Genomic DNA, 66,437 nt, shown 5'->3' with positions numbered 1-66,437 from the left:
TATAATATATATATATATATATATATATATATATATATATATATGTAGAACAACTAGTTTAACCTACCAAGTGTTTTTCCTTTCTGAAATTAAGAATATAAAATTATAAAGGACATAAGTTGGCTAAATTTCTTTTGTCATTTCCTTTGCAAGACTTTGATTAGACTTGGCAACTCATAAATATACATGTTCGCCCCATGCCTCTCTCATCACCCTAAACCGTTGTTGAAGTCCCTTGAAATAGAAACATGGGGTGCTTGCCAATTGCCTATCAATCTCATTTTTTTGTCCACTTTTGTTTTGTTCAACCCTAGCCCTATGACAAACATTAGAGAAGCCAATATGTCAATCAAGCTTTGGTTTGTTTTCAACATCTCTAATGCTTTTGTTGGTTTATGAGTCTAGTTTCTCTTCCCTCTCTACTTAGTTGGTTTCACAATATAATTGTGAAAATACATGAAATATATCTTCAACTAAGTGCGAGCGAATGAAGGGGGAATTGGACTCATAATCCAACAAAGTCATTAGCTTATACATATACATGTTTGCCTCATGGCTCTCTCATCACCCTTGAACCCTTATAAAGTTCCCTTAAAATAGAAATATATAGGGTGCTTGCCAATGGCCTATCAATCTCATTTTTGTTCCCTATTGTTTTGCTCAACCCTAGTCCTATGACAAAAATTAGAGAATCCAATATGCTAATCAAGTTTTGGTTGGCTTTCAAGGTCTTTGTTGCTTTTGTTGTATTATAAGCCTAGTTTTTCGATCCTCCTTTCTTGACCGGTTTCTAAATATTGTGAAATTATATGCAATATATATAAAGTAAATTGTGAGAAATGGTCAACCTCATAAGCCCATTTCAGAAATAGTTTTCGATATAAAGTTAACTATTTTTACTCAATTTTTGTTATGACTTGATAAAAATGCCTTTGAAGACATTTCAAACAAATTAATCTCCCAATTTCTCCTTCTCGCTTTATAGACAAATTAAATGCTCTTGCAGCTCTCTCAGTTCTTTTTTGCCATCCAACTCTCTCTGATTTGAGCACCATTGCGATCGCATTCTGGTCTTTCTCTCGCCATCTTACCACATCGTCATTGATATATAGGCCCAAGAGCAGAGATGACATCAAGATATGTTATTGGTTTATTGCTTTTTACAGAACTATAAAATTGATAGAAAACTCAGTCCATTCATTTCTTAAACTTTGTTTGTAAATTAGAACACTGCATAAATTTATTACATGCCATGCCTGCATGTAATAGCTCTAATGCACATGGCGAGTAAAAAATATGTTGAACATGGCATGATGTGCAACAATATTTTTTTATACATGACGTATAGTAAAATTTGTCTGTGCATGGCTAGCAAAATGCTTGAACATGGCATGTAGAAATTTTTTTCTGAAAATGGCTTGTAGCATACTGTTTTTGAACCTGCCATGTGGCAAAATTGTTTGGCACATGGCATGTAACATCTTTTTTTTTTTTGAATATGACGTGTAACAATATTTTTTCAACATGGAAAGCAACAATATTTTAGAACGTAGCTTGTGTAGGGTTGTTGATAAATTGATTTGATTTTTTCGATTTAAGAGATTATAGAGAAAAATGTAAACCCATTACGTGTAATGTAACTTGTTTGTGAGCACTTGCAAGGTGTTTGCAGTAAACTTACTTTCATCATACAATACTTGGTAATTAATGGGTTTGAAAAGAGAAAAGAAAATAGCCCATTTTGTTATGTAGGGAAAAAGTAAACCCACTGATTACCATATCTTGTATAATGATGAAAAAACTAATATCAAACAGAAAAAACATATCACAATATTAAAAGGAAAGCTTGGTTGACCTAGATTCCTGCATGAGATTAAAATCAACTTCTGTGGGGTGGCAAATGGTAGTATGAACATCAAACTTGTAAAATTCTTTTGAATATGGCATGTAAGAATAGCATGTTTTCAACAAAGCATGTAGCGAAATTTTAAAACATGGCATGTAGCAACATAATGTGTAAATTGATTTTGACACTTTTTTTTTTAAATTTCAACGGTGTGCCAATTGTATGACTTGTGATAAGACACGGTGGTCATTAGGTCAATTGAACTTACAAGGGTGGTGAGATAGAATGCAGGGGGTTAAGAGTGATTTTTTGTTTGCGAGGTTGATGAAGTTGGTTGAAGATGTTGTCGGGGTAAACTCACAGAATCACGAAATTGAGTTACAAGCATTGATTAATGTACCCAAAGAGCTATCACACCCAATTATCAAGGACGATGAGCATGTTGCATTAATTTTACTAGAGCAAAGGAATGTTCTAATGGTGTACGTCACTATTAAAGAATGCCATACATATGTTATGACACGTGAATAAGCTGTACAACATAGCATTCAGTCCTTAACCCACAACAATGGCAATCGACATATGCACATCCGTTTGTGCAACTTGGTACACATACGACATTCTCACAACAATTGGTTCCATAATTTCGACAAGCATGTGCATCGAACCAATTACTTGCTTTTGTCCAACCAATGCTATCATCAAGTGAAACTGTAGAAGGTCTAATGCCATTTTCAAACAACACTGCGATGCTCAAGGATGACGTTGCATCTGATCAAGGTGAAGATGATTGGTTCCCTATCGGTGAAAATAACTTTGGTAACAATTCTAATTGTGGGCCTGATGGCAGGCATGATGACAGTTTAGAGGATGACTAGGTTTACGATAGTAACATTTCCAATTGCAATCATGTTGAAGGCAACACAAAACATGTCAAAGGTGTCTATTTAGGAGATGTTTATTACAGTGACCCCATATACAATAATGCCATCATTGATGACAATGAGATTCGTTCGCTTGAGACATTGATTGATGACGATTATCAAGAAAGGGTAAATGCAGGGTTATCTCGTACGTGGCTTATTCCGAATGCAGATGTGTTCTCTTTCCAAATAGTTACCACTAAGGAGTCCACATCAACTGATAACTATTTATATCGAGAAAAAATATTTTCCTCCAAGACCGAATTGAAAGGAGTTTTAAACAAGTTGGCACTAAAAGACTAGTTTGAGGTAAAAGTTAAAAGGTCATGTCAAGCTGGTTTTGAGGTTACTTGTAAAGACAAGCCATGCAAGTTTGGTGTGTGTACAATCCAGTTACTTGAAGGAGATTATTGGTAAGTTCACACGTTCCACAAGGTATACACGTGTACTGTCAATGGTTTGCAAGGATGGTTCTACACCGCGAGTGCAAAGATAATTGGTGAACTTATGTCCCATAAACTTTAGGCTAAATGAGTAGCAGTGAGACCTAAATGCATAATTGGTGAGATGAGGGTTCAGTGGGGATTGGAATGCTCGTATTTTAAGGCCTAGCAAGCAAAGGAGTATGCGGAAAGCCTTGTTTTCATCTCCCGGAAGAGTCATTCCAACTCCTAACCTCGTATTTTCATATGTTGGAACATGTAAATCCTGATACAATCACAACAGTAGCCACTGATGAAGTACAATGATTCAAATATTATTTTTGGTTGTACAGGGCTTATATCTAGGGGTTCAGAGCTATAATGCGTCTTGTAGTTGCTATTGATGCCACACATTTGAAAAACGAGTTCAAGGGTGTTCTATTTATTGCTGTCTACAAAAACACGAACGAGTGCGCATATCTAGTTGCATTTGGCATTGGCCACGTTGAGGACCAAGACTATTGGACGTGGTTTTTTAGCAAACTGCATTGTGCAATTGGTTGTCCTAAAAACACAATGTTCATTTCTGATCAATATCTTGGCATTAAGAAAGTGATTCAAAAGGCATACCCAAATAGGCACCACAGTGTATGCGGTTACCATGTGAAGAAAAACTTCAAAAACAAGTTTAAGCACGATGACGTTTCAGTGATTTTCACCCTTACTCAAGACTGCTACAGAGCTTCCAATTTCAATAAACATATGAACCAGCTAAAGCAAATTCACAATGAAGCACACTCTGACCTTATGAGAATAGGCATTAAGAGATGGGCCCGTGCACTATCACCGATCAAGTGATACCAACTCATGACATCCAACATTGAGAAATGTGTTAACTCATGCTTGAAGCATTCAAGACAAATGTTACTCATTGTTGATCAAGTTCATTAGAGACATGTTCAAACGTTGGTTCCATGGCTGATACGAAAAGGCCATCAAGGTGACCACGCCTCTCAGCCTTTGGGCTGTTAGGCAGTTGAGCACACTATTCAATGATGCACATCACTTTCTAGTTAAATTTATTGATCAAATGGAGTTCAATGTTAAAGATTGAAAGATAGACGAACTTGTAAACTTGTTTAAGAAGACGTGTTCATGTTGGGAGTTCCAAACAAATCTATTGTCATGCGATCAAACAATTATAGTTATAAAGTACAAATATCCATGTTTCTTAATTGATTTGTAATTAACTTAACTTTTACATTGTGCTTCAATTGTGAGTTCATTGTGTTCGTAGTAAGTGCAAACGTGAAGTCATTGAATTCTGCTCAGACTACTACACAACTATCTATTTGTGGAGGGTTATGTTGGGTCCATTCACCCAATTGGGCATCCTAGTGACTACGACATCCCCCTTGATGTGAAAGAAATCATCATTTTACCACCACTTAAGTGAGGTCAAGCGGGATGATTTATGAAAAGAAGGATTCCATTGGTTAGGGAAGGCAATCGACCACGAAGATGTTCATAATGCAAGAGTTACGATCATAATAGACAAAATTGCCCATCGCCATTTACAATTCCATCCATAAATTCGGCTCCATGTCCAAGTCAGTCGACACCTCCATGACGACGATGACCGAAAGCATGTTCAACTTGTAGACAAATTGGTCACACACGTAACACTTGTCCAACACGAAGGACAAAGTTTGAGAACATAGGGTGTCTTGTAGACAATGATAGTGGCATAGCCTAACTACATGTGTGAGCCATGTTCAGTACCTTTCTTACATTCAGAGTAGTTTTGGATAGAACTATTGAAAATGTGTAAGTACAAAGGAATAATATGGCGTGCAGTTTCTTACATTCAAATTTTCTGTTTGTTATCTACTAATAGACTAACTTAATTTTTCATCTGCTTGCTATTCTAGTTTCTTATTGCAACTAAAATCCTTATGCTTACAGGGTAAATGCAACGAAAGGTAGTATGAAAGACAGAGTTAGGTATTGGTTCTCTGAACTTGTTAGCCCAAGTAAGCTTCAAAAGTTTTCACACTAGTGGTTACACACCATGCCTTGGTAGGCAATTGTTGCTACACGACATCCATATATAACATGTTGTCACACACCATGTCAATAATATGTGTTGTTACAACTTGAGTTTAGTTGTTACACGCCACGTAGACAATACGGAAAGTTGCCACACGCCATGCCAACAAATAGCGTTGTTACTTGCCATGCATAAATAGACACTGTTATTACACACCATTCTATATTAGTCTTTTTTCAAGAGGGAAGCATTGGTCATTTGTCAATTACTTTAATTGTTGAGACTAGGAATAAGATCCACAAAAATTACTTGCATAAATCAAGTCACAATATGTTTTGTAGGTGAAATAATGCAAAGAGGAAAAAATTCATGAAGAGTGAGCATAAAATGAAATTGGAGTCGTTCCAAACCCCACGAGATGTCATCTTTAACAACTTATTCCTATGTTCCTTCAATCATATATATTTCGTTTGGCTTTTCGAATTACTTGGCTCTTTTATGTTATTGTTTGACTATTTATTTTATTTAGCTTTAAGAACTTATAATTGCAATAAATGATGTGTGAATAATTTGTTTTTCAAAGGCTATGAAACACTTCATAATTGGAAATTAGGTTGTCTGCAATTCAAGAGACAAAACTTTAAATTTCTAATCCAAAACGTCCCCATCCTTTACAAGGGTCACATTGAGAAGTTGAAAGGTTGAAGTAAGTTCATATAAGAAGTTAAAAGGTTGAACTAACGTTTTTTCATTACTACTTTCTAAGGTTTTTGTTTCTCTTTTTTTTTTTTTTTTGCATTGATCTTAATGGAAAAAAATTTACAACAATATTCAGTCTTTTCCAAAGGAGGTGTTGGCAGATATTCTTACACATGTTGCTTCCAATTCAACAAAATTTAGTCTCTCCATTCATCCTTAACTAATTAAAATGGGCTCCAACCAATTAAGAATTCTTTAACTTTAAATCTCTTGGTTTGGTATCTTGGACGGTCATCAATATTTTGAATTTGAATTTTGGCACTTTTTGACACTTTAACTTTGACCTTTTACCAGTTAACTATTTTCCTTTAACCGATCAAAAGACTTCCCTTTTGCATCCAGCACCCGCTTAACTGATTAAATCTTGTGTTAACCAGTTAAGACCTTTCTGTCTGTCCTTAATGTAGTGCCCAAAATTGCTTTAATTGATTAAGGATTTGTGTTAATCGATTAAGACTAATTTGTCTTCATTAAGGCTCTTTCTTCCTTACTTGTTTAACCAACTGACCCATCTTGCAATTGAACAAGCATCTTGACTTGCTTTCAAATACCAAATATATTAATGAATTTAAGTTTTCTCTTGTACACTTAAATAATATAAGTAGACACCAATGAATGAGAATGTTTTGTTATCATCAAAAACACATGGAGTCAACATTCTCTCTCTTATTTTTGATGATGACAAAACACTCCTTGATCAAGAATGTAATGTCTATGTTCAATATGAATGCTTTAAATCTTTATGCATAATGAGTTGCTCCTCCTTAGTTAAGGCATTTAGTTTTCTTTAAAGATTTGCAATAAAATATTTGTAACATCCACAATAGCTAAACAAAATAAACAATATCTACAATAGCTAAGCAAAATATATTGAATATCCATAATAACTAGCATATAATATTCAACAAAACCATAACTAGGCATCACACAAAAAAATTAAACATGAAGACCTATCAAACTCTATTTAACTAAATCTTCCTCCTCTCCTTTTTTGTTATCATTAAAAAAGATGTTCAAAACTTCCCCTTAATGAGTGCATCTAAATTTTATTTTAATCTTTAAATCACACTTTAATGAATGGGAATCATAAACACTCATACACCTAAGTCATACAAGCTTATAGATATAGTTCAATAACTTCAAGAGTCAAGCTTGTAACTATATAAGAACAAATGTATGGGAGTTAAATCATATCAAAAACTTGTCAAAGATCACTCAAATAATGTTCAAGCAAATTTGATCATTTTGTCATAATTAAAACTATAATAATTTTAAAGTTAACAAGTCCAGTTGTTAGTCAACCATTAATATTTTCGTCAACTTGAAACATGATAAAGGTAAAAAGACAATTTTACCATTGATTAATTTTTAAAATTACTATTGTATAATTTTTTTATTAATTAAAAAAAAGGTCCCCATTTAGGAAGCATCAGAGCTCCCCCAAGGACCTCGATCAGGGCTCTCAAGGGAGCATTGGTGCTCCCCTCCCTTGGTGCTCCCCTTTCGTGGGGAGCTAGGGAGCACTAATTGTTGCTTCTGATTTTTTTTATTTTTTAAAAATATAATAATAATTTTTAAATGAATAAAGAAAGAAAGGGCATTTTAGTCTTTTCATAATTTCTATTAACGGTGTTTGCACTCTTAGGACGGAATGTTTATTTTGAAAATTAATGAACCTCTATGTAATTTCGATCAAAACTTAGGGAGGTGAGGGTATTTTAGCTTAACAAAAAATTCTACATTCACTCACTTACCGTTTGTTATGAACTTCTTTGCTGTGACTGATTACTTCGCTTTGAACTTGTTCAAACAGTTTTCTATCTTTGAGAATGAATTAAATGATTGTTTAATAAACCTGTCGTGTAATACACCTAGCGTTTGTGTTTACGTCAATGTCCAAAAAATCAAAAAAATCATCTCCTGCAACATGAGGATGTTTTTAACAAAATGTCGTGTAGCAAATTCTGGACAGATTTATTTTCACCTATTTGCGCGTGTATAACAATGCGCATAAATGAGGAGGTTTCATTAAGGGCATTTTGTCCCAAAATCTTATCTCTTGGCTAAAACAGTCAAAATTATGAGAAGAATTATTTCCAAAAACACTTTATATTTGAAGGCTAAAAAAAAATTATCTTCTTAATTTATTGCTTAAAATTATATCAGTATAGTAAGATTACATGGAACTAATATAATTTGGTTATATAATAATTGATATTGGACTTGGAACCATAGAACTTCCGTTTAAGGATATTGGGCATTGTGCTTGGAATCATAGCACTACAAATCAAGGATAATTAAGTAGTGGATATCACGATAAATCAAGGATATCAAGCATTATAATTGGAACTTTAGCACCTCAAATCAAGGATATCAAGAATTATAGTTGGAAAAGTAGCATACAAATCAAGGATATAATTAAGCGAAATGAAGGACATCATTTATTATGCTTAGAACCGTAGTACCCCATATCAAAGATATAAAGTATTAGGCTTGAAAGTGTAGCATTACAGATCAAGGATATCAAGCGTAATGATTTGAACTGTATCACTATAGATCAAGGATATCAAGTATTATGCTTGGTACCATAACATCCTATATCAAGAATATCATATATTATGCTTAGAATTGTAGTACTACAGATCAAGCATATTTAGTGGATATCATGTAAATATCATGATATAGCAAGGATATCATATATTATGCTTGATACCATAAGACCTCAAATCAAGTATATTGGGCATTATGCTTAGAATAATAACACTACAAATCAAAGATGATTAAGTTATGGATATCAAGTAGATATCACGACAAATCAAGGATATCAAACATTATAATTGAAATTATAGCACCTCTGATCAAGGATATAAAACATTATGCTTGGAAACGTAACACTACAAATCAAGGATATATTAAGTAGTATCAAGGATATCATCATTATGCTTTGACTCGTAGTACCCCATATCAAGGATATCAAGTATTACGCTTGAAAGCGTAGCACTTCAAATCAAGGATGTCAAGCATAATGATTTGAACTGTATCACTATAGATCAAGGATATCAAATATTATACTTGGTATCATAACACCCTATATTAATGATATCATCTATTATACTTGAAATTGTAGCATTACAGATTAAGGATATTTAGAAAAAAATTCTATAAATAATGATAATAATAGTAAGAAAGAATAATTTTAAATTAAAAAATTATAAATAATAATAGTAATAATAAATCAAAGATAATTATTTTAAAGTATTGATAATTTTTAAAAAATTCTTAGTGTTTCAATTTTATTAAGAAATTTTCATGTTATATTTGAATTTCTTTTATTTTTTATTTTTTTGGGATGATTATAATGTTTGTTATTATTTTGTTTGCATGGTATTTCAGTTGTAAGGACTATTTTTTTTTCTGTACAAAATTCTCTAACATTTTGCCTTTGTGTTGTAATTATTATATATCTTGTGATGCAAATTTGTTGAAAAATTTATGAAAAAGAGTGGTCAGAATAATGCTAAGTGCTGATGTCAAATACACAAATTTGTATATGAAGAATTTAGATGCAGATATCATAGAAGAACTTTTGCAAGATAAATTTTTCAAGTTTGGGAAAATTGCTAACCTATTTGTAGCAAAGGATGAAAATGGGGCTTCAAAAATTTTTGGCTTTGATAAATATGGGAAAACATTAAATAACTAAAAAATTGTAAATAAATAAAAAAGGCAACAAAGTAGAAACTCAAAAAAATGACAGAAAGTCAACAATGCCTACATAATTTATTAAAATTAATAAATCATCCTAACGTTTAAAAAAAAAACCATAATACTTAAAAAACATATTAAATTATTTTTAAAATTTTTAAATAATATTCTATTGTTATTATATTTAATTAATTTTTATTTTTATTTTAAATTAAATAAATATTTATAATTATTAATAAATTAATATTTATTAACCAAACGTGAGGTAACAAATTAAAATATGTGATATGATATTTTCACTTTTCACGATATTATATAAAATTACAAATAAGTTTAGATATAAAGTTGTATTTAGCCTCAAATAAAAGTATATAAATTTAATTCAATAATTGGCATTTAAATTTTATGTTATTTAAAAAAATAATAATAAGTGATGGAGTAAGAAAACAAAAGAGAAGGTTCGGCGACGGCGCCACCTGCTACCAGCAACGAGTAAAACAGCTCTGCTAAGCAAAATCCCAGAACAAAATCTCTCTCCCTTTTCCTCTCTTGGCCCTTCCTCTTTTCTGGGCGAATCCTTCATCGCCCAATGATTCCACCGCCGTCAACGCCGCCACCCAATCCCCAACAATTCCTCTCCCCCGTCCTCTCGCATCTCGGCCCTTCCTCCCTCCCTTACACCAAAGACACCAAATGGCTAATCCGCCAATACCTCCTTTCCGTCACCTCCCACTACCCTTCCCTTGAACCCAAAACCGCCACTTTCACTCACAACGACGGCCGATCCGTCAACCTTCTCCAAGCCGACGGCACCATCCCCATGCCTTTCCAGGGCGTCACTTACAACATCCCGCTCTCTTTTTAAAAATATATTATATTGTATATCGTACAATATTTTTTATATTTAATTAATTTAATACAATAGATATATATATATATATATATTAATTTTCGATAATTATGGACCAACATTATTTAAAAATGGAGAGATATATGGCTATCAACACTCACTCAACACACACGGCCCATTTAACACACGCCAAGAGAAAACAAAAATCCCCGTAATCCTAATCCAGTTCCAGCCCTCCTCCCATTTGAAGACGCCATGTAAACATAGAAAGGAAAACGGGTAACAGACATGAGAAACGTAACAAAGGCAAAGCAAGCATGAGCTCTCAGCTCTTAACTTCTCCTCCACCTTTCACCATCCCAACACCAAAACCCCACTCCCACACCCTCTCTCAAAGAACCCAAATCCCTCTCCATGTTTACAAACACCCAACAGCCATCCTTTTAGAACTCTCAACTTCCATCAAAGAAGTCTACCAAATCCTTCCCCATATCATCAAATCCAATCTCTACTCCCAACATTTATTCCAAACCAAACTCCTTAGCCTTTTCTGCAATCACGGCTGCATTCCCGAAGCCGCCTGTGTTTTCGAACCCATTGAAGATAAACTCGACGTTCTTTATTACACTTTGCTTAAAGGGTATGCCAAGCACTCATCATTGAACCAGGCTTTATCGTTTTTTGTTAGAATGAAGGTTGATAATGTTAAGCCTGTTGTTTATAACTTTACTTACTTGTTGAAAGTTTGTGGTGATAATGGGGAGCTTAGAAGGGGTAAGGAGATTCATGGGCAGCTGATAAAAAATGGGTTTTCTTCGAATGTCTTTGCAATGACTGGAGTTGTTAATTTGTACTCAAAATGTAGACAAATTGACGAAGCTTACAAGACGTTTGATAGAACGCCTGAGAGAGATTTGGTTTCGTGGAATACGATTATTTCTGGCTTTGCACAAAATGGTTTGGCTAAACTTGCTTTAGGGTTAGTTGTTAGGATGCAAGAGGAAGGACAAAGGCCTGATTCGATTACGCTAGTTTCGGTTTTGCCTGCTGTGGCCGATATGGGGTTGGTTAAAATAGGAAAGGCGGTTCACGGTTATGTTATAAGAGCTGGTTTGGAAGTGCTTGTGAATGTGAACACTGCATTGCTTGATATGTATTCGAAATGTGGGTTTGTTGGTATTGGGAGGTTGGTTTTTGATGGGATGAAACAGAGGACTGCCGTGTCGTGGAATTCAATGATTGATGGTTATGTTCAAAGTGGAAATGCTGAGGAAGCGATGGTTGTTTTTCAGAAGATGTTGGATGAAAGAGTGGAACCGACTGATGTTACTATAATGGGGGCTGCTCATGCTTGTGCTGATTTGGGTGATCTTGATCGCGGAATGTTTGTTCATAAGGTATCAGATCAGTTGAAACTTGGTTCCAATGTTTCTGTTATGAACTCTTTGATTTCTATGTACTCCAAATGTAAGAGAGTTGACATTGCTGCAGATATTTTCAAAAAATTGCATGGTAAAACCCTTGTTTCTTGGAATGCTATGATTTTAGGCTTTGCTCAAAATGGGCGCAGTAATGATGCTTTAAACTACTTTTACGAGATGCATTCTCGAAATATACGACCGGATACATTTACAATGGTGAGTGTGATTCCTGCTCTGGCAGACTTATCAGTTACACGCCAGGCAAAGTGGATTCATGGATTTTGTATAAGAAGTTGTTTGGATGCTGATGTTTTTGCGATGACTGCACTGGTTGACATGTATGCAAAATGTGGAGCAATTCACACTGCCAGGAAGCTTTTTGATATGATGAACGAGCAGCATGTGACTACATGGAATGCTATGATAGATGGTTATGGAACACACGGGCTTGGAAAAGCTGCTTTAGAATTGTTTAACGAAATGCAAAAGGGCTCCATTAAGCCAAATGATGTGACATTTCTATGTGTTCTCTCTGCTTGCAGCCACTCAGGTATGGTGGACGAGGGGCTCTGCTATTTTAACAGCATGAAAAAAGATTATGGCATTGAACCTGCTATGGACCACTATGGAGCCATGGTTGACCTTCTTGGTCGAGCTGGTCGGCTAGACGAAGCATGGAATTTCATTCAAAAGATGACTATTGAACCAGGGATTAATGTCTATGGTGCCATGTTGGGTGCTTGCAAAATTCATAAAAATGTTGAGTTAGGTGAGAAGGCAGCAAACAAATTGTTTGCATTAAATCCAGATGAAGGTGGGTACCACGTACTGCTTGCTAACATATATGCAATGGCTTCAATGTGGGGCAAAGTGGCTAAAGTTAGAACTTTGATGAAGAAGAAAGGGCTTCAGAAAACACCTGGCTGCAGTGTAGTAGAGTTGAGGAATGAAGTTCACAGTTTCTATTCTGGAACCACAAACCATCCTCAGTCCAAAAAGATCTATGCTTTCCTTGAGGAGCTGGGAGATAAGATCAAAGCTGCAGGTTATGTGCCTGACACAAGTTCGATTCATGATGTAGAAGATGATGTTAAAGAGCAGTTAAACAGTACCCATAGTGAGAGGCTAGCTATTGCATTTGGGCTTTTGAATACCAGCCAAGGCACACCCATACATATTAGAAAAAACCTGAGAGTTTGTGGTGACTGTCATAATGCAACTAAATACATTTCACTTGTGACTGGACGAGAAATCATAGTGCGAGATATGCACCGGTTCCACCACTTCAAGAATGGAACCTGTTCTTGTGGAGATTATTGGTGAATTGTCTTTGTATGAGTCTTAATTCTTAAGAGCTGTTTATTGGTGAAATTATCTTTTTATGAGTCTTCATTCTCGAGCGGTAATGCACAGGTTATTATTGGAATCAGAAATTTCTGAGGAATAAGGCCCTGAACATGGCAATAATGAGATTTCTGATGAAATTTTCTTAGTTCATCTCATATTGAGTGTGAAGTCTGAATTAAAGGTTCCAAACTAGAAGAAACAAGAGGTTTGGAAAGCCATGCCGTATCTGCTTAATGGAGCAACATCTCATGTTTTAGTCATCTCCTGTCTATAACTTGTTCTTACTATACCACTTTATGCTTGACTCTTTAATTTGGAAAAAGAAACTCCTTCAATTCAATCTAACTATAATTGTATTATCCCCTTTCTTTTCAATAGTGGAAAAGTTTTTTTAATTACTTTTATGAGAGAAATTATTTTCATTTTACATCCATGATTTTGTATGTATTAATGAAATGTGGAACAATAAAATTTATTAGTCATTCTATGAATTTGCCTTTGAGTTCCAAATTAATTTGATTGATAAAGTATAGCCTTTCTTACAGGTTCTTTTGCACAGTGCCTACAAGCCCTTGATTTTTCACTCTTATTCCATAATTACTAGCAGATGCAGGCAGAAAGTTTTCTAGGTGCTCAATCTGGTTTAGTCACATATTGGCAGACCAATTGCGAAGGTAGCAGACAACATAATTGTTTGTCAACCTAGAGCACTTTTATAGAGAGTTTCCAGCAATGGATTAATTAACCAAATCATCTTTCTGCATTAGTTTTGAAGCTGCTATCAAAATTGCAGGTTGGGAGTGGGACTGTACTAAGTGCCAAGGATGCCAAAACAGCCATTGATGCTGGACCCAAGTTTCTTATGAGTCTTGCTACAGCAAAGGTATATGCTAAGAATTCTAAGACTGTATCTGTATTTGTATTCATCTTTTGGAAACTGACAGAGATCAGTCTTGAAGCTTATTAATGTAGAACAAGGGAGGAAATATAGGTTGGAGATGAAACTAGAGAGAAAGGGGATAAAAATAGAATAATTTAGGGAGAAGTAGACAAGTAATTATGTAAGTTATCTATCGTGAATTGGGAATAAGGATTGAAGATGTGACTTATTATTCTTTGGAATTCTGATGCTGCATTTTTTATACCAAATGACATTACTTTCCATTCATACCATCCAGATGGAATTGTGGAAGTTGTTTTATATTTTAAATTATTTTTAATGTTTTTTAATATAAAATATAATAAATTTTGTTTTTTTAAATCTCGTAAAATCAAATATGAAAATTAAATTTGAGATAGCAGGAATATTGTAAAAACATTATCTTTCATCATAAATAGAGTTTTATTACAATTTGAGCAAACTTCACTTACATCTCTTATGGTTTAAATTTAAAGTTAGTAAATTTGTTCACATTTAAGGGTATTTTATAATTTTACAGCAAAAAAAAACAAACTGGTTAACTCCTTGTGAAAACCAAGTTATTTACTTAATGTTAATTGTTAAAAAAATTATAAAATAACAAGAGAAAGTTTGAGAAAAGAAGTTATGTAGAAAGTGTTAACTGTTTGAAAAAATATCCACAAGATTCTAATTGCCATAAAATATCGAAAGAAAAAAAAGTTAAAATAATAAGAAATATTAATGAAATTTAACTTATAATTTTTATTAAAATTAATAAATCAGCCTAACGTTTTAAAAGAAACATATTAAATTGTTTTCAAAAATTTTAAATAATATTTTATTTTTTATTGTATTTTTTATTATATTTGTTATGAAATAAATCTTAAAAGAACAAATAAAAATAACTGAAAGAATAATTAAAGAGAAGAAAGAAAATATTTATGAGGAGAAAAGAGATCTTATTGAAGTGTGTGTTTACAAATGAATTGAGGGGGCTTATTTATAGATAAATAACCCCCTTATCTTGATAGAATTTACAAAATGAAGATAACATTTAGGGATTAGATGGATTAAATTCTAATCTAATCTAATTTACATCAAATCTAAATATAGATAGAATAAATGGATATTCACAAAAATATTCATAACACTCTCCCTTGAATATCCATTGTATTAAGAATATGACTTGTTAAAACCTTACAAGAAAAAAACCTCACTGGAAAAAAATCTGAGTGAAGGAAAAAGAATACATAATTCTTTTCAAGAATACGCTTATGAAATACTGTCTTATTAAAAGCCTTATCAAGAAAAACCCAATGGGAAAAACCTTGATAAAGAAAAAGAGTACAGTGCGTATTTTACTCTCCCTAATGACTGCATTATAGAGATCTTTAAAATGATACATTTCAATCTTTTATACCAACTTTTCAAATGAGAAGGGCTTTGGTGAACAAATCTGCTAGATCGTCACTTCACTGAATTTGTTGAATAATAATTTCACTCTTTTCTTGGAGATCATGAGTAAAGAATTTTGATGAACTATGTGTTTTGTTCGATCGCCTTTAATATATCTTTCCTTTAATTGTGCTATGCAAGCAGTATTATCCTCATATAATGTTATTGAAATTTTCTTCTTCATGCCACACGTTTCTCGAATATGTTATGTTACAGATCTTAACCAGACACATTCATAACTTGTTCATGAGTTGCTAAAATTTTTGCATGACTAGAAGAAGTAGCAACTATAGTTTGCTTTATAAAATGCCATAAAATAGCCATACCTCCATATGTGAACAAATAACCTGTCTGGAATTGAGCTTTGTGTGGATCAAATGAATATTCTGCATCTACATAACTAATTAAATTTTATTTTGATACATTTAAATTATATAAATCATACCCATTGTTCCTCGGAGATATCAAAGTATATGTTTAATTCCATTCCAATATCTTCGAGTTGGAGAAGAACTATATCTTGCTAATAAATTCTCAACAATTGATATATCAAGTCATGTATTGCTAGCAAGATACATTAGTACTCCAATTGCAACAAGACACGATACTTCAGGACCAAGAAATTCTTCATTATCCTCACGGGGTCAAAAAAGTATTTTTCACATCTCATAACCTTACAACCATTGATGAACTCAATGGATATGCTTTCTCCATATAAAATCGTTTTAGCACTTTTTGCTATAAAATTAGATTAATGGACAAATATTTCATTTGTCAAGTGTTTAATCTAAAGACTCAAACAAAACTTTGTTTTTCCAAGATCTTTGATCTCAAATTCTCTCTTTAAGTAATCCACGATTTTCAATAACTCTTCAAGAGTTTCAATAATGTTCAAGTCATCAACATAAACAACAATTATAATAAATTCATATCTAAACCGCTTTTATAAAATACATGGGCATATAGGATTATTACTATAGCCTTTTTTCAACAAATTTGCACTAAGACGATTATACCACATGTGTCTAGATTGCTTTAATCTATATAAAGATTTATTTAATTTAATCAAGTAAATTTCTCGATAGTTCAAATTTTATGCTTCAAGCAACTTAAATCCTTCAAGGCTTTTCATATAGATATCGATATCAAATGAGCCATATGAATAAGCTGTAGCTACACTCATTAGATGCATTTTCATTTTCTCATTTATTGCCAGACTAGTTAATATAGAATTGTAATTGTATCCACCACAGAGAATATATTTCTTTTCATATTTAATACCAAATCTTTGGGTAAAACATTGTGTGATAAGTTGTGCTTATATCTCATAATCTCATTTTTCTCATTTCATATTTACACAAATGCCCATTTATATCTCACTGGTTTTACACCATTTGACGTACGGACTACAGGTCCAAAAACTTCACGTTTTACAATTGAATTTAATTCCATTTTGATTGCGTCTTTCCACATTGGCCAATCATTTATATAAGTTCAAGATCCTCATTTTTCTTTAATAATAGTGAGCTTTATATTATATACAAAATATCATCGATTTTTATTTATCGGCTCCATCTTTTCCCATCATGACATAATTGATTGAGATCTTTTCATTGTCAATGATTTCAGGTACCTGAATTTCTTTTGAAATTTTTCTCAATTATGTCAGGGGTCTCTTCTAAAGTTTCTACTTCCTCTTTCTAACCATCTTAAATATTTGCTCTTTTTCTTTTTCGAAGATTTTATCTTTGGAACCGATTGATTTTCACGCTTCTGGCGTGCCTTGTCCTACAGGGACATCAATGCTAATAGGAGTATTTGCAGCTAGTATATAAGATTTAGTTATTCCCTTTAGGTTAGTAAATACGTCTGGCAACTGATTTACTATATTTTACAAAATAATTATCTTTTGAACTTCAAATTCATATTGCTCTGTGCGAGGATCAAAACTAGATAATGATAATTTACTCTAAGAAATTTTCTTTTTCAGCTGCTTATTTTCTCCCCCTAATGTTGGAAAAATTATTTCATCAAAATAACAATTGACAAACTTTGTCATGAATAAATCTTCTATCGATAGTTCTAAATATTTAATTACAAATGGAGATTTGTATCCAACATATATTCCTAACCTCCTTTGAGGACCCATCTTTATGCGTTGTGGTGGAGCAATTGAAACATGTACTGAACATCCGAAAAATTCTTAGATAGGAAATATATTATTCCTGACTATAAACCAATTGTATAGGGAGAATTTATAATAACTCGTTTGGCCTGATGCATGCAAATGCTACTGTATCCAAAAATGGCATGCCCCCAAGTCAACATTGAGAGTTTGAATTTCATAAGCTTGCAATTAGTTGGAAGCATTTAATAAATAATTCTACTAAACCATTTGTGTATAAGCATAAGCAACAAGCAGTTCAATAGTTATTCCAACTAATATGCAATATTAAAGGCTTGATATATAAATCCACCAGCATTGTCAAGACAAATAATCTCAATTACATAACCAAGAAAATGTGCTTGCAAATGAATGGTTGCAAATGCCAAATTGCAAGCTATAATAAGCACACATGTGATCATCTAGTCGATGTATCGATTAAAATCGTAAAATATCTAAATGGTTCACATGGTGGATGTATAATCCACATATAACCTTGAATATTATTAAAAAACGTAGAAAATTCAGTCTCAACTTTAGCTGGTGATAACCTTATAATTTATTTGCCTTAAGAGCAAGCAGCACATAAAATTCATTAGATTGAAAAATCTTCTGGTTTTTCAACGAATGATCATATAAATTTTCAATCATTTTCTTTTACATCATTATTAATCCGGGATGGTCCAACCGATCATGCCAAACATCAAAATCATTAGTAAACTTCTGGTTTACTATGAGTTTCAATTATTCTAATATTTGTATAGTTTAATTCTAAGAATAGAGCGAGTAATTTTTTTTTTCAACACACACTTTCTACTTGAGATAATAGATGTAATATAGAGGTATTAAGTGTCTCTTTCATTCGTTGTCTCAATATGACATCTATTTAGACGAATATCTTTAAAACTTAATAAACGTCTTTGAGACTTAATAGAAATAATACATCTTCTATTACTTTATTTCTCAAGGTAGTAAAAATATTAGCTCTTTTGGAGCCTTTAATTAATCTTGTACTACCAGATATTGAATTGACATTGATTTTTTTTGTCAAGTAGGAAAACAAATTTCTTGTCTTTAAATATAGTGTGTGTTATAGCAATGTCTGTTAGACATATATTTACATAATAGACCTTAGATCCAACAATATGAATATCCATAAATATATACAATAAGAAACTTACAAGTTAATATAAAAGAATATTAAATATATAATTAAAATATATAATAAGAACATATCATTTAAACATTGTAAAGCATCTTCATAATATAATTATACTAAATATAGCAATTACTATTAAGTTCATTCTCATATATTTCTATTACCAATCGAATGATCAATTCCTTTTTCAGGATAAGAAAATTAATAATAGATATTTTATTACCAATAATGTAATCAATTCCTCTTTTAAGATGGACAAATATCTTGACGTGTTATATCAACTTGATCATAATTAAAATCATCACAAGATATTTTAATTTTCAGTGATACTTGATAAAATTTAAGACTTACAACAGGTACGTGACCAATGATCTTTCATGCCTCATTAATGACAATATGTTTTCTATATTCCTCCCTTTTTTTTTCTTCTATTTTTGTATTTTCATTATTCATCCACTTCTAGTGGGTTAAAAGTATTCATCCACATCTGGTGGATTAAAATTATCCATCCACATCTGGTGGGTTGAAATTATCCATCAACTTCTGGTGGGTTGAAATTATCCATCAACTTCTGGTGGATTGAAATTATCCATCCACTTCTGGTGGGTTGAAATTATCCATCCACTTCTGAATGATAAAATTATTTTTAGATTCTGATGGTAAAATTATTATCCACTTCTTTCATATCCATGATCATAATTATTAAATGATGTGAGGAATAGATGGATTCATAAAGATGACCATGACTATAATTATTAAATGATGTCGCATTCACTTCAGAGAATGGACAAATTTATAATTTTTTTTATTAGTAGCTTATTTGTCACATTCACTTCAGGGAATGGACATTATGATTTTTCATTAATAGCTATATAATAGCAAATTTACTTTCCAATCAAGGGACAGAATTTAATATATACTACATGATAGTAAAATTTATATTAAAGTTGATTTTTAGAGAATGAAAATATTAAAGAGATATCAAGTCACTTACTTGATTTATTACAACCAAAACAATTAAAGATCAACCATTGAAATTCTTTCAAAGCTTGGAGATGATGGAAACAAAATAATAGTAGCACTTACTTGATTTGCTAAAACTATAAATCAAAACCGAATTGTTGAAATCCTTTTGAAGCTTGAAGATGATGCAAATAAAATAATTCTAAAACTTGAGAGATTAGAGAATCGTGCTGATAACGTGTTATGAAATAAATATGAAATAAATCTTAAAAGAACTAATAAAGATAACTTGAAAGAATAATTAAAGAGAAGAAAGAAAGTATTTAGGGGAGAAAAAAGATCTTATTGAAGTGTGTGTTTACAAATGAACTAAGGAGACCTATTTATAGGTAAATAACCCTTATCTTGATAGAATTTACAACATCAAGATAACACTTAGAGATTAGATGGATTAAATTCTAATCCAATTTAATTTACATCAAATCTAGATATAGGTAGAATAAATGGATATTCACAAAAATATTCATAACAGTATTGAATTAATTTTTATATTTTTATTTTAAATTAAATAAATATTTATAATTATAAATAAATTAATATTTATTAATCAAACGTGAGGTAACAAATTGACATATGTGATATGATATTTTCACTTTTCACAACATTATATAAAATTACAAATAAGTTTGGATATAGAGTTGTATTTAGCCTCAAATAAAAGTATATAAATTTAATTCAATAATTGGCATTTAAATTTTATGTTATTTAAAAATAATAATAATAATTGATGGAGTAAGAAAACGAGAGAGAAGGTTCGGCAAAGGAGCCTCCTGCTACCAGTGACGCGTAAAACAGCTCTGCTAAGCAAAACCCCATAACAAAATCTCTCTCGTTCTTCCTCTTTTTACCCTTCCTCTTTTCTGTCCGAATACTTCATCGCCCAATGGTTCCACCGCCGTCAACGCCGCCACCCAACCCTCAACAAATCCAGCAATTCCTCTCCTCCGTCCTCTCCCAGCGCGGCCCTTCCTCCCTCCCTTACACCGAAGACACCAAATGGCTAATCCGCCAACACCTCCTTTCCGTCACCTCCCACTACCCTTCCCTCGAACCCAAAACCGCCACTTTCACTCACAACGACGGCCGATCCGTCAACCTTCTCCAAGCCGACGGCACCATCCCCATGCCTTTCCAGGGCATCACTTACAACATCCCGATCATAATCTGGCTCATGGAATCTTACCCTCGTCACCCACCGGTTGTCTACGTGAATCCCACGCGCGACATGATCATTAAACGCCCGCATCCTCACGTTACTCCGTCCGGGTTAGTTTCGATCCCTTATTTGCAAAATTGGATTTATCCAAGTTCTAATCTCGTCGATTTAGTCCTTAATTTAAGCTCTGCGTTTGCTCGTGATCCCCCGCTTTATTCTCAACGTCGTCCCAATCCGAGCCCTAATCCGAGCCCCAACCCTTCCATTAATTCCTCCATGACGTCTAGTTACGGGCAGCACCCGCCACCGCCCAGGGTGGCGGCGGCTGCCGCAGGGTATCCGCCTTCGCCTTATGGGAGGGTACAGCTGCCGCAATCTCCTGCTCCGCAGACGGAGGATGCATCAGAGGTTTATAAAAGGAATGCGGTGAATAAGTTGGTGGAGATGGTTCATGGGGATATAATTGGAATGAGAAAAGCAAGGGAAGTTGAAGTGGAAGGGTTGTTTTCTGCTCAAGCGGTGTTAAGAAGGAGAGAGGAAGAGATTAATAAAGGGTTGAAAGAGATGCAAGACGAAAAAGAAGGGTTAGAACAGCAGTTACAGGTTGTTTTGATGAATACGGATGTGTTGGACAGTTGGGTTAGAGATAACGAAGGGAAAAGGAAGAACTTAGGGATGACTAATGTGAATGTTGATGAGGCATTTCATTGTGCTGACGTGCTTTCCAAGCAGATGTTGGATTGCACATCTGCAGATTTAGCTATTGAGGATGTGGTTTATTCATTGGATAAGGCAGTGCAAGATGGGGCTGTGCCGTTTGATCAGTATTTGAGGAATGTGAGGTTGTTGTCAAGGGAGCAGTTCTTTCATAGGGCTACTGCAGCGAAAGTTAGGGCAGTTCAAATGCAGGCTCAGGTTGCTAGTATGGCTGCTAGAGCGCCACATTATGCCACATGACTGGTTATTGTTTTGTATTTGGATTTGTCTATGAAAGGATCTGTTGTTGGAGATTAGCTTCTAGTTAAAATTTATATTATCATGATATAGCTTCATTTTTAGTTTACATGATGAAATTTATGTTTCTTTGTATCGATATGTATTATTCAAAGTGGGAAAAATAGCATTATAATCTGAATAATGTGCTCCTGTAATTCATATGTCCACACTTATTTTTGGGTTATTACCCCTTTTCTCTTTTTATAATAAATTTGCGTCCTTCAGCACAGCTGCATCAGTGAGGAAAACTGAATATGGTTGTCCGCTGTATCTTTTGGTATAATGTTTCATGTCATTCATGTGGTGTTGTTAATTGGTAATTTGTAATAGTCAGGATGCCTGTTTAATTTAAAGACCCTTGTTTACCAACTATGGATTGAAGAGTAGGGTGGTAGGAAAATCTAATATTGAATGCAAGAGGTTTTATCTGTTTCTTTTTTCTCACAAGAGAATCTACATTGGCACTAACATGTCAATTCTTTCCAATCAATTGCCTGTTTTTACTCTTGCAAAATGGCTTTTTTTCACTCGCTGAGGTTCTCTAATGTATTATGACGTGGAAGGTAAACATTTTTGCTGATTCTTCTTGGAAGCATGGCTTTCTGTTTAGTATCTACAATCTAGTGAATATATCTATCACCACAACACTTCACACCTCCCTGTCTATAATAGAAGTGAATGCTGCATTCTGAATACTACTGAAACAAGCATTTATCTTTCATATTATTATGATTTTGTCTCATCCTTTGACTTGATTGTTAAATGAATGAATGGATCCACTGTTAAATTCTGTTACGAGTTGTTCAAATGATCAACATATCTTACAAACTATCAGTTTCATGCTGTTTTAGTTATATTCTTGAGGCTAAACTTCTAACCATGTATCCCATCCTCCTTTTCAGTGAGGTTTATTGGATATCTCAGTAATATCATTTCCTAGCCATACTATGTTACATCCTTGGGACTTTGATATTTCTTGCTTCAGATTTTTAATTGATCTCCTGTCCTTGAAGAATTACTTTATCTTTGTCTGGTTTTAGTTGCCATGCTGATTTTCTGTTTTGTGGATGAGATTATCTCTGCCTCTAGTTTGCATGTGATCTCTTTCTTCATGTTGAAGTAGAAAATACTTAAGATGCTTTGAAGTTGAAATTTATAGTAATGAATCTGAGCCCAGTTCATTGCTTCTAGTCATGTTATTCACATGATTCTTTTTTTAATGGGAGTGTATATTCTAATGCTAACTGATCATATTTCAAAATTATATACATGAAGAAGAGAGATGAACTCCTACTTGTGTGATGCAATTATTCTAATAAGAAGAGTCGTGTTTTATCTATATATGACCTTGCATTTGTCTCATTTATTGAAAATTATATGTAATGTTTTGGTCAGAGTCATCTTCCAGGAATTCATGAAAAATTTTTATTGGAAAATTATAAATCTACAATTGATTTTTACCTTTTTCATATAGGTTCCACTTGAAGTTGGAAAAACTAGGGTTATTTTATTCATCAAAATATGGGATCTACAAGGTAAAAGCTTTTCATAAAACAATGATGCTGAATAACGATTTCATAATACAATGATACTGAATATGTATAGTACCTCATGATTATTTATTTATCTTTTCTATACGTGCAGATGATTATAAACTTAGTAAGTTAACTAACTTTAGAAATCAGTGCTTCTCATTTCTATATCTGACAGTCCAGGTGATTAGGGGAGTTTGCCTTTCACCTTGGACCATCTTAGTTATAACCATCAAAGAGACAACCCTGCAATAAAAAGTGACATATAACAATATTAATTCATTCAAATATTGTTTTTACTGGTCAAAATGATGGCCTTGTTTTCTTTTTAAGGAAAGGAAAATTTGTATGGAATTAGTATTTGATGAATAATGTACCAAGTGTGAGTATTTGCTTATGTTGGGACTTCATACGTCAAAGTACTGTTTATTACTATGTTTGTTTAAACTTTGAATAGAATGAACCTATTACATTTATAATAACAGTTGCAAATCAGGTTCATACCCCACTTTTTGCAGGAATTTATGAGGAGTTTTGGATGCCATTATTCAGGTGAATCTAGAAGGTTGTGGTTTTGATATATAGATATTGTAGTAGGCTACCAGTTGATTATTTTTTTAAGGTTTCAAACCATTGGAATGGTGATTGGAAGATAATTTCAAGAAATATGATCTCAATCATATATCATCTTGTGTAGTAAGTCATGCTCAGGAAACTTCATACACTTTTGGAGCCATAATCTCCTCTCTCTCTCTCTCTCATTTGAATTATATATGTACAAAATTTATGGTTGCTTGACTTATTCGATGCTAATATGTTCGCCTTTCATTTAGACTGGGGTTTGGTTTATGTCTACTTCATTTTCATGGCATCCATTTGGAAAATCCAATCCAGGTCTTAAGTTGTTCATAGGTTGGGATTGGTTCCATCACTTATATTCTGATTTGTGCTATAATTAGTTGATTGGTGTGTCATAGCTGAGTAATACATGGAGTTTCTGGGTCCTAGTCTGTAAATTGTTGCTTTTGTAAGATTGTCATCTCTGCTGAAATCGATTGGTGGTTGTTCTCATTTCCTGGTGATTTGTGGAAATTTATGATCTGGATAAGGTTCTGCTTGAAATTCTGGAGTGCTGGGTTTTGTAGACCTTAGTTGATGTTGTTTCCTATTGAAGGGCCCTATGAGATTCATATCCATTTGCTCATAAAGTTTTACGATGGGTGTTTTATTTACTTGGAATTGGTTGAATGTGTCATCTAGGCCATATTTTCTTTCTCTTTTAGGGTATTAAGTTTGTTTTCCTTTTCTCCAGTTTGGCTGGGATTGTTCTTCCCATAAGTATTGTTGGATGACTGCTTACTTATATTGGCTCTCTGTTGAACTGTGTGATTTTTCTTATGGTTTGCTGGTGATTTTGGAATTCTAGATTGTTCTCTGCATTGTGAGAAGTAGCTTTGCAATAAAAGAAACTATGCACAATGTTTTAAGCTTTGCAAAACCTTTTAGGCATTCCTAAACTTCCCTCCAACAGCTCCTAGTTCTGCTTCTTTGTCTGCAATTGCATTTCTTTCTTCACAACAAAGCAAACTGATATCATACAACTCCCATTGTGTGAATCCAGAATCCATGGAAAACCCTGCAAGTCCAGCAGCAGCACCCAAACCAGAATATATATACATATATATGTATATATACATATGTATATACATATATATATACATATTTGATGAGTAAAATTATTTTAAATTATAAATAATTAAAAATATTAAAAAAAATCTAAGAAAAAACAAAGAAGTTAAAAAGGAAAATGAGAAAAACAAAATAATTTAAAATTTTCGTAATGGTTTTCATTTCTTTTATTTTGCATCTTTTTCTACCTCATATTTCTCTTTCTTTCACCAAATTAAAGATTTTTGAAACTTGTTTTACTTGGTTTGAAAGAAGTAATTACTTAAAAAAAAAGTACTTTCCTACTTAATAGTAATATTTTTTTTCAACTTAAATTATTATTAAACAAAGTCAAAGATGGTTTTATCTAAATAAAAGCCCAAAATGTACTTCTTTTATACAATTTTGCTTGTCACTTGATTTATGATATCATACTCATTTGTTTACTTTATCTATAACCTAAAACAAAAAGTAATCCTTACGGGACTCTCAAATAGTATCACGTGGACACATCAATAAGAGAGTGCTATAAGTCAAAAGAATTGACTAAATTTTTCATGTGAAGCCATCAAGATAGAACTATTATGTGATTTGGCTTTAGATGGAGTGCATCACTGATGACCTGTATGGGTAATGGATCATAATTGGTAAGACTTGTTAGGTAAAATTCTAATATTAATAATAAATGAATATAAATAGAATTATTATTTTATAGTCAGATTAACTTTATTAACAAAATAGATAGTTGTTATATACATGAATTAATTAATTTCATAAATATATTTAATAAAATACATGTCAATACTCTAACAATATCACATGTAGAATTTAGAAATTACATCACTAATGTGTAGAATAACTTTTTTTTATAAAATATATATGCAGTGTGAATTGTGATCATATTTCTCTTTTTCTTACAATGCAAGAAGTAGAAATTAAAAAAATTTTAAATTGTTTAATAAAATTAAAATAAATTCTTATTCTTCTATGTGACATTTAGGTGAGGTGAAAATATCATGTAATCATGTCATATAAATATATCATATTATTATCAAATATAACATATCAGTATATCACATTAGCAACACGTAATATAAAATAACAAGTGATATTTTAACCCACAATAATTAATTGGTTGTTAATTATAAAAATTTATTTAGATTTAAATAAAATTATAAAAGTTTAATTGAATGTAATTAAAATATAAAAATTTATTTAAATTTTTTTTTAGATATGTTTAGATATTATGTCATAATTTTTCTTAAATCATATATGAGGTCTAAATTTTGACCAAATGGCTCATTTTCTTACATCGGGAGGGAAGAAAAAAGAAACAAAGTTGGGCAACCGTGTTGCCAAATTTGGACTGACGTGGAAGAGTGTGACAGGACCTTCACATTCTTCAGAAAAATTCCTAGTGCACTTTAGCCAAAATATTAGTAATACTGAACTTTTCCCTCTACACGCGTTTGGCCTTCGAGAAAGTGCCTCCCCTCGAGAAAATTTTTGACCTCATTTCCTTTTGTTTTTATCCGTCGAGAAATAGTTAATTAAAAAAAAGAAAAGGGAAACAGCAGCAAAAGTTCAAAAGAAAACCCTAATAAAAATAAGCTGCCCAAATGCACCGTCACATTTACTTAACGCCTATAGCATCTCCCTGACGACGTCGTTTTTCATCTCTTCCGGCGATCGTATCAGGGTTCTCACCGGCCAGAGATTCTTACTTTTTTTTCTACTACTTTTAATCACGATTCCAAGGTTTCTTTCTTTCTCTCTCTTTTTTATAAATGCTTTTATTTATTTATTAATTTATTTGTTCGTTTGTTTATAGGAAGTGAAAACTATTATGTAATTTGATTTTTTTTATGTTTTTTGTGGATTGTTTTGTGTTTATTAACTTGTTGCTTGCTTATTTGTAATGGAAGGAGCAATGGGCTTGTTTCATTGTGGTGAATTTTAGTAAAGAAGCTGAGGTTTGGGCACTGTTTGAGTAATTAAGGAATTGGGTAGCTCAAATCAATGCCAAATGGTTGATTTCTAAATGCTTGTCTATGTGTGAAAGTTAGGTGCTGAGCTTGGTTAGTATGAGATTTAGGCATGTCAATTTTATTGAGGCGAATGCCTGGAAAGATTGAGAAGTTGTTATCTTGTTTTTTTGGTATGCTTAGATATTGGTGGGATTTGTTATCTCTTACAAGTTAGTGCAGTTCTTTCCAATACGAATGTCTCTCTGAACATTGGCATAGACTTAGTTTTGGATAGATCCTGCTCTAGTTGATGAAAATTAAGTTGTCTTGAATCGTTTGGTATGGGCAATTGCATGTCTTGGGAAAAGTTCATGATTGTTCTTCAAGTCAATTCTTATGTCCTGCAAAACTGGTATTGGATAACAAACCATGTCATTGCTATCACAAAATGACTAAGCATTGGTTTCAAAGAATTAACCTTTGTGTTGTCGAGTGACTAAACTTGCTACTTCAAGTGAGTTGTTCTGTTCCCTCTTTCTTTTTCCCACCATAGTTTTTTGGTTTTCAGTATGACATCAATACTGCGTGCTGATGGCGATTACTGAAAACCCTTGGCTATTTGTGGAAATGCTTCCTCTGTTGAACATCGTGTGGGGCAGAGCTCTTCCACAACCTGTTTGGGGTCAAATTGAGTGTTATCTGATGCGTGTATGTGTACTTTTGTGGTTTTTGTTGTAATTTTGGATTATGTTGTGGTGTAATTATGTTCTCTTATATATTCCAATCCAGTATGGAATTTCGATCTCAGATGCTGTTATAGTCCAAGGGTTTGTTTGCCTTTTGCAGCTTTTGGTATTATAAATCTGCCTTAATGGTTAAACCTAAAAAAGTTTTAACACTTTTCATACTAGTTTTTCCAAATCTGGAATGTCTCTGTCTTGTAAAGTTCTATGTTCCTGTTAACACGGGGTAGCTATATTCTGTTAGAAGGAAGTAAGATGTCTAGTCCCTTAGAGCATGTAATTATTATAGTCTTAATAGCATTTCTAGAGCTTTTATGAGTGGTATAATTGATGTAATTGTTAGTTTAATATGTAGTTTTGTCGGAGATTGTACAGAGCTGATACTTCCAGCAGTTTGAAATCTTATGTGTGTACACATAATTGGAGGTTGGAGAGTGAAGGGGTTGGTTGGGAACCCCCTTTGGCTCATTCTGATGTCCTGCCACCATCCACCATGAACCCTCAACCTTTTAAAACCCTCACATTTTATCACCATGAACATAGGGCTAGGAATCAAAGAGGATACAATTAAGCAAATAAGAAGTGAGGTAAGAGAGAGGGAATTGCAGTGTAGCACTGATCACTAACTACTCACTTGTAGACAGAGAAATGTTTACATTTGATAACTCATAAATGTTAAAAGCAAGACAAGAATTCTATCTTCATAGCCTCAAAAATCATAATATAAGAAAAGGAAGAAAGAAAAATTATGGACTTAAGAACTATCTTGTATGTTTTACTTGGGATGGAGATTGATACATGGGGTTTTTTTTCCCTCTTTGAGTCTGATATTATATTTAAATGAGACGAATTAAAAGTGAAAGACATGGGCCTTTCTTTTTAATGGAGCAGATGTGAGTTAGGAGTTGAATTTTATTGGACAGTGGTTATGTAATTCATTAAGCAAGTAGAATAGTTGAAGTCCAGGGGAATGAGTTGGGTTTGTGAGTGAGCTTCTGTTGTAGGTGACTGTGCTATCAGGTTGGTAATTTGGCCCTTGATTGGCCTGATCTTACAGTTCAACCATTTAAGAGTCAGAACTTGGCCTAACCCTCCTTCTCTGGTATTTAGCATTTTAACCTGGTAAGAGCTTAACAAATATTTTGTCCTCTCTCTTTGTCATGCAACACTTTCCCCTCTGAATGTATGGACTTATCCTTGGCATTTAACATCCCAAAGTTCCCCAGTTTTTCAAAAATTTGTCATTTCCTTTACACTTACCCCTTTGCACATCGTACTATGTATGGCATGTTGGAACAGGGGTCTTGCATTTTGATTTTTGAAAATACCAGGGCCTAAATTGTAGTGTTGACATTTTCGCAGAGTGTTCGTGTAATCTACCTACTCCTATGTCATATTGTTATAGACGTCAAAAGCCAAAACCCCCTGCCCCACCACCCCCCCTTTTTTTTTCCGAGAAAGAACTATTATCTTTATTATTGCTTTGTTCCATGAGAGCTTGATCTTCCTAGTTTAGGCAAAGCTTTCTCTCTCTTTTTTTTTTTTGGGTGAAACTTAGGTGAATCTTTATTTTCCTTTGTTTCATTAACATTATGCATCAATATAATTTGGATTTATCTTCAGTCGGAACTACATAGGTGTTAATAGTGGTTTATATATTCTTGAAATCTGATAGTTGGGAATGTGATTTATAGAAGAAATTAGTAGTGAATACTTATGTTCTTGGCTATAGTTATCCTTAGTTTTAGCTGTCTGCACATTTTCGTGTGACTATAAATAGTTGTGTAGTTTTATTTTATTTTTCTCCTTTTATAATTTTTATTTTTATCCAATTTTTAATTTGTAAACTAGTTCAGTTGTTGACCAATTCATCCAGCTCTTTGGTTGAGTCAATGTCCAGTCCAGTTTTGATCATTGTGGTTGGTAATATGGTATTTATGGAGTTGAGGGATTTGATTTGATTTGAGACTGCAAGATGAAAGGAAAGGCTGCCCTTTCATTATTTATGTAACATTTGCCTTTTAGTTGCAGAAAAGTTTCCTCATCAGTGCAACTTAATCACTTGTCATCTGTAATTTGTCCATAATTAATGGCAATTTTAGTCTATCTAGACCATTTCTGTTTGCTATTAACATCAACTATTATAAACTGGATACAGTTGCATCATTTCAAAGTGTTTAATTGCTTAAATGTTTACATCTGTATACATACAGAAGGATAAAAGTATGACAACTCAATTGCAAATAAAAACAATGGTCAAGTGAGTAATTTGGGTTTAATCCATATTCCAAGTTGTGGTCTGTCATATTATTGGAGTTAAATGGAGAAAATCCAGCTGCGTCTTATTTCTTATAAGAAGTATAACTGCTTAGGTTTTCACTTATCTTTTATATTTTCGCTTTAGTTATCATAAGAACAAATGTGGTTACTTGTAAGAGTATTAGATCTTAGCAATGCCTTGCGTTCTTCTAGGGTTAATGACAGTGTTCATATCTATGATATGAGCCAAGCCTCTGTTTAGCCCTGCCTTCCAATGCTTAAATCACCCAATTTGCACGAACTGACACTGCTCATTTCTGTCATTTGATCCTAGCCACTTTTATGGCCCTGCCTTCTAACGCCTAGCTGACCTAATTTGCACATGGTTTCATGTGCTGGTATTTTACACCCAAAGTATGGTTCTTTTCTGTTTGGTTGGAAGCGTTAGTTTTTTGCAGTTGCATGTGCTTTCGTCATGTGTTTTTAAGATTACAAGTGCTGTTGGAATCTTTGCATTTATGGTTAAACAAATATGTCTGATTGACCATGAGTCTTTGAGCTATAAACTTAATTATTGCATTTTGAATATTCAAGAGTCAATTAGAAGCCATGTCCGTGTGTTGTTGGTGTTCACTATTGTCTGCTGGTGGAAAAATTGAGGCAAGCCAAAGAAATGAAATTTGAATATATGGGGCATTGTAGATATGACACCAGGGGCTGTAACTAGGGTGGGGCGGGGGGGGGGGGGGGGGGTTGGTGGGGAGCAAGATGGGTGATGTCACTGTTCTGTCTGATGATATGATGATCCCCATGACCCTTCTTTGACAATACTTTTCCTCTTGTCAGCTATGTTGCCTTTTTGCTTTTACTGGGCAACTCTGTAATCCTGAGTGACTGCCAATTTGCCTTTTTGGTCAAGAGAACATGGTAAAATATCCTGCTCTATGACATATATTCTGAAAATCACAAGAAACACGGGTAATATATAAAACTTGAGAGCATATCAGTTAACACTGTCTCAGCAATGAAACCAAACAGATAGGAGGGCAAGGAATTCGTTTGGTAATATGTAGATAGATAGTGTGAAGTAAACAATGAAATATTTGTCTTTCCGATTCCCAGTAAAGACATTTCAGAGACAATATCAAACTGTGAGGGCTGCATTAAACTGACTTAATTTTAGTGCATTTTGACTGAGGTTTTTTTTTTTCTTCTTCCTTAAATACTGGAGCTGATTTAATTTTCTAGTAGTAAGAGTTAGGGTATACCAATTACATGTCAGACAACTAATTCCCTTTGTAATTTTCATTTTCAATAATAGTAGCAAATGCTTTGAGAAAAGGGACGCATCCTAAGTTGCATGATGCAAAGGTTATATAGGTTTGCAATTTGTTGTCTTGGTTAATTCTTTAATTGAATTAGGGTTAACTAGGATGTGAAGTTTACAGTGAAATTGCTTTTGGGACTTCATTTCAGAAGTTATTTACTATCACAGCCCGATCTCGGGCCATGACCGGCGCATGGGCGCAATAGGCATAGGCCACTAAGCCCAAGCAAGCCTTTCTATTAAACCTGTTCCTCAGTCCAACTATCACCCATCTTTCTGTAAGATCCATAATTCGTAATTTTTCAATAATAATTTCTTCGGAAATAAATCCTGACCACCAAACATGTACCATCCTCAAAATAGTGTTATTACTTACCAACCTATGACGACATCATTAATCAAACTAAACATACAGTGATCACAACAAATCTCACAATTTACATTTAACAACCATACACACATGTATAAGACCCTTGATTACAAGCGGAGTGACTCTGGGCATGGTTACTATCACTGAGTGTCATGGAACCTACCAATGATGAGTATGAGAGAGCACCTCAACCTAGGATCCAACTACCTCTAAATCTAAAAACCAAAATATGAAGTTGAAAAGAATGGGTATTAACCAGTCAGTGAACATAGGAAAGGAACAAGCAAACGATACAGAAGGTTTTAGGAAACACAATGCACTTATGTTAAAAACAATGCAATTTATATATCATAAACAAACCCGATGTCATGTTGTCTTTTAACTCATTTTGAAAATATTTAGGAATTTCAACTTTCAATATTCAGTGCAATCACGTTTCATTTCTCCAACATCTCTATAGTATATGTAAACATGTGTCTAGGAATTTATGTTTACATATATATTATATATATATGTATAGATATCTATAGATATTTTCAAGCATACGTCAAGGTATCTAGCTCACTCCCAAGAGTAGTCAACATGGTTCGGTGCATGCAACCATCGACCTCATCTCAGCTCATGTGCACTCTCACACCGCACATAGCTATTATCGTCATATGCACTCCTACACCACATATAGTTATTATCGTTATGAGCTCTTATACCGCACGCCACCATCACCATCATGTGCACTCCCACACCACACACGCACGGTTATAGTTATCATTCAATATTACCTTTCAAGACATAACATACATAACATGTAAACAAAAATCTTTACACATTAATATTTTCCACATAATTCATTGTTTTTTTTTGGCCATGTACATAGTTACATAATCCCACTTCCCAGGGAAAATGATATTGACCATCACACAGCTAATTATTACATCCCAAAATCCTCAATGTATCACACGCCACAATTCAATTGGCAATTCAATATAATATTTTCAACACGTGATTCATCACATTATGCATTTTTGAACATAGGGATATCACTCATCAAAGGCTTGTTCCCATGCATATTTTAAAGAGTCAATTAAGAATATTTAAGTACTTCATTCAAATATATATGCATTTATCCAAAATATTTTAAATGCAAGGTCACTCACCTTCTATGCCATCTTACCAAAACCAACACAAGACCTTGTTCGGGCTTGGGTCTTGAAGCACTAGTGGATCCTATAATGACCAACAATACATCCAACTCAATTGTGTCTAGAGAAATTTCATAATTTATTATTCATAAATCAACATCTACCCATTTTCAGTCTAACCTCAAGTTTTGCCTAAAAATCTAGTCTAACTAATAAACTCAGTAAATCAACAACTTAAACTTGTAACATCTTTACCTTGGTGAGCTTGGTTTGAAGATGGAAAACAAAACCCTAACATTTTTTATAAAGGGGAAAAATCTGAAATTTAGGGAATAGAACTCTAAAACTTGAAACCCATGAGATTAATGATTTTTAAAGGTTAAAATCTTACCTAGCTAGCTTGACAAATTGAAGGTTTAGAAGCTTAAATCTTTAATATTGAAAATGATAGAAAGTGAGGAAAAATCATAAAGAGAGAAAGGCTTTCCTTTTCCTTGAGGTCCGGTCATGGAGGAAGGAAAAGGGAAGAACTATTACTGGTTCGTAAGGATGAAGGAGAAAAGGAAGGAGCATGAAAGAAACATGGTAAAACTTAGTGCACGGTTTTCTTTGAAGGAAGCCATGGGTTGGAGAAGTTAAAAAAGAAAGAAAGTTGCTTTTGAGAAGAAGAAAGAAAAGAAATGAATAAAGTGATAGGAGCAAAGTTTCCTTCCAAAAAGAAAGAAGTAATGGCGTTGCTTTTGATGGAAAAGTAAAGATTCTAGAAGCCATTTAGCTAAGAAGAAGAATAAGAAAAGTTGGCCTTAATTGGCCGGCTAAGTGGGAAAAAAAAAAGAGAAAAGTCAAAGAAGAGAGGTGAAAGCTTTTTCACTTGGTCAAAGTAATGCATAGTAATAATTTTTTTCTCTTTCTTTTTCTTCTCCCTTCTTTCCCTTTTTTTTTTTTTACATAAACTTTACATTTCCAATAATCCTACATGGGATGGCCAGTCATGGAGAAAAGAATGAAGAGTCAAAGTTTCCTTTGAAAGCTTTGACCAAGCTAAATGGTAAAATTGCCATTTGACCCATGAAAGTTCTCATCCTTTTCAATCAAGTCCTCCCATCATTCCTTTAATTTCAATTTCTTTCTATTTTTCTTCCTTAACACTTGTACAAATAAAATATCAAGTTTATACTTTACCAACATGTCTCAATAATATTTAAATATATACTTACCCTCTCTTGCTTTATTTAATGAAGGCACGTAGGCTCCATTAACATCATTTTTCTTTCAAAATTCTTCTTTACTTCTTCTTCCTCACCTGGATTAGCCATATAATCCTCCTTCATGACTAATTTTAATAGTAGATAAAATATTTTTTATTATTATTATTTTCTCGTATGTGGAATATTTTATTTCAAAATATTCCTTCCACCTGTCTCCATTTTTTCGTGCTTAATGTAGCTTCAATTGACCCTCGTCTTATCAATAACGTCGTATTGGCTTCTACATTGAGAGTACGGGGTGTTACACTCTCCTTCACTTAAAAAAGAATTCGTCTCTAAATTCACATCAGCGCGAGTGATTACTCTTGCTCTATGATCTTATTTCATTTCCTCTTTCTTAGGCATTTTTAATTTTTCCACTTTATTTACTTTCGGTTCGGATAGATCACTTTGCAAGATTAGGGTACATAACTTATATCTGTTATCATCCTTGAATCAAAACGGCGGTATCTTTCAACTATTGATCTCTCTTATCACTAAGATCCCAATCTCAATCATATTGATTTTGATCACAAATCATACTTACTTGTGTATATCTAATCACCATCTCTTTACTTCGTTTCTGGTCAAGTTTTTGAGATTCCTTTATCTTATCTCCATACATTACTTCATAACTTATAGCATTATAAACATGCCATATTCATTCCTATACATATTTTCAACAATAAGGGAGGTTAAAGTTTTCAATTATTCCCACATACTTCATGTTTACCTTGCTTCTATGCGATTCAAATCTTCTTAGTTTTTCTGTTAATTGCACGTTCAAAGATTCACACTTCTACATCACTCTTAATCCGATGCAATTCACATCATGTGGAAAGGCAACTCACTTGCCAATCCTTAATTCTAATTGCAATTTCTTCCATTCACCATCAAATTCTTTTCATTAGTTCTAATCCTTCATGTCTCTATATGTACCACAATTATTCTGACTTGAACTTTTCGATTATCATTGACAGATTAAATTTTGTCTTCCTTAATCAATTTCTCCAATTACTCATTTGTAATACTATAACCATTTATTTTTCATCCATTGCACTATTGCTTTATGGAGAGTCTAATATAACTATGTCTTAGCACTTCATTAATTCTTACATCTCAATCAGATTAATCACTCTTGTATGGCATAACCACACTATAGATTCCATTTCTTGATAGTCCTTCTTTGACTATTGCTCCAAAATTCCTTATATCAACGTAACTCAATTTCTGATGGAATCTCCTATCATTGTATCATCTATACAACTCATCACACATATTGAGTTCAAATCTCAAATCATTATGAATAATCCTTCAATTTAGTTAGCTACAATAATCAACTCTACATATACGTATGTAAACACATTTAAATGTTGACGTTCATCACTATGTGTAGGAATCCTTGTGTCAAGTGCCTTCGAACTGAACTTCCCTTTATTCATTCCAATCCATAACTAAAATTCAATACCATATTCTTCTTCTTAGCCAAATGGCTTCTAGAATCTTTACTTTTCCATCGAAAGCAACGTCATTACTTCTTTCTTTTTGGAAGGAAACTTTGCTTTCATCACTTTACTCATTTCTTTTTCTTTCTTCCTTTTTTTACTTCTCCAAACCATGACTTCCTTCAAAGAAAATCGTACACCAAGTTCTACCATTTTTCTTTCATGCTCTTTCCTTTTCTCCTTCATCCTCACGAGCCAGCAATAGTTCTTCCCTTTTCCTTCCTCCATGACCGAACCTCAAGGAAAAGGAAAGCCTTTCTCTCTTTATGATTTTTCCTCACTTTCTATCATTTCAATAATCCTACATGGGATGGCCGGCCATGGAGAAAAGAAGGAAGAGTTTATATCATTTAATACTCCCATCACTCTTTTAATTTCAATTTCCTTCTATTTTTCTTTCTTAATACTTGTACAAATAAAAAATCAAGTTTATACTTCACCAACGCGTCTTTATAATATTTAAATATATACTTACCTTCTCTTGCTTTATTTAATGAAAGCACGCCGGTCCCACTAACATCGTTTTTCCTTTAAAATTCTTCCTTACTTCTTCTTCCCCACCTAGATTAGCCACATAATCCTTATTCATGACTAATTTCAACAATAGATAAAATATTATTATTTTATTATTATTTTTTCGTGTGTGAAATATTTTATTTCAAAATATTTCTTCCACCAGTCTCCACTTTTTCGCGCTTAATTTAGCTTCAATTGACCCTCATCCTATCGATAACGTTGCATTGGCTTCTATACTGAGGGTACGGGGTGTTACATTTACAGACTAATTTTTGTTGATACAGAATGTAATGTGACTCTCCTCTTGGACTTTATTGTGTCCTCCATTGTCTGTTAACATGAGAAAACAATATAAATATTATTTTTTAGCTGGAGTCAAAATTGTTTAGATAATCATTGCTTTGTTTATTTGTTTGTATGATCGTGGCATCATGGAATTCTCAATTTGACTTATATATAATTTTTGTTGAGCAATGTTTTCTATTGCACCGTAACATGACAACGTCATTGTTTTTTCATTGTACTGGATTAGGAATGGACCACTATGACCTGCAGGCACAGAGAAGGGAGATGAAGCATAAGGGAAGAAATGTAGTGTGGTCGATTGCGATGGACAAGTGTCTTATTGAAGCTCTGGCCATTCAGGCTAAAAATGGGAATAAAATTGACAAATGCTTTAATGAAAATGCATATACTGCTGCTTGTATTGCTGTGAATTCTCGTTTTAATTTAAACTTGAACAATCAAAAAGTTGTTAATCGTCTTAAGACAATTAAGAAAAGGTACAAGGTAATGAGGGATATGCTAAGTCAAGATGGATTCAGGTGGAATCCAAATTCAAAGATGATTGAATGTGACAGTGAAGATCTTTGGAAAAGATATATAGCGGTCAGTGTGTTCTACATTCTTTTCCATTGTTCTTTTTTTTTTCTAATAAAAATTTTTAGGGAAAAAATCTTTCTATTGCGTAACTTCAAATATATTGAGCAGGCACATTCTGATGCAAGAGGATTTCGAGGAAAACAGATTGAGATGTATGATGAGCTAAAGATTGTCTGTGGAAATTATCAAGCCCCTAGTCGTTGGGCTAAGATGAAGGATGGAAGTCATCCAACTGGGTATAAGAATTTTGAAGAAGATTCTGCTTCTTTCTTATCACCAAGTTCAGATGACTTAAGTGATACAGATGGAACGGAGTCATATACTGGGCAACCGGAGTATTTGCAAGATGGTAGTCAAGACCCTCCTGTAATGGAGCCTCTCAGACAACTTCCAAAGCGACCCCGTGGCTCAGATTCTCTTCAGGAGGCAATGTTGGCAGTGGCATCCAGCATTCGGCGGTTGGCTGATGCAATGGAGCGAAGTAAAACTCCAATCAATCCCTCTGAATTGCTAGAGGCAGTTATGGAGGTTGATGGTCTGGAAGAAGCTAAACAGATGTATGCATTTGAGTATTTGAATGCTGACCCTATCAAAGCTAGAGCCTTCATGACGTACAATGTTCGGATGAGGAAGACATATTTGTTTAGACAGTTTTGGTGGTGGAAATGAATGGTGTTGAGTTTTGAACCTTTTGGTATATAATCTACAGTACTGTGGGAATACTTATGGATGTTGGCACATTAGACCTTATTTCATTGATGCTTGGAGGTGAATGTACAGATTTCAGATGTTCACAGGTTAAACATATATGGCTCGAAGCCAGTACTGTAAAGCAACAATCCGGGCGCTTTTGTCCTTCTTCTTTGAGTGAAGGTAGCTGTAGGTGTAAAATTAACACTTTTTCTGCCTCTACTCTCCTAGCAAGCTCAAGTGTTATTTTTATCATGTTGGATGTAACTGGTCAATGTTTTTCCTGTCCCTCCCCAACACCCCCCTCCTCTTGTTTCATGTTTCTCGGATACATTAAAACTATTTGAAGTCAGTTTACTTGTGTAGTTGTTACATTGAAGAGCTTATTCTGATGATGCAAGCTTTTCCATCTAATGAGTTGTATTTGCAGGCCTTCTTTTTGGTAGCGAAGTAGTGTTCTTGTATCATTCAGAATCAGCATGACACTCAAGCCATGTGAATACATTCAAGATAACAGCAGGACATATTCCTCAACCCGGAAAGTATCATAAATCATAATCACAAATATAAGCTTTGCTTTGCTAATGAATGAGTATCTTCTTGTACTACATTCCCTGCTTCCCCTTTTTTGGGTTTTTACAATCCATCAAAATTTTTTTTATGCTTCAACGGTGGAAGAAGCCGCCATCACTCGTTTACCGGGGAAGATTGTGTACTTTTACACTACCCATTTCAATTAACAACTCATGATTGAATTTGCCCTTGTTTAGGATACGATTAAGGACCCAACTTCAAATCTTTGCTGATTCGTCTGAAATGGTACTGTCAGACGGTTCAATCTGGTGATATGGGGATTGCTCATAAGTTGTTTGATGAGATGGCCGAGAGAAATGTAGCAGTCGGTGTTTGAGGCTCGATGATTTCCAGGTTTTTGAATGTGTTTTTTTTTAAATAATTCTACCCAAACCGTTAACTTCCAAGCTACAGTCATCCACTTACAAAGTTAATGATTTTGAGGGCCTTAACTTAATCAGTTGATGAACTTCAATGGCTGACCAGAACTCCAATCCAACCATTCCTTTCGACCGCATAAAGCTCAACGTTGGCGGCAAGCTTTTAGAAACCACAGTCTCCACCCTCCAATCCGGCGGTCTGGATTCCCTCCTTGCCGCCCTCTCCAACCGTCCTTTGCATCATGATTCTAACCCTATCTTCATCGACCGTGATCCCGAAATCTTCTCTGTTCTTCTTTCGCTCCTCCGCTCTAACCGCCTTCCTTCCGCCGCTCTCCGTCGCTTCTCTCTCCAGGAACTAACTGACGAGGCTCTTTATTACGGCGTCGAGTCCCGCCTCCGCTCTGCCTCCTTGCCCTCACCACTCCGTGGCATAGACGCCGCTTTAGTCGATACCATCCGCCCGGCCGCTGAGGCTGTTCCTTCCACCTTCTCCGCCGCCGAAGACGGTTCTCTTTGGATCGCTCACGGTGGTCAAATTTCACTCTATGATTCCTACTTATCATACTCCACCGCCGTGCGTACGCATCTCGATGACATCACCTTGATTTGCAGGGTCTGGCCGGATATAGCCGCTGTCGGATCAGAATCCTCCTCGGGCCTCCACTTCTACGACCTCTCGAGCGGGCGCTATACGGGTTCAGTTCATTGGACCGACCAAGCAGACCCGCGGATATACAAGGCTCGGGTCAGCGCCATCGCTAACTCACCGGACTCGCTCTTCGCGTCGTTCGATTGTCCTCATAGAGAGAACGGCGTCCTCGTGATTGACAAATCAACGCTCCAGGTTTCATCGGAGCTGGCTCGCCAATCAGGAACCGCCGCGAAGAACACAGTAGCGGGAAAGCTGACGTGGCTGCCAGCAACTGGTTTGGTTATCGGCAGTGCTGTCACGTCCGGGGCGTTTGGTTACTCCGGTTACATCAGGGTGTGGGACCCGAGAAGTAGGCAGGTGGTTTGGGAGACGAACGAGCCAGGTTCAGGCCGCAGCAGCAGGTTCGGAGATGCATTTGCTGACGTTGACGTCGACGCTGACGACTTGACTCTCTTCAAGATATGCTCAAAATCGGGGGACTTGGCAATGGCAGACATTCGTAGCTTAGGGGAAGATCCATGGGTATATATGAAAGACACAAATCCTAGCCTGAGAGACACCAGCTGTGGCAGAAACAATGTCATCTTGCATTGCTACAGGGGACAGGTTTTCGTAGGGAAGGACGGAGGACTGGAGGTTTGGTCGCGGGAGAAACCATGTCAGCAAGTATGTGAAAGTCAAACTCAAAGTTTGACCAGGAATTACGTGGATAAAGTGGAGGATGCAGAGAGAGGAATGATAAAGAGAATTGAAGGGGGTGGGCAGAGATTGTTTGTAAGCAGAGAAGATGTGGAGGGGATTGAGGTTTGGGAGAGTTCCAACTATTCTGGAGCAGTTTCTGTTTCCTCCTAATACAGAACGAAAGGCATTGAATGAGTAGATTCTATTTGGTATGAAGAATTGAGTCTCTGAACTGAGGCTTTGTATTCCTTTTATTGTTGTAATAGTGTTTGATTTGTTTTATCAACTTGTAATGAGATTTAATTTGTCTGAAAATCATATGACTGATAATAATATAATCAAAGTCTTGAGTTTTCAAAATACCGGTACATCTTTTGATGGTGTTAGCTGTTTATAACAATGGGGTTTTTAATTTTGGTAGCAACTTCAATTTTGATTGGCAGGCAATGGTCTCAGCTGTGCTGTTTCCTCCAAGGCACAGTGATGGGTCGATAGTGAACTAATGGAACTAAACACAGCAATGAGGTTGGTCATGAAACTTCTTTAGACTTTTAAGGGGCAGTGTTTTTTGTTGCATTATCTTATTCACTTCCTCAGTTGGGAATTTCCTTTGCAGTTCTGTGATAAGGAATATGCCTTCATCCTTGTTTCTCTGTCTTGAAACCTTCCTACCCCACTCTCCAAAATTTGTATGCAAGAATGCAAGTCAGTCGTTTATTATGTTCTAATTGATAGTTACTGCAAAAATTGCCAAAGCTAAGGTTTAAATTAAGCAAGAGTGACTTGATGTCTTACTTTATGCGAAGCATTTGTAGTACACAGTATATTTCTTTTTCTTTTTTTTGAAAGGCCACAGTATCCTTCTTTTCCTTCTTCCTTTATTTTCTTTATCTTGTATTGTTGATTAATAAGTAATGACAAGGTGTTACAGTTGTGTGGAACATGTTGTTCCATTTAGCGTTGTCAGTTTGAGCAGTTTTTAACCTTAGCTCATGTCTTTATCTTTCAAAATGTCTTTTCAGAGAATTTTCATGTTCCAGTTGCTGTTGTTGCTGCTGTTACTTTGTCAAACCTATATGTACTAGATTGTTTTCCTTGTCTCATTTACTGCTATTTCTAATATGGGCAGATGTTCTTGCTGCTTATTCTGTGTCGAACGTGATGGTACACTTAACAAATGTGTGGAAGCTTAATCTCACACATGCTAATGCCATTGTCAATCTTTGGTGGGGTGTAACAGCCATGCCACCAACAGGAATGTTGTTCATTGTAGAAACTCTTACAGGTGATTTCTTTATGCTCTTAATATCTACGCTTGCCTACAGCATAGTGAAAATCCGCCCATATATTTTATTTTTTGTTACAACTATTTCCCTTTCCACTGAGTTATGCTGTTTAGAAAATTGTATAGAGTAAACTTAATCACACACTGCAATAAATATTATCATTATCCTTTGCGCTTCGTTTAATTGCAATACTCTGTATAATAACCTGGACTTAAGCACTACTACATGCAGGGTTGGGGATTTAGTCAGCATCATCGCCACCAGTTGCTGCTAAGTTACTGGACCTGCACTTCATTTAATCCCAAATGCATCTATAAAGGACAGAAATTCTTGTTTAGACAGCATTAGTCTTAAGAGCTGTTGGAATGTGAAGGTGCCAAACACTCTCATCCTTTATTGTTGAGCAAAGGAAACAGAAGAACAGATGAGTAAAGGAAAGACTGTAGGCATAACTTTGTGGTCCATTGCTTGCTATGATCATCGTTCCTATAGCTGCAGATATAGGAATGGCCATAGTAAAGCCATGATCAATTGGGTTTGGGATTCCAGCAATAGGCATAATGAGAGCAACGCTAGTGTTTTTAAGTGGTTGATGTTGGTACAGCATTGACCTCCTACTTGGAGATTTCCAAATTCCATGTTAATCAGTGTTATTTCCTAATTCTTCCTAAAATAGCATTTTTTTTTCTTTGTGGTCTCCATTACAAAGTGGACCTTAGTGTGATTGGGTAGCAGATTCTGTTTCTTAGTTGTGGCAAAGTAAACATATGATTAATTACAAGTACTTTTAGACTCTGGGCGTTATAATTGTGTTGATTGGGGAGCCTTGCAAAATATGAAGTATAGGGAGCTATGAATGACATGATTCAGTTTGGATTTTTAGTTGTCAATTAAAAGATGCATAATTGTGCCTTTGGTGTTCACTATCTTTGGCTGCGGGGGGTGTAAAGAAAATAAGTTTGAACAGATGGGGCATTTTGTTGGTACCTATATACCACCAGGGGGCTGGGCTGGTGGCTAGACAGTGGATTCACTGATGAAACAGAGTGTCATATAATTGCAGTGGCCCTTTTATTGGCTCTTTTTCTTTTTATGGCATTTTATTGCAAATTTTTTTTTTTTACTTTTTCTGAGCAACTCCATAATCCCTAGTGACTCTGCAAATATACCTTTTTGGTGGAGAGAACATTGTAACTATTCTGCTCTATGGATATATTCTGAAATTTTCAAAGAAAAAAGGGGTATTATATAAAACTTTGAGATAATACATAATCAACTGAGACATGCACACATGTTGACACTTAAAACTTGTGCTTGTTTCTATATATCATAAAATTTAAACAGATGGGGGGGGTGAGGAGTGCAATGTGTAATATAGATTAGACAGTAAGCAGTAAACATTAAATATTAGTCTTATACAATCCCATAGAGACAATTCCGGAGACAACCTCGAACTGTGAAGGCGGTGCATTAACTTGGTTTAGGTGCATATTAACAAGGGAGTTTTTCATACTGAAGTTGATAAATGTTTCAATTGGTTAGAGAAAGGGTAAGCCCATTACTTGTCAGACAAATAATTCCCTATGTAGTTTTAATTTTAAATGATAGTCATAGTAGTGAATGCTCTGATATTAAAAGCACTGTAAATTGCAGGCCAAGCAAGGGGGAGAAAGAAGCACATCTTAAGTTGCATTATGCAAAGGTTATGGTAGTAACTAGTAATTTCGTTTTCCTTCAAGTCTCTGATAGATTGGTTATTTATTCGACCTTAAGGGGGGGGTTTTTGGACGATGTGTGTTCATGATGGCCTCTTGATATTATCAAAAGATATCTATATATACATACATACATATATATATATATATATTAACATCTTTAATTAATAATTCCCATAACCCCATTTTCCATCAAAGCTTAATTTAGCTTTGGTCATGTTTGCAGCAAGGAAATAAAAAAACCTAAGGACAGAATAATACCTCAAGTTAACCGGAATTTCAAGTTCATTAATTTGAGTTTGTGATGGAAACCTGAGAAATATTAACGTTGTAATTTCGTGTGGGAAAAGAATAACACCTCAAGGTGTTAAAGTGGGAGAAAAGAAAAGCATAGGGTGTTAAGTGAGAAATCATCAAACCTAGTGAAGTTTACTTTTGATATAATTTAATTTTTCATCGTGTATGCGCGAGCGTGTGTCATAAATTTCACATAAATAAAAAATAAAATAAGTCAGTTTTGAGTTTACAAATAAATATCTTTTTTCTCTTATTAAGTATATTTTTTGAATTGAAAACGTTGATTCGTGACAAATGGTATTAAAACAGATTCACATCTTCACTGATGTGAAGATAAACTCGGATTAGTATACAAGACTCAAATTAATAGAAAAGTCTCTCTTTATAAATAAAGTTTGTTTGTATTGACAAAATGTATATGTATAACCCACGGACTAAACTTGTTGCATATTTTGTTCAGGGCTTAAGGTTGTGTCTCCATAAAAAGCTTACCCTCAACCTCATACAGTAACTTCTAATCCCCCTCCAAATGGCAAAAGGAACTTCATCCAAAGTACGTAACGGGAACATTCGTCTTCTAACAAAATCACATCGTTTGTTTATGTTTGGAGGATTATGTATAACTTGTGCAAAGGTGAATAACTCAAGATGGAATGATTTTGTAGTTCAATAGGCTTAAACAGGTGCGACAAAACCATCCTTTTTACCCACAGAAGCAGCGCTCTGCCTGATAGACCTTCCCAAGTCTCCATCTGTATTCAATGGCATTGACACCTTCTCTCTTTACCCTTCCCTTGCCTTTGTCTTTCTTCCTTTCTTGGTTTTTGTTCTTGTTTGGTATCAAAAGAAAACAAAAAATAAAGACTTGGTATGATGCTTGATTGATTAAGATGCAGAGGGAGGCTTAATTGCCGATCCTTCCCTGTTATATATCCTGCTTTGGTCTGTATGTCCCCTTGTACTCTGTTGTTTTCTTTTCTTATATGTAATGTCTTGTCTTCTCTATAGTTGTTGGATTGTTCCACTTTTATAAATGTTACGGAGATAATAAAGAGCAACTCCATGATTACTTTATTTATTTCTTTGTGAGTAATTGTAAACCCCTTCTTATCCCTCTCTTCAATGTTATAAAGGGGAAGCCAAAACCCAAGAAGCAAACTGAACTTTCACCTTGGGGGGCCAGAGTGTCAGAAGAGATGAGTACCTCCATGTCTGAAGAGGAAGAAGCATTTGGTTACGCCTGGTGTCTACGTTCGTCCGACATGTTCTGCTTTGTCCTGGATGCAGCCATCCAGCTTGGTCTCTTCGATATCATAGCTAAAGCAGGCCCTGGTGCACACCTTTCTTCCTCCGAAATCGCTTCTCAGCTCAATGCCAACAACCCCGAGGCACCTTCACTGCTGGATCGCGTGCTACGACTGCTTGCTTGCTACGATTTAGTTACCTGCATAACCCGAAACCTTGATGGAGATGGTAAGGTTGAGAGACTGTATGGACTTGCTCTGCCTGGTAAAGCATTTGTTCCTGACGAAAGCAGAGGATGCTTGGCTGGTTTTGCTATCACCAAGGCCAAGATAGAAGCCTAGTATGTAGAGAGCTATGCCTTATCTATTTACTTTCATTATTTATCTCATCACAAATAACAATTCTATCTAAACATACCTTTTCATTGTTAGAGTGCACAGAGAAAAGTAATTTAAAAAAAAAATTAATATAAAATTTGAGATTTATTGTATTATTTTGGGAGGGTCATTTGAGCCTACTAAATATTTAAAATTTTAAAAATTGGACCGTAGGTTGAACTATTGAGGATTCAATTTCTGATTTTTAATCCAATCACTTTTACCGGCCGTACAATCAAAGTATGGTGTTAGTCTTAAAAATATAATATCGGTATCAAATAAATATTGAATATAATTAGATTTGAATAGTAAATATTGTAAAACCACTATCTAAATTCTAATCGAACCTGTGACACGTAGTAATTTTACTATCCAAACTCTATTTAAACTCGATTATAAAATACTTTAATTTTACTTAATTAGGTATTCAATTGTAAAATAACCATTACAGTCCCTAAAGTGAAGTTTTTTTTTATATATATAAATATTATACTTTGTTTTTACTTATTTTAACATGGAAAATCTGCATGCATTGTGTGTGTAGCCTATACTTGAAAGACATGATCCTTGATGGTGGGAATGTGTTTGAGAGACTGCACGGGGCGGGAATGCCTGTATACCAGTATATGAGCTTACATCCAGACATGGCCAGGAAATTTGACACCACCATGACTAATCTTTCAAAGGTTGTTATGAACAAAGTGCTGGATAAGTACCATGGGTTCCAAGGCATTCCATGTTTGGTAGACGTTGGAGGTGGCTATGGCATTTCTCTCAACATCATCATCTCAAAGTACCCTTCTATCCATGGCATTAACTATGACATGCCTCACGTTATCCAAGACGCACCCTCTTTCCCTGGTATCCAACACATTGGAGGAGATATGTTCTCGAGCGTTCCTAAAGCAGATGCCATAATGATAAAGGATGTGCTCCACAACTGGAACGACGAACGATGCTTGAAACTGTTGAAAAACTGCTACGAGGCATTGCCAGAGAGAGGGAAAGTCATTGTGGTGAGTTACGTGATGATTGATGAGCCAGAGGCGAGTGATGGTGCTAAGTTTGTGTGTCAGATGGACCTCCTAATGGCATTGCAAGGTGGAGCAAAGCAAAGAACAGAGAACCAATTCAAGGACTTGTCCAAGGCTGCTGGGTTTTCAGACTTTCAGCTCAACTGTCGTATTTTCAATGCAATTGGTGTCATGGAATTTTTCAAATGAAGTTACTATTCATTTTCTTTAGTGGCTTTTATACCATTAATTTAGATAGAAATAAGGTTATTATGTATGAAATTATTAGTATTTATTGATAAGATAATTAGATTATTTAAAAGTGTTTATGAATCAAATTTGACTTGATTTTGGTCAAGTTTTGAATATGATTTTTAAATTCATACCTTATTTGATTTTGGATATAATATTTTAATTTAAATTTAATTAATATTTACGGAGTTTGAATTTTAATTTTTAAGATATAAGTAAAATTTGGTTTGATTTTGATTCAAGATAAAAATAATAATTTGTAATAACTAAGTTTCAAGTATATAAAATTATCAAATTTAATTATATAAAATTTAGGTATTTTATATTAAATTTTGGTCGAATTCGGTGCCAGATATTGTGAGCTCTAAGTTCTTTCATTCGTCGAAAGGAAAAGAACAGGCAAAACTGAACTGAAAAGGAAAATCAAGGCAACGAGTTCAATCTTGTTGCCCAAGAAAGATATAATTAGTTCACATCCCACAGACAAAACGAACCTCGATCCTCGAGCCAATTTTAAGTGACCCAAAAGACCAAATTGAAGCTCACGCGACCAGTGTGAAAGCATACACGTGGCGTGGCTTTTCCGTAAACAACAGCCTATTAGGCCACCAGTACAGCCAACATGTCTACATGCCTTTTCATCTTCTTCTCCCAAAAATCACTACTCTCTGTTCTCTTAAGCACTAAAACTCCGTTTCCAGTTTTCTCATGGTTTTTCAGGAAATCCCATCAAAGTTTTTAGCATTTTTAGGGATATTTTAGGAAGCCTAAACAATGAAGGGAAGGAATTTAACCTTAACCAATGAAGACAACGAAGGTCCATATCACATGCATGGGTTTTTCCTTTGTTTTATATATATATATATATATATATATATATATANTTTTTTTATATTATATATATATATATATTTATACTATTATTATATATGGCAAAGTTGCTAACTTGGTTTTGGATTTTTCATTTTCTCTTTTGTTTTCTTTCTATTGTGTGTGTTTTCTCTTAGTAGATGGGTTATTGTTAAGGAAGGAAAACAGGGAAGCTTTTGATAATGATGATGATGATGAAGAAGACAATGGAAATGATAAAGACTCCTCCTTTCCTTCATTTTTAACGTTTATAATGCAAAAGACTCCTCCTTTCTTTCGTTTCAAACGTTAATGCAAGCCTTTGTTAAGGTTCTCTTTGGTTGCTAAATACGGGCCTTTTTTTAGTCCACTTTGTTTGCCATTTTTCTCTTTGTTTCTCTCTCTCTCTCTCTTTAGGTGTAGCATGACTTTCTATTTCTTTTTCTTTAAAAAGATAGATTTTCATTAATATATGCTTATTGAAAGTTTCTTCTTTTACGCGAAAGGAGTAGGTAGAGGCGATAAAACCAAATCCCAGACCAGTTAATTTGAGATGTCTTGCATTTTTAGATATAAAGGGTTCTCACTCCTCACTCCTCAATTTGTTTTGAGTTGCATGTAGACTTTAATATTTATCACCACTTCACAAGAGCTGTATTATTTTCAATTCCATTTTCTTTTCTTTTCTTTTCTTTTTTTTTTGGCTTTATCTCATTTGTTAGTGTGGTTTATTTGCTCGTGCTATTTCAGTTGTTTAAACTACAATAATACTAAAGATACTTCTTCTGTATTATCTATGGTCAATTGATTTGGGTTATTGCTTCCATTTTTATGTTCTGCATTTCAATCCTTCCTAAGTGGCATTTTGGGTTATTTTAGCATCTGTATTTATCACAACTCCCTTTCAATAGTTTTAGTTATAAAGTGTACTATTAGTTTAATTGTTCATGAACACTGATGACTGAAACTGTGTTGGTGGGGATGAGCAGAGGGTTTGGGTCAGATTGAGACTGATAGCATCATAGTGTATGATAATGAGGAGGGAGAAGGAGAAAATGATCAAGATGGGAAAGGCAAGCAGAAGAAAGAGAAAAAGAGGACAAGGTAAACTTTAAGTCTTAACGTGTGATGTAGGTTGATCACAATCTCATGATTATTTTTTCTGGTTATGAAGTGCTAGTGTTTTTCCAATTCTCCAGGAGATCGGTGAAGGATTTTGTTCATGATGATGATGATGATGATATTGAGTTGCTTCAAGAAAACAGAATCTTACGCATTTGTCATTTTCCTATTGTGAGCATTCAACTAGTTCCTTTCACTTCAATTTTCTGTGTTTTAGTTTTATGTGGAAGAATGTTTTGGTTCATTTGATTTTATTGCTAGCCCTTGTATTATTAGTCGGGGTAGGATAGTTCTAGCATTCTTTTGTTTCTTTGCAATTAAGTGTTTTTTTTTTTCCCATTGTTTGATATCTGGGCTCCTGCTTGTGTGAGTTGTCAAGTTACACTATCCATGATTTCCCTGATGATTTTGGTGGCTGAAAATTTGCTCAGGAAAGTGAAAAGATTAAGCGGCTCAAAAACTCTGGAAAAAGTACTAAGATGGTTGAGCAATCTGGTGTTTCTGATGATGAGGGTAATTTACTACTCTAATTGGATTAGTCTTCTCTTGTTCAACTTAATTATCTTACAAACAATTTCACTTGGTGCTTGACTCTGATTGTTGCCAAATGCTTGGATGTTTCAAATTGCCTCTCCTCCCCTCTGGAGAAAGAAAGAAGGAAAATGTTATCTAACACAGTTAAATATTATAGGCCTTCTATTTGATGATATCTTTGGAGAAGAGGAAGCTGCACATGATAATGAAGAGAATGAGATGGCAAATTTTATTGTGGATGATGGAATATCATATGGAGATAGATCACCTATGAGGTATATATTGCTCATCATGAAACCTTCCAAATTGCTTTTTATGAAAGCTTTTGTCCATCATTAAGTATTTCAAGTAATTGGTTGATTGTTTATTTTTTCCCTACTTATTATCTGTTTGTTTTTGCAAACATCTTTGTAGGTGTTTCAAGATGAACCAAAAGAAGTTGAAGCAAGTGGTAACCCTTTGTTCGTCTGCATTAAATGATGTGGGTCCTATTATTGGTGATGTCAATGAGATCCTGAATCGTCAGAAACAAGTTATGGCTATAAATGTCAAGCTGGATGATTCTAGTGAGTTTGAGCCGTTTTTTCTAGCTGACAAGTATATGACTGAGAGGGATAATCATGTAAGGGAGACTGACATGCCAGAGAGGATGCAGGTTTGTTCTGGTGCATGTGATCCCTTAACGTATCTGGTCGTACAATCTGGATTGATTTCTCTATTTATTCTCCTTAGATGATCGAGGAAATTGTTGGACCTCTTCCACTTGATGAAATGAGCAGAGAAGAAGAGAGTGCGTGGGTACTTAATCAACTTGTAATGAATTCAGATTTGTTATTTTGCACAAAAAGAACTACAGAAAGATCTGGAGAAGGATCTTTTCTACTGAACAAAATAAAGAAGGCAGATATAATGAAGTTTTTGGAATTGCATCATGTGGAGAAGTTTGATGTAAGTACTGATAGCTTTGATACTAAAACTTTTCCCTCTAAGTTTGATTAAAATGCACTCTTACATGCAAGTTTTCTCTCTCTCTCTCTCTCTCTCTCTCTGCTAGATTCCATTTATTGCCATGTATCGGAAGGAGCAATGTCGTAGTCTACTGGATGATATAGAGCAAGATGAGGCTGATAGCAAAGCTAATAATGATGCTGGACGAGCATGCCAATTAAAGTGGCATAAGGTAGGGTTTTGTTTAATTTTTTTCACTTATGTCCATAGAGGTTGCATGGATGCCATAATTACCATCGCCTTATTGTTTGAGATGGTGCAATGAAAGGTTGATTGCCTAGAATAAAGTCTTACGGCATTATTTGCAGGTACTTTGGGTCATAAAAGAATTAGACAGAAAGTGGTTACTTCATCAGAAGCGTAAGAGTGCTCTTCAGTTGTACCAAAGGAGACGCTATGATGAGGAATGTGTGAATATTGATTATAGTGAAAGCTATACATTGAATAAGCAGTTGTTCCAATCAATCTCAAAGTCTCTCAATAAAGCTGAATCAGAGGAAGAGATTGATGACGTAGATGCAAAGTTCAGCTTGCATTTTCCTCCAGTTGAAGAGAGAATGGATGGAAAATTTAAGAGGCCCTTAAGGAAATCACAGTATAGTAACTGCATGAAGGCTGGCCTATGGAAGCTAGCCAGCCAGTTTGGGTATACCTCTGAGCAACTCGGTTTGCAAATTGCTTTAGAGAAAATGGTAGGTGCACTGTTCTATTTATTTGGGCTATCTGTGTGTTTATATTCATGTATGTACTTATTAATACTTTTTTGAGTAAGGGCGTTGAATTTTTTTTTGTATGCCTCTAAGGTACTTAGATTGCAAATTGCTTTAGAAAAAAGTGATAGGTGCACTTTTATGTAGATTTGTGCACATGCATGTGTGTTATATATATATGCATGTATGTAAATAATTTCTTGAGTAGGGGCATGAAATTTTGTTCATGACTGTAGGATGTGGATTTTCAAGAGTATCCTGAGGAATCACCAGAGGAGATAGCTTTAAATTATACATGTACTATGTTCGAAACTCCAGAACGGGTGCTTAAAGGTGCCAGGCATATGGTATGCTTTTCACACTTGTGTCTAAAACTGCCGTTTTTTGGGGTTGTCTTAAAGCTTGTTGTTTCGTTAACTCTTCGTTTGTTTCAGGCTGCATTGGAGGTCAGTTGTGACCCATGTATCAAGAAACACATTCGTAGTATTTTTATGAATAAAGCTGTAATCTCAACTAGGCCTACTCTTGAAGGAAATGCAACTATAGATTGCTTTCATCAATTTTCAGGAGTTAAGTGGCTACGTGACAAGCCTCTTTCTAAATTCAATGATTCTCAATGGCTTCTTATTCAGAAGGCTGAGGAAGAGAAGCTCGTTCAAGTTTATATAAAGTTACCAGAAAGTACGCTGAATGAAGTGATCACTGGCTTTAATGATGCCTACCTAATTGATGGTGCTGGAAGAGCTGCTCAGCTTTGGAAAGAACAGTGCAAGTTAATTCTACATGATGCTTTATTCAACTTTTTACTTCCTTCTATGGAGAAGGAAGCTCGGAACCTTTTGACCTCCAGAGCAAAACACATGTTGCTTATGGAATTTGGGAAGGAATTATGGAAGATGATTTCTGTTGGTCCTTATTTGTACAATGAAAATTTTGTTGGATCAGTGGAAAGTGTTGCACCAAAAGTAATGTCATGCTGCTGGGGGCCTGGAAATCCTGCAACAACATTTGTGATGTTGGATTCATCAGGAGAATTGTTGGATGTGTTGGAAGCCAGATCCTTCAACCTACGGTCGCAAACCATTGATGCCCAGCAGCGCAAGAAAAATGATCAGCAAAATGTCCTTAAGTTCATGAAGAATCACCAGCCACATGTCATTGTTATTGGTGCAGCAAATGCATCTTGTGTGCGATTGAAAGATGACGTGAAAGAGGTATGTATATGATAATAAAGACGCTTATTATTTATTTTCTTGGGTTAAAGTACAGATTTGTTCCTTGTGCTTTATCAAGTTGTTGGATTTTGGTCTCTCTTCTATTTCAACAAATTAAGTCCCCGTACTTTATCAATTTTCTCATGTCTTTTGTGATAATTGAACAAAGTATATAATATATATTATGTTGCTTTTGAGGAAAGATCAAATTACATTGAAAAAGTTGTCTGAAGTCTTTAGAGCCCTAAGAACTACTTGGTTGCATCTATTTTACATCTAGAGATATTGTAAGAATGACTTGTTGAATTAATTTGGATGAACTAATTTGCTTTAATTTTATTTGAAAATATTTTGTTGCATGCTGAGAAGGGAGCTATCTTGCAGCCAGTATGAAAGTTCAATGTTATAGTCGTTCTTTTGAATCTATAATATGTAGGAAATCTACAAAGCTTCATTTCTTTTCATGATAGCGGGTAGATTAAGCGTACTCATAACGTATATGTCAAGTTTATATGAAGGTTTGCATGTTATTTCTCAAAATGCCTTGTGACGTATTCTTATTTGAAGATTGAAAGCCAAAAATTAGATGGTTAGTTGGGATTCGAGAAGAGCGGAAATGTGCAAAAGTTTCCTCTTGGCTTGTTTTTAATTAGCGACCGTTATAGTCTGCTTTTTATTTTTGCTATTATGTAATTTCCTTTGAATATGGTGTGGCTCTCAGTTTACAATGATATCAAATTTCAAGGTTTGCCTATGTTACACGGATTCTTCACTTTACCCCAAGTTACCCTTGCTCAACACTTCACTATTCATACGGTTGTGACATTAGGATCCCCAAAATCAATGTTAATTATCAAAAACATGGCGTACTCATGTCAAATACACTCCCACATCCAACAATCTATTTCAAGCCCTTGTAACGTTCTTTCAATGGAAATCATGGAAAGTTGTGGTTATAGAAAATAACATGGCTTTAGGCGTAGGAGTGTCCTTATGCATGACTTTCAAGATCAAAGCTTAGGTGCCTGGAGAAAATATTTCATGAACAGAGGATAAGCATCTATTGCATAGGCTAAGCATTTCCAGTCTCAATGTCTTTTCAAAACTTGAAATCCTTAGATGTCCGTATAATTAATTATGTTAGCTTTAAATTGATTCTAATTTTGAAATGCCAAAATCTATGTTCAAAATTGCTTAAGTAGACTTTATCTTAAAGTCTTCCTGTTCGAGATCCCTTAAATAATTTCTTTTGCACTTAGGAAATATTCAAAATCTTAAATTACTTAATGAAATTAGCATTCATATTTTTATCAAGTATTTAAGGTGTTTTGAATTATTAAAGTTGTTTTAATTAAAAAAAAGGGTTCAAATTAGAAGTTTTCTGGATGAGAAGATATGAGAATCAGTCCCAAGTGTTAAGAGATCAATCCATTTTGGACAGAAGTTAAAAGATCCCTTATTTCCTGCTAGAGATTGATCCCATCTTGAGGAATTGATCCCCTCCTCACAAAAGTCATATTTTTATGCAGCAAATAAAGGTAGGATTGATCCCCTCATATTGGGATCAATTCCAAAAGTATCTGTTGCAGTAAAGAAGGTAGATTTTCAGCAAAGCAATGACTCTTTGTATTTAAAGCTACCCACCTGCTCCAATAGGTTTTCTAAGAAAAAATTTATCATCTTTGGGTCATTTATGTAGAAGAACAGGAGAAGAAACAAGAAACAAGTTGAGAGCAAGCTATTATATCATTTTTCCAAGTTTTTCAAAGCCTTCAAATGATCTCAAATCCATTTGAGCTTTCATTCTTACACTTTGTGATCTTCTTTGATTTTGTCTCTTTGCAAACTTGTACTCACTAAGCAATATCCACCTATTAGGGGTCTTCTTGCTTTCATATTTTCTCAAACACTCAAATCCTTGAGAGAATGGGAGGTTATACCTTAGCCTTCAAAAGGTATAAATTAGAGGTTCTATCTAAGCCTTAAAATAGGGAGGTTATACCTTAGCCTTCAAAAGGTATTGTTTAGAGTTCTATCTAAGCCTTAAAAGAAAGTGAGGTTCTATCTAAGCCTTTCAAAATGTATTTGTTTTAATTGAAATTAAATAGTGGATTAAACTCCTTAGCAAGCTAAGGGAGAGGATGTAGGTACCGAGAGGAAGGGTTGAACCTCTATAAATCGAGTTTGCAATTCTCTCTACACTTTTGTTCTTTATCGACGTGGCATCTTTTTTGAGTTAAATATTTGTTGAAATTATTAATTATCTTAATTTTGGTATATCACTTTTGAAAGTTTATCTTGTGAAGAAGATTTTTAGAAATCCAATTCACCCCTCTTGTATTATTCATTCTACCTGAGCTAACAATTTATTTAAAACTGAAAAAGAGAAAAAAATTGGGGGAAGTAATTTTATTTACCTTTGATAGGAATTAATGTGCAAACTTTTGCTGATTCGGGTGTTCTTTTTTGAAAACTGAGGCACTTATCTGTTGTAAGTATGAAATAATGTACTATAGCATTTAATACTTTGTTTTTTACTGGATAAAAATGAGGGGAAATTGGAAAGAAATTGACTAGAATGCTGGTTGAAAGAATAATTAGATAGTGGATTGAAACTTCTGTTTATATTTGTTTTAACTTGCATGTTATAGTCTGAGCTTGATGGAAAGATTGGAATGAAGAGCTTTGGTTTCATTTCTAAGTTTTCCCACGTAAAGTCAGTGTAACAATATTACTGCATCTACTTTTTTAATCTATGACCGTTTCAAATTAATTTTAAAATCAAAGGTACAAGTGGTGTTGTTTAGCTCTTTGTCATCTTTCTCTTTTTTTGTTCTGTGTAAGGAAAAAATCATGGTTTATGCTTGATGGTTATCTGTTCAAAATCTGCTGTTGCTGTATTGAAAGCAAATTTTGTATTTCCATTGGCTTGTTTGGCAATAATTGTCTTCCTTGAGTAGTAAGTAGAATATCAGTTTTTCTTTACTGTTTCCAACTAGCTATTATCAGCATTAGACACATCTATTCCTTGAATACATGATAATGTCATTGTTGTCAACCAGATTGTTTCAAAATTGGAGGAAAATCTTAGAGACCTTGGCCAAGCTATGAATGGGATTAGTGTTGTTTATGGTGATGAATCCTTGCCTCAGCTTTATGAACATTCACAGGTTTCGTCAGATCAGCTTCCAGGACAACCGGGTAATTACATTTTGTTTCTTCATATTTTCTTTATATTTCAGTTGCTGAATCTTTTTTTTTTTTTTTATTTAGCTTTTCTTTTTTGTTGGGGGGTGAACTTTTGTAGGCATTGTCAAGCGAGCAGTTGCTCTTGGACGTTACCTCCAAAATCCATTGGCTATGGTTGCCGCACTTTGTGGGGTTAATAGAGAAATTGTATCTTGGAAGCTTAGCTCTTTAGAGCACTTTTTAACACCTGATGAGAAGTATGAGATGATTGAACAGGTGATGGTTGATGTTACAAATCAGGTGGGTGTTGACATAAATTTCGCTGTGAGCCATGACTGGTATTTTCCTTTGCTTCAGTTTGTTTCTGGACTTGGACCCCAAAAGGCTGCCTTGTTACAAAGGGAAATTGTTGGATATAGAGCAGTTAATAATAGGAAAGAGTTAGCTAGTTTTGGACTTAAGACAAAGAAGGTTTTCCATAATGCTGTTGGTTTCTTGTGCGTCCGTGGCAGTCATCTGCCATGTACTAGCTTTGATATTGATCTGTTGGATGGTACAAGAATTCACCCTGAGTCATATGAGCTTGCAGAGAGATTGGCTAAGGCTGTGTGTGATGATATTACAGAAGCACCCATAGAGTATGTTAAGAAGGAACCTCAGCTGCTGAGTTCATTTAATATTAATGATTATTGAGCTACTTATGAAATAGAGGAAGGTGAAAATAGAAGAGATACCTTTTATCATATTAAGAAGGAATTGCTCCATGGATTTCTAGACCCTCGTGAGCCTTATAAAGTACCATCCCTTGATGAAGAATTCAATATGATATGTGGCAAAAATGGGACTGCACTTGCTGAAGGAAGCCTTGTTCTAGCCATAGTCCGGCATGTTGAATCACAACGAGCTTTTTGTGTGCTGGATTCTGGCTTGACTGGGATAATAATGAAGGATGACTTTTCAGATGAGGATGGTGATTTTGCTTTGGAAGACAAGCTGCATGAGGGTGATAAAGTGTCCTGCAAGGTTAAACAAATTGACAAGAGTACATTCCAGGCTTTTCTGACTTGTAAAGAGAGTGAACTGAAGAGGAGCAGATATGAAGATATTCTTGAAGTTGATCCTTACTATCATGAAAGTGGGAACATATTATTAAATCAGCAGGAGAAAGCTTGTATGGATGAGAAGCTTGCTAAGAAGCATTTCAAGCCAAGAACAATTAGTCATCCCTTCTTTAGAAACATGACATTGGATCAAGCAATGGAGGTATGTTAATTATAAAGCCATGTCTTCTCCTGCTAACACTATTGTTGAAGAATTGGAAGTGGCTGATAAAAGATGTATTCTTTGTCTTTCCTTGAGTAGTTTCTATCAGATAAGGATGCTGGTGAAAGTATTTTCCGTCCAAGTTCAAGAGGCCCATCTTATTTGACTTTAACTCTAAAAGTCTTTGATGAACTTTACGTTAACAAAGACATTGTTGAAAGTGGGAAGGATCACAAGGACATGACGAGCTTGCTTCATCTTGGGAAAGTATTAAAGATAGGGAATGATAAGTTTCGTGATTTAGATGAGGTAGGTCATTTTTTTTTATTTTGAGATGATGCAATTCCTTTCTTAGGGTTTTCAGACCAATGCTCTATAACGTTGCTTTTGATTTGACTGGTTGGATATATGATTTGCCTTTTGTTTTCTTAGAAAACTCTAACCTAGGACAAATAATGAAGTAGGGAAAGAAACAGCTCTTAATACATGAGACTGATGCATAGATGTTAAGGAACTTCACATAATTCTTTCTGGAATATGGTTTGACAGCTCTTTCTTTTTCAAGATATGGGAGTATTCTGAAATTTTGATTCATTTGGTGTCAACTTGATTTGAGCATATTCCAAACATAGTATAAGGCATGTATGCAGTGGATTACTAGGTTAAATCAGATATATGGTTCTGAAGCTTTACATAGTTAATGTCTATGTATAATTTTGGGGTGGGGTTGCTTTTTTCTTGAATCTTTTTATTTTAAGCATTTTTGCACTGGGGTTGAGCTACTTTGACAAGAATATTTATTGTCATGATGTTTACTATTATGCATTAAAAGCCTTGATGTCAAAAAACAGGTTAGGGACCGGTATGTTATCCCATTGGTAAAGCACTTGAAAGAAATGCTAGGTTTCCGAAAATTCAAGAGGGGTGCAAAGTCAGAGGTTGATGAAGTCTTGAGAGCGGAGAAATTGGAATACCCTATGAGGGTAGTTTATTGTTTTGGCATTTCTTATGAGCATCCAGGCACATTCATTTTGTCATACATAAAAAGTAGAAACCTTCACCATGAGTACGTTGGTTTGCTTCCTAATGGATTCAAGTTCAGGAAACAAACATTTGAGAAGATTGAGCACCTCGTGGGATTGTTTCAGAAAAATATTGATCGCTTACAGCACACGTCACTGACATTGGGAAATCTAGCATTTGGGAATTCTTCAGGAGCATGTACAATTGGTGGTTTGCAAGGCCAGTTGAATTGTAGCAAAGACAGATCCATTTCAAGAGGTAAAGTGAATCACCATTTACCAAATAATTAACTTTCAAATTTTTTTTACTTGAAGAATTGATTACTTATAAGCAAATACTATTGTGTCTTGACAGATATAAGCTAACTGAGCAGAATCATGTTTTCCTTTTTTTAGGCTTCACATATTTAGATGTTGTCTTGTATTTTATCTATATTTATAGTTCAGATGCAAATTATTGTCATTTGCATTGAGCTAAAAATGTTAGAGCTGCTTGATACAAACTACAAAAAGGGTGTTCTACCCATTGTGATCAGATTAGTTTTCTTTCAAGAATCTCTTAATCAGGTGCTTAACATGACCAAGCTGAGGGTGCCCAAAATTAAGAATTGAAACCTAGGATTTTTGCTCATTGGCCTTGTGGATTTGATTATAAGTATATTACTTGTACCTTGTATGTGATATAAATGTCATGATGTTGTGTTTCAGCATTATCAGGTTCATCATTACCATTCATGAGTTTTTGACATAGAATGTTTTTCTTGTATTCTCATGGCCTGTATTACTTGTTTTCAGACAGAATAACCTGAATTAACTCCCCTTGACTGTTTAAGCTGAAAACTGTAATCGATTAGGTCAATGTTGTAAAGGACTCAAGAATTTTCATTATCTATGACTTCTTTAGAAGGGATAATGCTTAGAATAAAAGCATGTGGTTCTGCAATTTGGGCTCTTGCTGGAACCTAAACCTTCATGATTAGGCCATTAGTATTTATTAAGTTTCTTGTTTAGATATGAGATGTGTCCGTGAGTGAAAATTTTTCAAATTGCTGAGATATTAAAGCATAATTTAATTCCAATATTCTCATCAGGTATTACATTTTTCTTATAGAGTTCAGGAATTACTTCAATTATATATGTTGTTATTTGTTACAGGAAATTTAAGCTTTTTGCAACGTAATAGCAATTGAATTTTAGTGCATTACTTAGTTTAGTACTTTAGTTCTAGAGCAATGCTGTTTTTAAGTCAAGCTTCCTAGAAAAGTCAAGATTTTACCTTGAAACTCTGATTCTGCAAATTTGTACACATTTCATATGAATTCTCTTTTACAATGATGAAAAATTAAACCCCTCCCCCCTTTTTTTTAAAAAAAAAAACCATGAACAATTTGATTTAAAAGGTTAAAGCATGAAATTCTGAAATTTTACTTTTGAAGATTGCCCATGGAATAATATTTACATGTACATACGATATTTATGAGGTCTTTGATGATTCAATGTGCTGACTTATTCATTATTATGTTTTTACTTGATTGACAGGAAGGAGTTTTTATCATGGAGATGGAAATGATGATGGAGGGAAAATGCATCCAAGTGAATTGCCTAGGCCGCACAATGGCTCAGGCCATCACTCTTCCAATGATGGCTTTAACAGCTTTGGAAACGAAGATAAAGATCCTAGTCAAGGTGCTGCTGCAAAATGGGGCTCATGTTCTGAGAATCAGGACAGGAGAAATGAGAAATGGGGCAGGACAAATAACAAATTGGGCAACGATATTCATTTTGCCCCCAACAATGAAGATTGGCCTGGTGGATGGAGCGATGGTGTTGGTGCCAGTGGTAGAAACTGGGATAGTGGTGATAGAAGGGGCAGTGGTGGAAACTGGGATAGAAATGATGGCACCAGAAACAGTGGATGGAGCAAGGGTATTGGGGTTGATAGGACTGGGGAAAAATGGGGTCAACGTGGTGGTAGAGGATCTCGGGGTGGTTGTACCAGTGGCTGGGGCAGCACCAAAAATGGTGATAGCAGTGGCAGTGATGAAGTTTGGCGTGCTAGTGGAAACAATGTGCATGTACGTGGGCGTGCTCATACCAGTGGTTGGGGCGCCACCAAAGAGAGTGAAAGTGGTGGCAACTTTGGGTACAATGAAGGAGATTGGCCTGTTAGTGGAAACAATGTGGGTGGACATAGGCATCATGGTGGTGGACGTGGCCGTGGCTGTGGCTTTAGATGTGGGCATGGTGGTAGTAGCTGTTGGGGTGGCACCAAAGAGGGTGAAAGTAGTGCCAGCTTTGGTGGCGACGAGGGAGCTTGGCATACCACTGGAAACAATGTGTGGGGACGTGGGCGTCATGGTGCTGGATGTGGAGGTGGTCGTATGAGTGGTTGGGGCGGCAGCGAAGAGGGTGAAAGTGGTGGCACCTTTGATGGCAATGGGGAAGATTGGCATGCTAGTGGAAACAATGTGGGTGGACATGGGCATTGTGGTGGTGGACGTGATCATGGCCCTGGGCGTGGAAGTGGGCGTGGGCGTGGTAGGGCTGGCAGTTGGGACTGCGACAGGGGAGGCCACAGAGGAGGTGCCAGAAATGCATGTAGCTTTGGTCGTGGACGAGGCCGTAGTAATGAGAGGGGTGATAACTGCCACAGGGAAAGTGAATCTGGTCACAATTCCTCTATGGTTAATGGTGGCTGGTGAAAGTTCACCTGCATGCAGACCCCTTGGTAGCATATTATCATATAAACTTACTTTCTGTGTTAATATTTTGGGGCTGTAAGTTGGTGGAAGAATGCTTACTTTCTAAAAACAGTAAATCTTTAATGAAGCCAAGCACTCTTCTTTTCCTTTTATGTTTGCAAATATTATCTTACTTTTACTATACCAGATTAAGTAGAAATATTATCATTAGCAATGCATGGATTCACAATTTAATAGTAATAAAAATTGGGTTCTATTAATGAGGGCTTCAAAAGTAATTTTTTTAAAAATTTATTATATTAAATAATTATTTGTTAATACGTTAGAATTCATCAGTTTAATTGTAAATACTATATTTAATTCAAAAAAATATTGTTAATATTATGAAATAAATCTAGAAAGAACAATTATAAGAGAAATACAAGAAAAAGTATTTAGAGGGAAAGAAAGTATTTAAAAGGAGTTAGAAGATTTTATTCAAATATATCTTTACGAATGAAATGAAAGGGCTAATTTATAGGTTAATAATCTTTTATCTAAATTGAATTTACAAGATGAAGATAATACTTAAAGATTAGATTAATTAAATTTTAATCTAATTTAATTTACATCAAATCTAAATATAGATAATATAAATGGATATTTACAAAAATATTCATAACACTCTCTCTTGAATATCCATTGTATTAAAAATATGCCTCGTTAAAACTTCACTAAGAGAAAACCTCATGAGAAAAAATCCAAGTGAAGGAAAAAGAGTACATAATCTTTTCAAAAATACGCTTTTGAAATACTCCTCATTAAAAACCCTATCAAGAAAAATTCAGTGAAAAAAACCTTGATGAAGGAAAAGAGTACAGTGTGTATTTTACTCCCTTGATGACTACATGATAGAGATCTTTAAAATGATACATTACAATATTTTATACCAACTTTTCAAATGTTGCAGTAAGAAGGGTTTTGGTGAACAAATCTACTAGATTGTCACTTGACTGAATTTGTTGAATACTAATTTCACCATTTTCTTGAAAATCATGAGTGAGGAAGAATTTTTGGCAAACTATGTATTTTGTTCGATCGCTTTTAAATATCCTTCCTTTAACTATGCTATGCAAGCAGTATTATCCTCATATAACGTTGTTGGAATTTTCTCCTTTAACTATATTATGCAAGCAGTATTATCCTCATATAACGTTGTTGGAATTTCCTTCTTAGTTGACAAGCCACACATTTATCAAATATATTAAGTTATAGATCATAACCAAACACATTCACGAGTTGCCTCATGAGTTGTTAAAATTTCTGCATAGTTAGAAGAAGTAGCAACTATAGTTTGTTTTACAAAACACTATGAAATAATCATACCTCCACATATAAATAAGAAACCTGTCTAGGATAGACCTTTGTGTGGATCAAATAAATATCCTGCATCTGCATAACTAATTAAATTTTATTTTGATGCATTTGAATAATATAAGCTTATATCCATTGCTCCTCGGAGATATCGAAGTATATATTTAATTACATTCCAATGTCTTCGAGTTGAAGAAGAACTATATCTTGCTAACAAATTCACAACAATTGATATATCAATTCATGTATTGCTAGCAAGATACATTAGTGCTTCAATTGCAATAACATATGGTACTTCAAGACCAAGAAATTTCTCATTATCCTCACGAGGTCGAAAAAAGTTTTTTTTTCACATTAAGTGACCTTACAACCATTGGTGAACTCAATGGATATGCTTTCTTCATATAAAATTATTTTAGCATTTTGCGATATAATTTGATTGATAGACCAAAAATTCCATTTGCCAAGTTCAATTTAAAAACCCAAACAAAACTTTATTTTTTCAAGGTCTTTCATCTCATATTCTCTCTTTAAGTAATCTATGACTTTTGATAACTCTTCAAGAGTTTCAATAATGTTCAAGTCATCAACATAAGCAACAATTATAATAAATTCATACCTAAACCCTTTTATAAAATACATGAGCATATAGGATTATTTCTATAGCCTTCTTTCAACAAATATGCACTAAGACGATTATACCACGTGTCTGGATTGCTTTAATCCATATAAAGATTTATTTAATTTGATTGAATAAATTTTTCAAGAATTCAAATTTTTGTGCTTCTGGCAATTTAAATCCTTCAAGATTTTTCATATAGATATCGATATCAAATGAGCCTTATAAATAGGTTGTAGCTACATTTATTAGACACATTTTAATTTTCTCATATATTGCTAGACTAGTTAATATAGAATTGCAATTGCATCCACCATAGAGAATATATCACTCTATATTTAATACCAAATCTTTAGATAAACCTTATGCGACAAATTGTACTTTATCTCGTAATTTCAATTTTCTCATTTCATATTTGCACAAATACCCATTTATATTCCATTGATTTAACACTATTTGGTGTATGGACTACAGGTCCAAAAACTTCATGTTTTACAAGTGAATTCAATTCCACTTTGATTACGTCTTTCCATATTGGCCAATTATTTCTATGTTTACATTTTTCAATAAATATAAGTTCAAGATCCTCGTTTTTCTTTCATAATATTGAGCTTTATATTATATACAAAATATCGTCGACGTTTATTTACCGATTCCATCTTTTTTCGTCATGACATAATTGACTGAGCTCTCTTCACTTTCAATGATTTTAGGTACCTGAATTTCTTCTAAAATTTTATCAATTATATAAGGGGTATATTCTAGAGTTTGTATTTCTTCCTTCTGACCATCTTGAATATTTTGCTCATTTTCTTTTTTGAGGATTTTATATTTGGAGCCATTTGGTCTCCACGCTTCCGGCGTGCCTTGTCCTACAAAGACATCAATGTTAATAAGAACATTTACAGCTAGTATATAAGATTTAGTTATTCTCTTTAGGGCAGTAAATACGTCTAGCAACTGATTTACTATATTTTGTAAAATAATTATATTTTGAATTTCAAGTTCATATTGATTTGTGCAAAGATCAAAACTAAATAACGATAATTCATTATAAGAAATTCTCTTTTCCAGCTGCTTATTTTTTTCCTCCTAATGTTAGAAAAATTGTTTCATCAATATGACAATTAAGAAATTTTGTCATGAATTAATCTCCTATTGATGATTCTAAATATTTAATTACAAATGGAGATTCGTATCCAACATATATTCATAACCTCCTTTGAGCATCCATCTTTGTGCGCTGTGGTGGAGCAATTGAAACATATATCACACATTTAAAAATTCTTAAATGGAAAATATTTGGTTCTTGACCATAAATCAATTGTATAGGGAGAATTTATAATAACTCGTTTGGCCTGATACATACAAATGCTACTGCATTCAAAATGGCATGCCCCCAAGTAGACATTAGGAGTTTGAATTTCATGCTTTGCAATCAGTTGGAAGTGTTTAATAAATAATTCTGCTAGACCATTTTGTGTATAATTATAAGCAACAGTCCGTTCAATAGTTATTCCAACTAATATGCAATATTAAAGGCTTGAGATGTAAATCCACCAGCATTGTTAAGACAAATAATCTTGATTATATAAGTAACAAAATGTGCTTGCAAATAGATAGTTGCAAATACCAAATTACAAGCTAATACTAAGCACGCATGTGACCATCTAGTCGATACATCGATTAAAACCGTAAAATATCTAAATGGGTTACATGGTGGAGGTATTAATTCACATATAACCTTGAATATTATTCAAAAACATAGGGAATTCAATTTCAACTTTAGCTGGTGATAGTCTTATAATTTATTTGCCTTCAGAGCAAGCAGTACATAAAATTCATTAGATTGAAAAATCTTATGAATTTTCAATGAATGATCATATAAATTTTCAATCATTTTTTGCATCATTATTGATCCAGGAAGGTCCAATTGATCATGCCCAACATTAAAATCATTAGTAAACTTTTGGTTTACTATGAGTTTCAATTATTCTAATATTTTTGTAATTTAATTTTGAGAACTAGGCGAGTAATTTTTTTTCAACACACACTTTCTACTTGAGATAATGGATATAATATAGAGGTATTAAGTGTCTCTTTTATTCGTTATTTCAATATGATATCAATTCAGACGAATATCTTTAAAACTTAATAAACTTATTTGAGACTTACTAGAAAATAATACATCCTCTATTACTTTATTCCTCAAGGTAGTCAAATATTAGCTCTTCTGGAACCTTCAATTAATCTTCTACTACCAGATATTGAATTGACATTGATTTTTTTTTTTTACTGTCAAGTAGAAAAAATATTTCTTGTCTTTAAATATAGTGTGTGTTATAGCAATGTCTACTAAACATATATTTACATCATAGATCTTGGATCCAACAATATGAATATCCATATTTTTTTTCAATAAAATAAGATATATACAATTACAAGTTAACATAAAAGAATATTAAATATAGTATTGGAACACATAATAAAAACATATCATTTACATATAATAAGAACATATTAAAACATCTTCATAATGTATTTATACTAAAATATACCAATTACTCTTAAGTTCATTCTCAGATATTTCAATTACCAATTGAATGATCAATTCCTTTTTCAGGATAAGAAAATCAATAATAAATATTTCGATTACCAATCATGTAATCAATTCCTCTTTCAGGGTGGACAAATATCTTGATGTACTATATCAACTTGGCCATGATTAAAATTACTATAAGATATTTTAATTTTCAGTGATGTTTGATAAAATTTAAGACGTACAACAGGTACGTGACCAATGATCTTTCATGTCACATCAATGACAATATGTTTTCTATATTCCTTTTATTCTTTTCATTATTTATCCATTTCTGTTGGGTTACAAGTATTCATCCACTTCTTGATGGGTTATCCATCCATCTACTTTTGGTGTGTTGAAAGTATTCATCTATTTGTGGTAGGTTACAAGTATACATCCACTTTTGGTAGGTTATCCACATATGATGGGTTATCCTCTTCTGGTGGGTTATCCATTTTTTAGTGAGTTAAGGCATCCATCCACTTTTGATGGTAAAATTCTCTGTCCACTTCTAATGGTAAAATTATTCTTAAATTTAGATGATAAAATTATCCATCCACTTCTAGTGGTAAAATAATAATTAAAATAGTAATAGTTTAAATTAGTATGGTCATCATAACTAAATGATATTGAAATGCCCCATACTTTAATATGGTGATAAATAAAGTTGGTCGAATGCGAATTGAGGTATAATAAGGAACTTTGAGAACCAAAGAGACAAGATAAAAATTTTTAGAATAAAATAATATTTTATTAATGAAATAATATTAAAATATTAATATTTAGCCGGATATCGAAATCAGACATGAAGAAGGATCATATGGTTGATCCAAGTAGGGGAAAAGATGTCAAGCCTGACTCTATAAAATACTTGTCATGACATACATGTGATGGATAGCATGTTTGCATGCTAGGAGAGTCCCGAAAAAAATTTACAAAAGTCAATATTGTACCTAGAGGTACAACAAAGTTGATTTAAGCCTCGAACTAGATCAAATAGAGAATTTAAGATGAAATTAAGAATATTAAAGTCCCAGAATGGTTTAATATGGTGATTTGGAGTTCGAGGATCAATTTGGAGTTAAACCAAAATTTTCACTATCTAGGGGCAAAATGGTCATTTGCCACCTAAGGACAAAATGAGAATTTTTAGAAAAGATTTTTGGCCCCATTTGACTTATTGGAGTATGATTTGAGGATTGAGAAGTGAAAAAAATTTATTCTTTGTATTTTTTAGAGCATAGGGGTAAAATGGTAATTTTGCCACCCTAAGGGCAAAACAGTAATTTTTCACCACGGGGGAGAGCTCATGCCAGTAGCTTGCTGCTGGGGTTCTCGCGCGTCGCCCAAGCGTTGCACTGCAGCTTAGGCCTGGCGCACCCACAAAAAAAAAAAAAAATTGGATGCGTATTTCAATTTATCGGGTAAAAGATCGAAATAGGTCAATACGGTGTTTAGGCAAAATTTAGACCTTTTGCATTTCATACCATGCATTAGTGATCTAAATTAGTTATTTCAATTTAATACCAATGTAGTAAATTCCTTGATTTTATATTGTGTCAAGGTGGTGTGCCCTTCGACAAAGGCAAGAAAATTACGCCTGGGGATCACTAAGCTGAGTACACCCGAAATCTGAACTTTTGAAACCTGTGAGTAAACCTATTATCGTCTGAATTATCTAGAGTAGTTTTTATTCAATTTTGTGATTTGTGAAAATTATTTTAAATGATGAATTTCTTGTTTTATGAGAAAAATATGAATTTATAAAATAAATG

The 66,437-nt window shown here is 34.2% G+C and overlaps 6 protein-coding genes across 8 annotated transcripts; all 6 read left to right on the top strand.

Moving 5' to 3' along the window:
- On the top strand, positions 10,280 to 22,415 carry LOC18587036 (protein ELC-like). 2 transcript variants are annotated; one of them, XM_018129357.1, is made up of 2 exons: positions 10,280 to 10,518; positions 21,142 to 22,415. In XM_018129357.1, exons 1-2 carry the CDS (start codon positions 10,295 to 10,297, stop codon positions 22,136 to 22,138), a joined length of 1,221 nt encoding a protein of 406 aa, XP_017984846.1. In that variant the 5' UTR covers positions 10,280 to 10,294; the 3' UTR covers positions 22,139 to 22,415. The 2 variants fall into 2 exon arrangements, with proteins under 2 accessions (XP_017984846.1, XP_007010746.2); XM_007010684.2 differs by lacking the exon at positions 10,280 to 10,518 and having other exon boundaries at positions 20,755 to 22,415.
- On the top strand, positions 10,711 to 14,435 carry LOC18587037 (pentatricopeptide repeat-containing protein At1g11290, chloroplastic). Of its 2 annotated transcripts, none has more exons than XM_018129356.1 (2): positions 10,711 to 13,997; positions 14,117 to 14,435. In XM_018129356.1, the coding sequence occupies exon 1, from the start codon at positions 10,873 to 10,875 to the stop codon at positions 13,297 to 13,299; it is 2,427 nt and encodes an 808-aa protein (XP_017984845.1). In that variant the 5' UTR covers positions 10,711 to 10,872; the 3' UTR covers positions 13,300 to 13,997; positions 14,117 to 14,435. The 2 variants fall into 2 exon arrangements, with proteins under 2 accessions (XP_017984845.1, XP_017984844.1); XM_018129355.1 differs by having other exon boundaries at positions 14,091 to 14,435.
- LOC18587035 lies at positions 26,829 to 38,417 on the top strand. Its single transcript, XM_007010683.2, has 3 exons — positions 26,829 to 27,135; positions 36,983 to 37,338; positions 37,441 to 38,417. The coding sequence occupies exons 2-3, from the start codon at positions 36,985 to 36,987 to the stop codon at positions 37,999 to 38,001; spliced, it is 915 nt and encodes a 304-aa protein (XP_007010745.1). The 5' UTR covers positions 26,829 to 27,135; positions 36,983 to 36,984; the 3' UTR covers positions 38,002 to 38,417.
- Positions 38,599 to 42,412, top strand: LOC18587034 (BTB/POZ domain-containing protein At3g09030). The gene is made up of 5 exons (XM_018129343.1): positions 38,599 to 38,949; positions 39,057 to 40,520; positions 40,755 to 40,836; positions 41,441 to 41,596; positions 41,828 to 42,412. The coding sequence occupies exon 2, from the start codon at positions 39,070 to 39,072 to the stop codon at positions 40,480 to 40,482; it is 1,413 nt and encodes a 470-aa protein (XP_017984832.1). The 5' UTR covers positions 38,599 to 38,949; positions 39,057 to 39,069; the 3' UTR covers positions 40,483 to 40,520; positions 40,755 to 40,836; positions 41,441 to 41,596; positions 41,828 to 42,412.
- LOC18587033 (caffeic acid 3-O-methyltransferase) lies at positions 44,806 to 46,454 on the top strand. The gene is made up of 2 exons (XM_018128863.1): positions 44,806 to 45,194; positions 45,776 to 46,454. Exons 1-2 carry the CDS (start codon positions 44,806 to 44,808, stop codon positions 46,452 to 46,454), a joined length of 1,068 nt encoding a protein of 355 aa, XP_017984352.1.
- On the top strand, positions 49,193 to 60,245 carry LOC18587030 (transcription elongation factor SPT6). Its single transcript, XM_007010677.2, is given in 12 exon segments — positions 49,193 to 49,276; positions 49,416 to 49,656; positions 49,734 to 49,949; positions 50,056 to 50,181; positions 50,318 to 50,701; positions 50,956 to 51,066; positions 51,154 to 51,933; positions 54,996 to 55,134; positions 55,241 to 56,385; positions 56,485 to 56,694; positions 57,237 to 57,666; positions 58,947 to 60,245. Coding segments are annotated over 12 exon segments (5,001 nt in total). The 5' UTR covers positions 49,193 to 49,220; the 3' UTR covers positions 60,110 to 60,245.

The sequence above is a fragment of the Theobroma cacao genome, chromosome 10, assembly GCF_000208745.1.
Source record: "Theobroma cacao cultivar B97-61/B2 chromosome 10, Criollo_cocoa_genome_V2, whole genome shotgun sequence".
Lineage (NCBI taxonomy): Eukaryota > Viridiplantae > Streptophyta > Magnoliopsida > Malvales > Malvaceae > Theobroma > Theobroma cacao.
This window is presented reverse-complemented; position numbering and strand designations above follow the sequence as displayed.

Coding starts and splice junctions, on each gene's coding strand:
- LOC18587037 (XM_018129356.1), top strand. CDS start 10,873: ATGAGCTCTCAGCTCTTAACTTCTCCTCCACCTTTCACCATCCCAACA.
- LOC18587036 (XM_007010684.2), top strand. CDS start 20,909: ATGGTTCCACCGCCGTCAACGCCGCCACCCAACCCTCAACAAATCCAG.
- LOC18587035 (XM_007010683.2), top strand. CDS start 36,985: ATGGACCACTATGACCTGCAGGCACAGAGAAGGGAGATGAAGCATAAG. Junction 37,339..37,440: donor TTTGGAAAAGATATATAGCG/GTCAGTGTGTTC, acceptor TATATTGAGCAG/GCACATTCTGATGCAAGAGG.
- LOC18587034 (XM_018129343.1), top strand. CDS start 39,070: ATGGCTGACCAGAACTCCAATCCAACCATTCCTTTCGACCGCATAAAG.
- LOC18587033 (XM_018128863.1), top strand. CDS start 44,806: ATGAGTACCTCCATGTCTGAAGAGGAAGAAGCATTTGGTTACGCCTGG. Junction 45,195..45,775: donor AAGGCCAAGATAGAAGCCTA/GTATGTAGAGAG, acceptor TTGTGTGTGTAG/CCTATACTTGAAAGACATGA.